The 71306-nt window shown below is 47.6% G+C and overlaps 1 protein-coding gene across 1 annotated transcript; it reads left to right on the top strand.

Annotated features, from left to right (window-relative positions):
* The first annotated feature begins 13104 nt into the window (after positions 1-13104).
* On the top strand, positions 13105-56587 carry SLC6A5 (solute carrier family 6 member 5). Its single transcript, XM_059710861.1, has 16 exons — positions 13105-13167; positions 13474-13998; positions 16650-16788; positions 19302-19433; positions 19765-19938; positions 25390-25531; positions 27878-28010; positions 33683-33817; positions 35479-35582; positions 38638-38762; positions 43728-43840; positions 44574-44705; positions 45565-45664; positions 48224-48324; positions 53122-53289; positions 55937-56587. Exons 1-16 carry the CDS (start codon positions 13105-13107, stop codon positions 56090-56092), a joined length of 2442 nt encoding a protein of 813 aa, XP_059566844.1. The 3' UTR covers positions 56093-56587.
* The last annotated feature ends 14719 nt before the right edge of the window (positions 56588-71306 follow it).

A 71306-nucleotide genomic window follows, 5' to 3' on the forward strand; every position in this document is an offset into this window, starting at 1 on the left:
GAGCAACAAAAAAAGCCCACAGTAAGCAGAAGGAAGGAAATAACAAAGATCAGAGCGGAGATAAACGACATAGAGACCAAAAAACCAATACATAAGATCAACAAAACCAAGAGCTGGTTCTTTGAAAGGATAAACAAGATTGATACACCTCTAGCCAGGCTCACCAGGAAACAAAGAGAGAGGACCCAAATGAACAAAATCAGAAATGAAAGAGGAGAAATAACAACAGACCCCATAGAAATACAAAGGATTGTTAGAAAATACTATGAACAACTCTACTCCAACACACTACACAACCTGGAGGAAATGGACATATTCCTAGAAAAATACAACCTTCCAAAGCTTAATCAGGAAGAATCTAAAAATCTCAACAGGCCAATAACTATGGAGGAAATCGAAGCAGTAATCAAAAAGCTTCCAGCAAACAAAAGCCCGGGGCCAGATGGCTTCACAGGGGAGTTTTACCAAACATTCAAGGAAGAACTAAAACCTATCCTCCTCAGACTATGTCAAAAGATCCAAGAGGAAGGAACACTTCCCAGCTCATTCTATGAAGCCAACATCACCCTAATCCCAAAACCAGATAAAGACAATACAATGAAAGAGAATTATAGGCCAATATCCCTCATGAACATAGATGCCAAAATCCTCAACAAAATCCTAGCAAATCGGATCCAGCAGTACATCAAAAAGATCATACACCATGACCAAGTAGGATTTATCCCAGGGATGCAAGGATGGTACAATATCCGCAAATCAATAAATGTGATACATCACATAAACAAATTGAGAGAAAAAAACCACATAGTCATATCAATTGATGCGGAGAAAGCATTTGACAAAATCCAACACCCTTTCTTGATAAAAACTCTCAGCAAGATAGGAATTGAGGGATCATACCTCAACATAATAAAAGCCATATATGACAAACCCACAGCCAACATCATACTCAATGGGCAAAAACTAAAACCATTCCCCCTAAAAACAGGAACAAGACAGGGATGCCCCCTCTCACCACTCCTGTTCAACATAGTACTGGAAGTACTAGCCGTTGCGATCAGACAAGAAGAAGAAATAAAAGGCATCCAGATTGGAAAAGAAGAAGTAAAACTGTCCTTATTTGCAGATGACATGATACTGTACATAGAGAACCCTAAAGACTCCATCAAAAAATTATTTGACTTAATAAATGAATTCGGCAATGTAGCAGGATACAAAATTAATGCTAAGAAATCCATGGCATTTCTTTACACCAATAGTGAACTTACAGAAAGTGAAACTACAGAAGCAATCCCATTTACCATTGCACCAAAAAAATTAAAATACCTAGGAATAAACTTAACTAAGGAGGTAAAAGACTTATATGCCAAAAACTACAGGACACTGAAAAAAGAGATAGAGGAAGACATAAACAGATGGAAGAACATACCGTGTTCATGGATTGGTAGACTCAACATCATCAAAATGTCCATACTACCCAAAGCAATCTATAGATTCAATGCAATCCCCATTCAATTACCAACGGCATATTTCACAAATCTAGAACGAACGTTCCAAAAATTCATCTGGAATAAAAAAAGACCCCGAATAGCTGCAGCAATCCTGAGAAAGAACAAAGTAGGTGGGATCTCAATACCAGATATCAAACTGTATTACAAAGCCACTGTTCTTAAAACAGCTTGGTACTGGCACAAGAACAGACATATAGATCAATGGAATAGAATAGAGACCCCAGAAATCAACCCAAACCACTAAGCCCAATTAATATTCAACAAAGGAGGCAAGAGCATACAATGGAGTCAAGACAGTCTCTTCAATAAATGGTGTTGGGAAAATTAGACAGATACATGCAAAAAGATGAGACCACCAATTCACACCATACACAAAAATAAACTCAAAATGGATAAAAGACTTAAAGGTAAGATGGGAAACCATAAAAATACTAGAGGAATCCACAGGCAGCAAAATTGCAAACATATGCCGAAGGAATTTCTTCTCTGATAATGCTCCTAGGGCAATGGAAACTAAAGAGAAAATAAACAAATGGGACTACATCAAAATAAAAAGCTTTTGCACAGCAAAGGAAACCATCAACAAAACAACAAGAAGACCCACTACATGGGAGAACATATTTGCCAATGATACCACCGATAAGGGTTTAATTTCCAACATTTACAGGGATCTCATGAAACTTAACAAAAGGAAGATAAACAATCCAATAGAAAAATGGGCAACGGACCTAGATAGACACTTTTCAAAAGAGGACATACAGAAGGCCGAAAGACATATGAAAACATGCTCAAAGTCACTAATTACACGAGAGATGCAAATCAAAACGACAATGCGGTATCATCTCAGACCTGTCAGAATGGCTATCATCAACAAATCAACAAACAACAAGTGTTGGAGAGGATGTGGAGAAAAAGGAACCCTTCTGCATTGCTGGTGGGAATGCAGACTGGTGCAGCCACTGTGGAGAACAGTATGGAGCTACCTCAAAAGACTAAAAATGGAACTCCCATTTGACCCAGTGATCCCACTACTAGGAATATATCCCAAGAAACCAGAAACGCCAATCAGAAAGGATATATGCACCCCTATGTTCATAGCAGCACAATTCACCATAGCTAAGATTTGGAAACAGCCTAAGTGCCCATCAACAGATGAGTGGATTAGAAAACTGTGGTACATCTACACAATGGAATACTATGCTGCAGTAAAAAAAAAAAAAAAAGGAACTCTTGCCTTTTGCAACAGCGTGGATGGAAATGGAGAGCATTATGCTAAGTGAAATAAGCCAGTCAGAGAAAGATAAATACCACATGATCTCACTCATTTGTGGATTATAGAGAACAATATAGACTGATGAAAAGGAACAGATCCAAAGACTGAGAAACAGCAATCAGGCTATCAATCCCCAGAAGGAAAGTAGGGGAGGGCGGGGGTAAGGGGAAGAGATCAACCGAAGGACTTGTATACATGTATATAAGCCAAACCAATGGACATGGACAACAGGGGGATGGGATCGTGAGTGTGCGGGGCGGAGGGGGGGGAGGTTGGGGATTAATGAGGGGGATGGGGACACATTTGTAATACCTTAACTAATAATAATAATAGTAAAATGTTCTATTATTTTATGTTAATGATTACTCATTTATTTCAGCCCTTTGTATTCAGAATGTCTCTATCAAAATAAGCCTATGTTTCTATGAAAATTGAAGCTTTTGTTTTTTTGCAGCCCACATAAACTTAAACCTTGTTTATTTGGCCCATGTTAGCCTTTGAGTTTGACAGGCTTGATCTAAATCCAAAGGGGGAAAAACTGGAAATTGGAACTTAATTCAATTGGAACAAATTTATTCAGTCTTATTCGTGATTCTTGGGAAATAGTGATTGAAAATAGTTGAAAATTAAGAAAGTTGACTTTCTTCAGGGATCTTTGCAGTGTCTGGTTTTTCTCTTCTGACCTCTCCAAAGTCCAGAAATGTCCTGTTCTCTTCTGGCAATGCAGATCTCTACACCACAATAGCCTGTGGTATAGCACTGTCTTCCTTTCTTCACTAACTAGGCTTCTCATTTCTGGATACTGAAAGTTTCTTCTAGATATAGGGAGGAAAGCAATATAATAAACTTTACACCAGGGTGCTAATGTGTAATTAGTTATTTGAGGAGTATGTTGTTTGTTCGTTTTAAAAAAACTTGGTTGTGATACTAAATGAATTTTGAATTGGTGGAATTTCAAAGAGGGTGGTAGAAGAATTCTGACATGTTCTCTACATGGTACCTCAGAGGGACCCGCGGGGGCCTGAACTCAGATTGCCCACAGTGGAGCTCACTCATAAACAGTCTCTTTATTGATTCTGCTCCTGTCCCTGTCTCACTTTTCTCACTTTTCTCACTTCCTCAGTTGAGACCCCTTCCCAAATAATCTATCTGAATTGAAGGCCTTATCTCAGAGTATGGCCTATTAAAGTCCTTTCCCAAAACTCCCCAAACTGAAGTGGTATCTCTTTCCCCTAGGATGATAATGATGAGCATGGGAACCCAAAACTCTGAGTGGCATGACTTCTACAACATGAGAATCTGAAAACATGTGACAAATGGACAGACAGTGCCTTAGACTCGGAGATAGCATCTTGATGCTGTGGACAGCCTGGCTTCAGCCCACCTTGAGGTTAGCTTCATTTGACCTTGACCTAGCCATTACTTGATACCTTGAGTTTTAGCTAATTTTGAGTTGAGTTTCTGTCCATTGCAATTGAAAGAGTCCTGGTGGGATGATGTTTATTTTCTTCTTTTTGCTTATATTTTTCTATAAAGAAAAAACAACATTTTAATGCCAAATATGACAGAATAATGTTCTAAAGGAAAAAACAACAACATTGGAAATGTCTTTAATAGTGTCACCTTGAATAGCCAATGCGGGGGCACAGTGCACCTTTTTCTCTTAATATCAGTGAAACCAGGCCTTCAGGAAACAATGGGATCATTGAACCATGAGTCGTCACAGATAATCACACTCTCCAAATGCTCCCACAGTGGTGCATGACAGAGGGTCTTGCCTTTGTCAGCTCCACCAATCACCCAGACTCATAGAATAGTTTGAATGTAGCTTCTCATTTGGCCCCAAAGCTGTGCCCAAGTTAATGACTTGGAAAAACATGTCATCATCCATATAATCGGCAGAAACCAGAGAGCACCCTGAATCAGGTGTTGCCACTGCAGAGGAATCATTTACAAATCCCGCACACATTTCGACAGTGTTTGCATTATTTCTCACAACTGTTTAATTAAATCCTGTGTAAACAGAAGAGCTTATTTGTTTGGTCCTAATAGTTGGAAAATTTGGATATTGTGCATAGTGACATTTACAAATATTTGTATTTACCAAATAATATTCTTTCACTAAAAAAATTCCTTTATGCTAAAGAGAAAACAGATTTAGCCTTTATGGAAACGTATTTGTTCTCGTGGCTTTTTATAGCCAGAGGCATTCACAGATTGCTGGGCATCGTTGGAAGGAGGGATGGAAACAAAGCACAGAGCGCTGGCAGCCTCGGCTCAGAGTTTGGGTGCATCTTCACGTACAGCTCCATGTCTGCGTTTCAGGCAGACATAAAAAGAAAACAGGTCCAGATAAAATGGACCCAATTCTCAAAAATGTGCAATTCCTTTAAATACTAATTCCATATTTAGGAACCTTTGCTAAGAATCCAAATTAGAGATGCGGCCAAAGACAAATATAGATAGGTGTAGACCTGTAATGCAGAACTATTTATAAGAAATACTTGAAACAATCCAAATGTAAAATAATTGTTTATTGGTTAAATTGTGGAGTATTTCTACTATGAAAATCTGTGCAGCAGTTAAACATAATGCAGGTTTCAGGGCAATCGGGCAGAGCTGTATCAACAATATAAGCGGAAAATGCAGATTACAAATGACTATGAGCAGCATGATATTCATTTTGTAAAAACAAAAACTACATCTCTGTGCACATGAACATCTAGAAGGCCTTATACCAAAATGTTAATAGGATATGTTCTGGAGTGGTGGGATAAGTAAAAGCTCCAAAACACTGCTAATAAGTTGCAGAACTTGCATCCAAACTCTTACTACTTATGTCTAATTTAAAAGTCCTATTTCCACTATTTCATGTTACCTGCACCCAGGAAGATATTTACACCGAAAACGAAAACACTCTGAAATAGAATGCAGACTCTAATAGATGATGTTAAAATATTTCTAAGCTCTAATGTTTACATCTCAGGAGACAGCTATCATCATGATTAGTTAACTCTAGGTTGTCTATCAAAGATGATAGAGTGGGCTAGCCATTGCTTGATATGGTTTCATTCTGAATTGAATGCTGCAGATGACTAGAACCAACAGTACCAAATTTGGTGTCAATGTCCATAGCCCCTTAGGCCCAATTTATAAGGGTATCACCCTGTGACAAAATCCTAAGATCCTGAAATTTATCTGTGCTGCCTGGCAGTTCCTACTGGTATAAAGGGTCTTGAATTTTCAAGGTCCCACTTCCTGGATCATTGTCCTCATCACTGTGTTTTTTTGAACCCTGTTCAGATCTGACTCAATAGCATTGGTTAACTCCATCAACTGCTTATATACTGAAGCTTCCCACATCTGTTCTGCTCTACTTGTGGGAATTTCTGCTAGGTTTGCATGACGTTGAACTCAGTATTAGAAAGCCAGGGGGAAAGGGGCATTTAAGAAAAAAAAGGAGGGAATCTCCTTTATGAACATTGTAGACATAAAATATCAATTTCCTTATACCCCATGTATTAGAAATCTCTTATTTCCAATAAGGAATATATTTGAGACCTAATTTCTCTTTCAGAGTTAGTATCTCCCATTGGGGTTTGGGAAATTTGAGCAGATGCACAAACACAGAAGACTTAAACATAGAAAGAGCTTACTAAGTAGTTATGCCTAACGTTTGCAACTGGTAAAGCAGAGCTACCCAAAGAATGATAAGAAAAGAAAGCAGAGGAAAGAGGTGAATGTGTTGTTTATCAGAAAAGCATCAATGTTCTCATTATGGAAAAATTGGAAATCAGAAATTTTCAGTTTAGTATAATCTTAGTTCATTTTATAGTTTAATGCATATAACAAGAATGGGGATGGGGGAGCAGAGCATGGTCATATTTTCAAGCCTTTGTCCTGTAAAGGTCTTGATCAGGCCCTGGTTGCAGCCCAGCAGAGCTTGGAGACAGAAACACCGAGGCTTTAGAAAGCAGGTTAGCCAAATATTGGGAACTTGAATCCTTAATTAACTGACTTTTTTTTTTCCTGACCTCTACTCTTCAGAGAAAGACTTCCTAATTAAACTACTCTGTTTGGTGAATAGCCTCATTAAGTAAAGTAGTAGATTCTAGTACTAAATTTTTTCTTTTTATTTGTTTTACATAAATTTATAAATATGACAATTACAATCATTTTTAAAGTACAGTCTTTCCCTCTCTTTTTCTTTTTTCATTTAGATCTTCTCCTTCCTCAGCTTTCCTCTCCGCCCATATCAATGCCCATACTGCCCACCAGTAATCCCAGGTGCTACCTACTGTGTGTGCTTCCACTCTTTATTGGACCTCTCTCACACACACAGCATACACACACCCACTGGAATAATATTCTACACACTTTCATGCATCTGGCTTTTCTTATTCAATATTTCATGAAAATCTGTCCAAGCCAACTGTGTGGCTCTAAATCAGGGGTAGGAAACCCTTTTTTTCTGCCAAGGGCCATTTGGATATTTATAACATCATTCACGGGTCTTACAAAATTATCAACTTAAACATTAGCCTGCTGTATTTGTCAAACATTTAATTTACTCACCCCTAATGCCTTGGCAGGGCCAGACCACCCCTGCTCTAAATTATTCTTTTAGCAGCTGCAGATTATCCCATGCTTTAGATATACTATTGACCGAATATGGATATTCTTTTACCTAGGCTTTCATTTATCAACTTTGCCATAATAAACATTCTTGCACTGTGCCACGGGTAGATTCCTAAAGGTGGGACTGCTGGATCAAAGGATAGCGTCGTTCTTTTCTCTCTTTCCTTTTTAAAGAAGAGATGCGACTGTTTCTAACTTACAAGTGCCCTTGCAGACTCAGTTTCCCTCTCTGGACCTCTGTTTTCTCACTCCTAAAGCAGGTGACCTTGACTGTCCTTCACAGCTTATTCTACACTTCTCTGCTTCTGCGCCTGCACTCACTGTTCTGTGTTTTGCTGCAGTGAAGTGAGGATCATCACTACTGCTGACTCAGGGACACGCATCCTGCCTGTCTCACTCTCGGAATTTTGGATGTACATTTTCTGCACGCAGACTAGGTACTAAGCTGAATCACTGATTTCTAAGTATGAACTCTTCTGAAATGCTATGATGAGGGAAGCTTGCCTTGATTAGCTTGTCTCCCTGACACCAGGGTCCAGATGAGAAATGGAAAATGCAGCTGATTGCAAAGCTCCAAGCTTCTGTCGTTTATGTTGAGGTTTACCTTAATCTAAACAAAAGGTTCCTGAGAAACATTCATAGAAGCCTGTGTTTGAGCACTTTTCCAGAATGCTCCCAAGTTTCTTTTAATGAAGATGCATACTTGATTATTGCCTGACTAAACCACTGAACAAGGAGGAGAAATGTTGCACAATGAGTATCCACTTGGTAAGGCTTTCTATTCTGTTCATGTCTCCCCATATTAAACCCTCTGAACCAAGGAGAAAGAACTGTTTTATTTGCTAAATTAGAGGAGCTTCGAACAGATGATTCTCCCAGACTGAATAACAACGATTGCTTATGGAAAGCATACTAGGCAGGCAGCTAGCCTCAGTCTAGGCATTTTACATACATACATATCTCATCTAATCCTTGAACAACACTTGAGGTAGGTTAATCTTATTATCCTCATTTTATAGATCAAGAATGTCCCCTGTGGGTGCAGAGCTAGGAGGTGGTGTGCTGCAGAACCCACGTTCTCAGTAGGAAATGACACTGCAGTGGCACTGGGCAGTGGTGGGCAAGTGGGACAGAAATACTGCATGGCTTCTTGGCAATGCCACCCTAAACCCACACAGAGGCCTTGCATCCATTAGCTGTAGAGGTTTTCGGTGTTTATGGTTCCCACATCAAAACCATCTGAGCACCCGCACAGGTGCGCACGTTAAATCCGCTGGGTGGGGTGGAATGGAGTCCCTCAAATCCTGACTCTGGGGGCTGACCTTAAGCAGGTTTCCTCGCTTTTCTGTCAACCTGGCCCTGCAGCTCTTTCTCGCCTGCTGCAAGCACCCACTCACACCAGAGCAGGAGTGGGTCAGATACCTTTTCCTCTCCTTCCTCTCCCCTTCCCTAGTGCGGAGGAGGGCAGCATCTTGAATGCGAAAGTCTGCCCTTCAGGCCCTCTCCTGCTCCCCGCCTCTTACGGCTCTCCTCTCCAGTCTTGGGACAGACACTGGCATCAGGGCTGCCACTGATGGCCTGTTTTTCAATAGACTACCTCTTCCTCCTCCATACTGCGGAGTGGACATGGGTTTTGAAAAATAGCTATTTATTTGCTTATCTACAAAGGGGGGGCAAAATGATCGAGGGCAAAATCAATTACTATTTTTCATCTTTGACAAAGTAATTAAGGCCATAGTGACTGCTAATTCCGCCCGAATGGCTGCGCCGTGATGGATGCGGATTTACGGCCTGCTCGGCGGCAGTGGCAGCGTTGCACCGACCGGGCTGATTATCACTCCAAACAGGCGGCCGTGGAGGGCGGGGCGGAGGCCCGCATCCCGAGGACTTGAGCCTTTTATTCTAATTCTTTTCTTTAACACGGAGGCTCTGTCCTTGGCACTTACCGAGCACGGACTCACAGCCCGGTGCACAAGCTGTCCCTGGCCTCCCGCCCCAGCACGCCCACTCCAGCCCGCCAAACATACCCTGCGGCCGGCTGGTGCCCGTCACTCCGCCCCCACTTGGGATTCAGAACGACCTTTCTGGGGCTGCTGGACCCTCCCACCAGTCTCCATGTGGCCCCTCCTTTCTAGAATCTTGCGGCGGGAAGGGGGGGAGGTAGGGAGCCAAAGCTGAGCTCCTGCCAAAGCCCTCCCCTCCCCAGGCGGCTGCATTCCTCCTGCGTCAACTACCTCTGACGGGCCAGAAGCACCGCGGGCCTCGCGCAGGAACCCGAGTGCGCACTTGGCTGGGGAGGGCCCGCCGGCTAAACGTCAGGCCTGCGGACCGAGTGGGGATTGGCGTCACTCGGCCCAGCGTCGCTGCTGGGGGCGTTCTCCCTGCTCCGGGGGCGCTGGCCTGGGACATCTGTGCGCCCAGAACGTGGACGTGCTGGGTGGAAGCACGACGATCACGCGGCATTTTGCGGGAGTGGCTCAAATGCAAATTGAGGGAACTGGCCAGAACTTTTCGTAGTCGTGACTGGTGGAAGTTGGCCCAGGGCCCGCGGAGCCTTGGAGGAGGCTGGGGGGGCGCCTTGTGGTGCAGAAGCCAGGGCTGCTGGGCCGCCCCTTCAAGTGCTCGCATCCTGGTTTGGCTCCATGAAAACTGGGATCTGTTCTGAATGAAGCGCCGGACAGGCCCCTCTCCCCAGGTCTCCCCGCGGCTCCCAGAGTCCAGGGTGTTTGCCAGCGCCCACCGAGTCCAAGCTCGCGCCCCAGGCTTCTGGGCTCCGCTTGCTCTCCCGACCACACTCAGCCAAAGCCCACCAGACCCACCCCTGTCTCCTTCACGAGCCTGGTTTCCTTCGGAGCGGAGCGGGCCTCCGGGGAGAATTAGGAGCTTCTCTCCCCGCCCTGCCCGGCCCTGTGAAAGGGGCTGGGAGATTTTCTAGGGTCAAAGGAGATTTTATGATTTTCCGTTTCCCCGGCTTTAAAACTGGGAGTTTCCCAAAGGTTGTCAATGCTAAATGAGATAATTCATGGAAAGCTCTTGCGCAGTGGTTCCATGTTGAGAACTTAGTACATTTTAACTCAACACTACAGTAAACGCGGTCTGGAACGCGCAAGGCAGCTCTCCAGGAGGGTCTCTTCAGGGAACCTGTCTTCCTTCCCTCAATATCAGTGCGGACCTTGGATCCCCAGCCCTCTTCCATCAGCGGGCCCAGCGGGCGAGTCTGGGAGCAGAGGCGTGGGAACGCCAGAGAGCCACTGGAAGGTGGCGGGAGGGGCCTCCACGGCGCCCCAGGCACCCACCACAATCTGCCGCTGCAGCTTCGCCCGGGGCCCCGCGGCATTGCCCTCCGCTGCGTGGGGGCGGTCCAGCCGGTGCAACCGTGCCAACCCTAAGGCGGCGGGTGGGGATGCTGGCGTGGCCACGGGAAAGGGACTGAGTGCTTTCTGTAGCTCCCCATGGGGGGGGGGGAGGGGTTTCCCGAACCAGGCCCCCAGGAAGGAGGGAGGGGAAGCGGTTTACCTACAAATCCCTTCTAGTCTCCAAACTAGACCTTATTTGTAAAGGTGTTTTCCCTGTTTTGATGATAGCCATTGCTTTACACCCAAAGTAAAGTCCCTCTTTTTACCGCCACGGCCACCCCCACCCAGCTGGAGTAGGGCGGCACATCTTCCCACGGCTTCCAGGACAGCCAGCCCTGCCACCTGGCTGCGGGGGGGGGGGGGGGGGGGGGGGAGAGGGGGAGGGGGGGAGGGTCACGCTTCCAAACCAGGCCTAGCTGCGGTGAGTTTTTATTGAGAGGGCTTAGAAGAAAACATGAGTCTCCTTTGACTTTGAAAGTGACTAAGAACCAGGTCGGTGTTGAAGATATTTTCCTTTTTATTTCTTTAAAATATGTTCAGAGGAGCTTAACAAATACACTGAGAGCAATCGTAATTTTACCCAGGAATTTCTGTTGTGTCAATAGAGATAAAATAGGAATGCAAATGTTAGACCTCAAATTTTAAGCGAAAGTCCAGGATCCCTCTAACACTGGTTGTAGGGCTGTGAGAATCTAAGTCCCCGTACACGCAGGTGGCTACAACACCCTTATCCAAGCAGCACCCCTGTGCGGCAGCCATCGCAGAGCTGTGGCAGTACGAGCCGACCCCCGATCGTTTGGGGGGTAATATTGTGGAATCCACTGCTTGCAGATTTGGAGAGGCAGCTACGGATGTAGTAGCAGAGAAAGACAGAAACATGAGGGTGATTTAACTCCTTCCCTCGCGCCCACCTCGGCAGCCCCATCCGCTCTGCGCCTTGCCTTGGGTGCAGTGGGACGTGTCCTTCCCATGTTTTCCGTAATTAGGGAGAGGCAAACTTCTGTCATCTCCTGCCGCCGCCGGCTTCGGTTTAGTAATCAGACCCACATGAGTCACGCTGAACACGCAGCCCCCCTCCCTCCCGAGTGACAACAGCGGGCCAGCGTACTCACGGCTGTTGTCCCTTTAAAACTCGAATCCATGGGGGTAATGATTTATCAAACTTGTATTATCAAGAAAATGTCAAACGAAGGGCACCTTGCTTTGCACTGACGCAAACCTCGCCTTTCCTAAGGAGATATAGAAAGCGCCTGCCTCTCTTGCTGGAGCCGAACCCAGTCTTGTCAATAGCTGGTTTCACTCTCTCTACCTATTCAGTCTGCTGCCGGTGTCAGACATGGTGAGTGTTTGCTTTTTTGTTGTTCTTTTCAGAGAGGGGGCTTCGGGGTTAGGAGGAGCAGATTCGTTTTGAATACTTCTTTTTGAAATGTTCTGTACATTTTGGAAGAAGGAGGGAGGACAGTCGTCACAGCCGTAGTATTTGCACTTGTGAACATCACCTGAGGTCCAAAAGAGGTTTCTGAAGGTATGGAGCTGAGAGGTTGGCGGGTCACCTACCCTGCAGATTCTTAGCACCTACCCTGCGGATTCTTAGCACTGTCCTCGGTGCTGAAATCAGATGCCCATAGGAGCCTTAGTGGCTCTGGGTCCTAGAGGATGAGATAAGAATGCTTGCTGGAGTCAAGGTACTTAGATTGGTGCAAATTAAGGAGTTCTGCTATGTGCACTTGTGCAAGAAGATTTGATGAGTGGTGTGTGGATGAGCTGAAGGCAATATGGTTATTCTCACAGTATAATAGTAATTATTGGTACTAATGTTTAGGAAACCTTGAAAGATAACGAGAAGGAAGAAAGCGGACGGAAAAACCACCGCTGGTAGTTTTTTTAATTTGAACCTCAATTGGGAGAAATCAAATGAAAATTAGTCATGAGTTTTGGTCCATGAAGGATATCAGACTTCTGTGAATGTATTCTGGGTTGGAGGCGGGCACTTGGCATGTTCTTTTACATATCTGGGAATCTGGGAGTGAATGTAGATTGTGTAAGATAACAAACCTGGTTACTGTGCAGTGTTTTAAGTGTGCTTTATCATTGTTGTTGGGTTGTTGCTGCTATCCCTGCCTTTGCTACCTGGCGGGCAGGGCTGGATTTTGGATCACTGGGATTCGCACCAACGATTTCGCCTGAAATCCTCGCAGGTGCCAGGGCATCAGCTTTGTGGCCGCAGCTTGTCTATCGCTTATGGGGAGAAAAAAAAGAGGCAATGTGCATTGTTGAATGACAAAGGAAATGGGGCGGAAAATTAAAGAATCTTTCTACAATGGCGATGGGGACATGGGCACCCTACAGCCGTGATGTGAAATCCAAAGAGAGTGGAGAGCTCATGGCTGTAGGGCTATTCTCACCCTCCCCTTTACTGCTCCAAAAAACCATTTCTGCCTCTTTTCTCAGTTCCACTCCGTCAGGGAGGAGAACGTTAGCTTCCTTATGTCATCTGGTTATTGAGCAGACAGGCAAATTGAAAAATACTGACTGCAGTTTTTCCTGGAAAAGGAAAGAAAAATCCAGATTTCAATTTGTTCCCTAGATATTGTGTTTGGACCTGAGCTGTGAACATAGCTCTATATGTAGACACAGGTTAATTTCAAAGCTGCCTTGATTTTTTTTTTGCACCTATTTCACGTTGTATGTGCAGGATTGCGGTGCTCCCAGGGAAATGAATAAACAACCAGCCAACAGCCTGGAGGCGGCGGTGGTGCTGGGCCACCACGAGGGTTCATGCGCGCCCAGGACCAGCCCGGAGCAGGACCTTCCCGCAGCCTCGGCCACGCCGCCCAGTGTGCCCAGGTCGGCTTCCACCGGCGCCCAAACTTTCCAGTCCCTCGACCCCCGAGCCTGTGAGGCTGAACGCCTGGGGTTGGGGGCTTGCCCGAGACCAAGGCCGCCGGCCCCCTCCGCGGCTCTGCGGGATTTGAGCGAGACTCATGGCGCACAGGCTGCCCCTTCTGGGGGCGCAGGGCCAGGCAACGCGATGCATTGTAAGATTCCGGCCCTTCGGGGCCCGGAGGAGGATGCGGACGTGAGTGTGGGCAAGGGCACCCTGGAGCGGAACAATACCCCAGCCGTGGGCTGGGTGAATATGAGCCAGAGCACCGTAGTGCTGGGCACGGATGGAATCACGTCTGTGCTGCCTGGCAGCGTGGCGACCACTGCCGCCCAGGTAAGCAGGTCGCTCTCGGCCCGCGCAGTCTCCTGCTCCCCAGGCGCGTGAGGGGAGCGGGCAGTGGCGGGTGCACGTGTGCTGATGCGGAGACTGGTTGGCAGTGTCAGGTAATGGGTGCTGACAGCAGCTTTGGGGCTTTGAAGCTCGCACTGCGCTGGGGTCTCCAGTTCAGGGCAGGAGGGCTGTGGTGACCCTGCCCCGCCCGAGGGATCGACCTCAGGACCTGCCGCTCCCTGTCTCTTCCCAGCCTCAGTGGGAGCAGAAACCGGGCGCAGCCTGATTAAGCAATTGAGGCATGTGTGTTCCTACCCCCTTACGAAGACACAACCCTCACTTGCCAATAACTGGGTCTTTAATTACTTTTCTTAATTAAAAAAAGGAAGAAAAACCCAGAGGAAATAAATATTCGTTTAAGTTTTGTAGCCTTTTCACTGTGAGTTACCATTTATCACATGAGAACTCATTTGATGAGAGCTGGGTTCACAGGAGCCTGCTGCTGAAAGTTAAGTTTCAGGGGTTTTCCAAAAATAAATTTAAAAAAAAGAAAAAATCTGGTACCTAATTTTGTCATCATAATTTTGTATGGGTCCCCCCACCCTCAATTGTATAAGCTTCGGGCTCCACAAACCTGAAACCAGCTCTGCATTTGATCCTTTATGCTCAACCAGAGGCATGAAAACCCCACAGAGCAAACCCCAATCCTGGGTGAAAGATAAGCAACTATTCCCGGTGGCCCCTTCTCCCACACAGGCTTCATCTTCTTCCAGTTTCCCCCAGTCTCTCTCCTTCCTCTGATCTCTTCTTTCCTCTGTCCCATTCCACCCGCTTCAGCTTGTCCCTTCCTGCCTTTCCACTATCTCCTCTCCTCCCTGGGCTCAAGGGCTAGGCATGTATGCAGTGGTGGGTGCCTAAACCAGAACATCCACCTGGGTGAGATTTTGGATTTATATAACCCTTCTGTTTGTAGTCACTCTAGTGTTTGTTCTCGTTCGTGTTCTCTCACTCTCTCTCTCTCCTTCTCTCTCTCTCTCTCTCTCTCTCTCTCTCTCTCTCTCTCTCTCTCTCTCTCTCTCTCACACACACACACACACACACACAGTTATCCACAGACCCATGCAGCAGCTCAGCTGTTAGAGTAATTAGAAACGAACAGACACTTTGGCTCTTCCACCCTGTCCTTGTTTTGGGGGGCCACTTCTGGAGTGTTCGTCTGTGTGTATTAACTGCTTCTGACAGCATGTGCCCACCAGTGTAACCCCAGATGGAGGCAGAATTTTGTTTCTCGTGTCTTCTTAACCTCCGCACTGCGGCAAAAGCCGCTGGAACTCCCACCCTTCCAGCTCTGGAAGAACGGGAGGTGGGGGTGGGGCTAGTACATGTGGGAAGGAATGTAGGGGGATGCTAAAGATGTTCAGTGTAGATCAAGCCCTGCATTTGCCTATTTTTAGCTCTGCCCATCTTTTTGTTGTTGCCTTTCTGACACCTACCTGCCTTTCTCCCCACCACTTCCTCTCCTCCTGACAGCTGCTTTTTCATCCTCCTCGGCCTGTGGACCAGGGTGGGACATCCTGGGTTGCTAGGATAGAGGTGGAAGGTGACTGAGGAGATGAAAGCCATGCAGAGGCTGGGTCCTAGAAGCTTTATGGGGTGCCTGGTGTCCTGAACATTTTCAGAGTTTTAGTTCAGGTGGCTTTTCTGTTTAGTAGTTAGACATTCCAGAATCATGTATGGCCCTCCCAAAAGCATCTTAGTGTGAGTTTGCAGAGGTGAGCCCCAAAGCTGGAGCTGGAAGGTGCTCAGGGCATAGCTGTTCTAAGCCCTTCATTTTACAGATGGGAACACAGAGGCTCAGATAGAGCAAGTGGCCTGGGGGACTATATAGCTGGCTAATGGTGATATTTAGATCAGAATTCAAGGTGTTAGGTGTCCTATCTCTTGCCATATCCACTTCTCTATTATCCCCCCTTTTTAACCCACACATCTCCCTCCTACCCATTTCCCTTACCCCCATGCTGAAAGTATCCCCTCCCCTAAATTAACCAACCAGGCAGATTCTGCCTGCAGGCTTTGGCAGAGAAAGGGAGGCAGGGGCTCTGGCTGGCTTCAGGCATTGCAGTTCTCTCTCTGGCCTTAGCACAAGCTCCAGAGGGAGAAAGAGCTGAGGAAGGGGTGTGTTGAGAGGTTTGGGGTGGGGAGGGGTGGGTTGGTTAGGGACCTGCTTGCTGGAGACTCTGGGCATGACATTGGGGGCCTGCTTGCCTAATAAACTCTTGGTCAGGGGTTTGGGGATGGAGGGACCTGCTTGCGATCAACCAACTGGTTCAAGGTTTGGGGAAAGCTGCTTGCTGGTGTGTCCTGACTGCAGGATTTGGGCAAGAGGGGCTCAGGGGTTGTTTAAGGTGGATCTCAGATCAGGGCTGGGAGCCTGCTTGCCGAAAGAGTCTCAGTGTAGAGTTGAGGGGTGAGGTTCCTGCTTGTAGGTGCATTCCCTCTTCAGAATTGGGGTCCTGCTTGCTGATGCATCCTCGGTTGAAAAGTGGGGGCCTGCTTGCTGGGAAAGACCCTCAGCAGGGATGGGGGGCTGGAAGGGGACCTGCTTGCTGACCAACCTGGGGCTGTTATCCGACAATGTGCTTTTCCGCCCCCAGGAGGACGAGCAAGGGGATGAGAATAAGGCCCGAGGGAACTGGTCCAGCAAACTGGACTTCATCCTGTCCATGGTGGGGTATGCAGTAGGGCTGGGCAATGTCTGGAGGTTTCCCTACCTGGCCTTCCAGAACGGGGGAGGTATGGCTTTTCCGGTCTTTCCGCCTGTGGCGCTGTGGGGTGGGCACTTGGGGGTTGGGGGAGGGACCCAGAGCCCTAGGATGGGCCCCAAGGGGAGGCTTAGAACAACCTCCTCACACTCCAGCCCCATCCCCTGAGGCAACAGGGCTAAGCCAGAGGGCAGGAGCTTCAGTAACTGTTTCACCCTAGATCCAAGAGGCTTTTACCTGGAGAGAGTTTGGGGAAGAGGTGGGCCCTCGATCCCCCCTGGTTCTGTGGGGAGGGGGGGTCTGGGTCCTGAGCCAAGTGGGCATTGATGCAGGGAAGTCCAGACTCTGTGTGGTGCTGGACACCAAATTCAGGATACTTTAAGAGTATGACTTGGAAATCCCAGCCTACACGGGAGACCTTGGGAATGGGCACTTGGGTGGTGCTGAATGCTGACTGCTGGCAAACCAGGTGTGAGCAGAGAGGGGCTAGGAGCTGTGCTCTGAAAACCCTCTCAGAAGTATCCCCACACATACATCCCCTTGGACACCAGCGGCACAGCAAAATCCTTTAGTCAAAGTGTGTTTCCTTTCATTTGCCCTAACTGGGTGGAAGAAATGCTTTTGAAAGACAAGCATTTCTGAAACGGTGAGGACACCAGTGAGCAAGCACCAGCTGCCAGGCCTCTAGGCTCTGCTGAACCTCTCTGTGCCCTTGAAGGAGGGACCCTGGCTGGCCCTCTCGATGTTGAGGTGCCCAGGGCCAGTGGCTGCCCCCCTGCTGGTTGTTATAATAGGAATTTGCACCTGGAACTCCCTCCCACAGCTGTTAAACTTGCCTCTCACCCCATCAGGTTAGGCAGCTTAAGTTTTGTTTTGTTCTGTTTTTTTGTTTGTTTTTTGGGGTTTTGTTTTGTTTTGTTTTGTTTTTGTCTCTTGGATGAGCTCCAGGCGGAATTTGGTGCAAAGGGACAATGGACACATACTGCACCACAGGACAATTGAAAGGGAAAAATATGTTAATGCCCCTCCTCCCAATTCCAAATTAGGACAAGTTGACAAGTACTTATGAGGATTACAGAGCATTTGCAATCTGGGTGCCCTGGAAACTAAAAAAATGTGTGGCCACCCAAATAAGGGCACCACAGCCGGGTTTCCAGGTTTCTGCTGTTTTCCTCAGGGAGTCCCTAGACCAGGGTGCAGGAACTGGGGGAAGGAAGGTGCTCTAATAAAGCTTTCAGTGACAGGAAGGGCAGTAGGTACACAGGATCACAAAGGGATGAGTTCCAGTCAAGCCAGTTTGATCAGTGAAAGTGCCCTGGCTTTGTTAGCCTGGGATCTGCAAACTGCGGGGCAGTGCACATGCCCAGGTTCCAGAGCTGCTGCAGAGCTGCGCACCCAGCCAGGCCCTGGAGGAGAGCCCCACTTTTCTGCACTGCGGCTCCCAGGCTCTGAAGCCCTCAGCGTGGGGTGGAGAGCTCACCACCTCCTTCCTAGGAGCAGAAGAGGATTGCACAAACCACATCATGACCCCTAATTTTACTCCTCTGCAGCCCAGTGCTGCTGCCTGCCACCAAGCCTTCCTGGCCTGGAGAGTCTCTAGGTGACCCGCCCCCCCCCCCCACTCCAACTCCCCCCCCACCCACAGGAAAGTTCTCTCCTCCAGACAGGAAGTTGGGAGGAGGGTGAACAGAAAGAGTACCCTAGGAAAGATCAGCTTCATTCCATTGGGCACAGTGTTCTGGGCTCTGTCACCACTAGTCCTGGAATTGGCCTGACCCATATTGCAGCGCTTCCTGGCCCAAACCTTTTCAGAGAACATGGCTATTCCCCAAGCCTTCAAAAAACCCCTACAGAATCTTCCAAGGGAAAGAAAGCCATAGTCTAGATGAGATACCCACATAAATATTGTCAAGTGCTCAGGGCCTGGGGGGAGAGACAGGGAGACTTCTTGGAGGAGGAGGTATTTGAGTTGACCTTGAGGAATGGAAGGGACTTCTTATGTGGAGAGGGAAGTTGAGAAGTCTGTAATGGCTGCAGTGGTGGGAGAGGAATGGGTGCCTGGCCACCTGTCTGTCAGAGCAGACCCCCTTGGCTGGTAGAAGGTGTGCAGGTAACCAGGTAACTTGGGTTGTAAGCCAAGGAGGGCTCCCAAAGTCTCGCTTCCCAAATGTTAAGTCCTTGGAGGGTGGGGGTGCTGTAGAGATGATGAGATTTCACCAAATCTGACTCCAGCAATGAGTCAAAGGCATGGACTTGTGGAACACAGGAAGAACTTAATTTTGGGACACGGAAGTACTACAATTAAAAAAAGAAGACTAAAACCCAGCCAGCACACAATCCTAGCAGCTCATCCAGTGGGGGTTGAGAAAAGGAGTATGTTCGCAGGGAACCCTTGTGTTTTTTATAAGCGTGAAATGTCTTCAATGTCCCTGGGTGCCTGTGGTTGAGCGGGACCATCAAAAGCTCTCTGTAAAGGAAAGGGAAAGTGGGCCCAAGCCCGGCCTTGGCCTCCCAGGGCTCTCACTCCCATTCTCTCTTCCCAAGGTGCTTTCCTCATCCCCTACCTGATGATGCTGGCTCTGGCTGGGTTGCCCATCTTCTTCTTAGAAGTGTCGCTGGGTCAGTTTGCCAGCCAGGGGCCAGTGTCCGTGTGGAAGGCCATCCCAGCCCTGCAAGGTGAGTCCCCCTGCCTCTCAGCCCCCTCAGACTCACATTGCTCCCTCCGGCCACAGGGAGGGAGACCTGCTTTGGTGATCAGTAGAACTCACTCCTTCCTTCTTTATTTGATCAACTTCACCTCTGGGTCCCACTAAAGTATGACCCATGACCACTTCTGGCACATTCCATTCCTGGCAGAATGCCTCGATGCCCTTTGTAAACACACAGGTCACCACTATTAGTGTATCCCTCTGTACAAGAGAACCAAGACCTGTCCCCACCCAGCCCCACTGTAAGAAATCCATAGGATTTGGGATGAAATAAATCCCTGGAAATTTTGCTTCCACAGGCTGTGGCATTGCAATGCTGATCATCTCTGTCCTAATAGCCATATACTACAACGTGATTATTTGCTACACACTTTTCTACCTGTTTGCCTCCTTTGTGGCTGTGCTGCCCTGGGGCTCCTGCAACAACCCTTGGAACACGCCAGACTGCAAAGATAAAACCAGACTTTTATTAGGTAAGTTTGGATATACCTACATTAGGAGAAGTACTCATTCATTCATTCATTCATTCATTCATTCAATGAAGATTAATTGAGCACATATTGTGTTTGCCTGCCTTATGCTAGGTGTTGGGGGCACAGAGATTTAAAACAACAACACCAACTATACTTAATTCTAATATTTAAGGAGCTCATGGCCCAGAAAGGGGTCATAAAATTTTTGTGTGCTCAGGAATAGCTGGAGTGTTTGTTTTTAAAAAATGCAGATTTGCTGGCTCACCAGAGTCTGATTTATTAGATTTGGGGTAGGGAGGGTTGGGAAATTTGCATTTTAGCAAGGTCCCCAGGTGACTCATATGCATAGTACAATTTGAAAAGCAATGAGGTCCTAGAGTCTGGGGGAGGGGTACAAGTGATTCTGGGTCTACACTTCAAAATACTGCTCATATGAGAACAGGCACTTCAACTAAAGCCCTTGGTAGAAATGTGCACAATGTAATAGTAGAAGAGAGGAATTCTGCCTGGGAGACAAGGGAGTGTTTCTTGGGGTTTCAGACCTGAAATCCACGGGCACATGAGGACTTGGGAGAAGTGTCAGCTTGTTGGGTCAAGGGCGAGTCGTAAATGTGAGGAGACACAGGCTGGTTCGTGGGCAAGGCTTCTTGGTCCATAAAACATCCCAGCCCCAAGGACACGTGTATCTGTGTCATGTAACTTCTCTCCTCTGAGTCTGAGTTTCCCTCATTTGCAAAATAGAAACAGCAACAATGTCCTTCATCCTGCTCACCTCATGGGATTGCTGCAAGGAGAAAAGAAATGAAAGGATATGATGATGGCAGCTGGGAAAAAAAGTATAAAGCTCTACAAATGGAAGGTGCTAATTCTATCAGTCACCTTCCAAGGCTCTGGTCCTTTTAACAGGCCCCATATGCAAGTGGTGTCTTCTCCCCAGGCGATCTGTAATTTCCCTTAAGCTGGGCTGTGTTGAGGGCAGAATCCTGTGATCTCTACAGACTGGCTCTTATTGCTGGCCCCCAAATCAGCTCTTTTGCCTTGGCAGAACTCAGACATTATTTAACCCTTGGGGTGTGTTTAAGAGAGAAAGGTGTGTCCTTCCCTCCCACGCCCCCAGAGACAGGCACATACAGTCGTTCACACTGGAGTATTTTCACACACATGATCACGTACATACTTACCTGACCAAGTTCCCCTGGCAGAGGCTTTGAGTAAGACTGGAGAAGAGTTAAAACTAGGGACACATGCCCATAGTTCAAACCCTGTGCACCTGGATGTGCTCAGGAATGGGGATGGGGATTTGTGGCAGTTCCCAGGTGTGGGGCTCACTAGTGGTATGAGCAGGAGTAAGTGTCTCTTAGATTCTCTGGGTCTCAGTGTCCTCATCTATGTAATCTCCATGTTGACATATTCTTAGGTTTGAGCAGTGGTTTTCTACCCAAGCTGCTGCATATCGGCTGTATACCTACTGTGTACCAGGCACGACTCCAGGTGTTTGGAATATACCAATAAATAAAATTCACCCGGGGAACTAACAAATTGAACCGTCACTAGTGTCCATGCCAGACCAATGCATTCAGATAATCTGGGGATGGAGCCTAGGAGTCTGTATTGTTAAGGTTCCCCAGGTTCACCCAAGGGTAGGAGGCACTAGGGTGCAGTTTGCCCACATCCTGGTGGTCACCTCTGCAAAGCTGCTGTAGAGAGAACCCCACTGGGCAGCTGTCCCCAGATGTACAACTGAAAACCACCTGCCAGATGGCTCTCTGAAGATGGTGGCCATGGTAGGCAAAGGGCATCTCCCAGGATGTGGGGCCTGGAATGGAGAAATACCTCAACATCATTCCAGAGCCCAGCTTGTTCATTCCAGATTGTGCCAGGGAGGGGAGTCGCTTTTCAGGGGAGTGCCTGCTGGAGGAGGGCTGCTGCCTTGATTCAGTGTCTGTGGGAGCTTCCCTGGGGACTTCCCTCAGGGACCATGTGGGTCATAGTGATCAGTGCCTGCAGCTGTCCCCCGGGAGGGATAGTAGTTCAGCAACACCATTCTCTTCTACTAACAACATCCACCAATATTTGTGCGGCACCTTAACACTTAATAATAATACCCAGCATCACTTACTACATGCCAAGAGCCATGTTAAACCCTTTTACTCATATTACCAGTGTCAACATGAACAATAAACCAACATATGGCTTGCAATATTATTTTCACTTTACAGGTGATAAAAACTGGAGCTCAAGGTCATAGAGATAGCTCTGTGGTAGATCTGGGATTTGAACCCAAGTACCCTCCTCCCAAGACCCTGGTCCTAACTACCATGCTAAATGCTTCCCAATCTACAAAGTAGCTTCATAAATGATGGCCCTGCTATTCCAAATAAGTGCCCAAGAGTTCCAAGGGGCAGGTAACATGACCTCTGTTTTGCAGGTGAGAAAGTGGGCTCAAAGGCTCAGAGAGTGGGAGTGTCAGGCTGAGTCACAAGGTACAGCCAGCAATAGGGTTTGGGTCTCATGACTCCTGCTTATCTGCTCAGCCAGGGCCCCCGAAGAGTCCCAGCAGTTTCTACCCCCTCAGTCCTGCAGGGTGACCTCAGCCCAGGTGTTCCCTACCTATTTGTGGCTGAGTTGGGATAAAAGGGAAGCTTGTCTGAGTCAGAGACACAGTTAAGGACTATACATGATTGTTCATTGCAGCCACATTTCCAGTCTTGGAAAAATATCAGAAACACACATGTGATAAAAATTCAGTAATTACTGGATAATTCCATGGTTCTAATAAATTGTAGTGCATCTATACGATGAAGTTTTCTATAGTCATTAAAAATGAATATTCATAAAATATGGAGAAATCCTCACCATATTGTGTTAAATGTAAAAACAAGATACAGACTTATAGTGTACTTTTATTATTCTTAAGAAAATATGCATGGATAGAAGACATATAGGAAGATGATACACAATCTTTTCACTGGCAATTTGGGGCCATTCTTTTCTACATTATCTGTTATGGACATGTATTTATTTTATAGTTCTGTATGTGTATGCATGTGTTTTGTTATTTTTTTAAAGCAAGCTGAGCACATAAACTAGGCCGGGCACGTGAATGGTACCTCTGGGTTTGTGGAGTTTCCAGTCTGGCTCACAGTACCCAGGAAGCTTTAAAGGCAGAGTAAAGACACTGCACAGCTAAGCTCCTAGTGGACTGGTACAAACCAGAAAAGCTAGGCAAGCTCTCAACAGAGAGACAATGGACATTTCCCACCCTGGGAACGTATGGACAGGCTAGGCAGATCTTATCTCATTTTTAAATATTTTCATTTGTTTGTTAAAAAGCAAATGTGTGTGTGTGTGTGCACGCGCGCACACCCCCTCTCTGTTCTTTGTTCTCTACACACGTGCATGTTCCCTTACAAGGGCCAGGCGGAAGTAGTATTGGTCCTTTGGGGTCCTGGGGTGTCGTAGAAAGGTGATGATGGTCTGACTTGCGGAGACACAGGCGGCTTCAGAGCCCCACTGCTCTGATGGACAAGTCGGGAATCCAGACAAAGGGTATCTCAGGCTCTCTCCCAAAGGGCCACTCTGAGAGAGAAAACAGAACCACTCCTTCCCCGATGCAGTGTTCCACAAATAACCTCCCAAGCTCACCCTCTCCTTCACAACCCTATAATCACCCTACCCTGTGATAGCAGGCAGTTAGTCCCAGGAGAGAAGGGGATGAATCGCTGCCGTTCTGACCTTCAACCATGGCAGGGAGGTATTTAATTCAGGTCCTTCTCAGAATTGCTAGGGACCTACTCCCCAGGAGCCCTGCCTCACCATCCAGATGCTGGGACCAGGTACCCACACCAGCCCCAGAGACAAGCCCTCCCCTAGTTCATGGGTAGAAGCCATTTGCCACACATCCTCTCTAAGGTGTACTAGTATTCTGTAAGAAAGACTCTTCCTCAGGGGGACTCCACCACCCAGGTATCTGTATTGGAACACGGATAATCCATGCCCTGCCAAGTGAGACCAGTGACTGTTCTGTGAAATTAGGAGCTTAGCTGGGCCATTTAAAACGGAAACCACATGAATACCATTTCTATTTCTGGAATGGCTTAATTTTCATTAGAACTTTAATTAAATGACTCCTTTTCTCCCTAGCCTTTCATTGCTTTCATTTATTAATAATTGCCCGAGTAAAGAGAATCCCTTTCAAACAGCTTCCAATTTAGAATGATCATTATCGCCGCTCTTTGTTCAGGGTTGCTGGGCCGCAGAGCTCTCTGATGACTCGGCAGGCCCGACCTGACGGCGCGGAAGCACGCTTCTGCCATCTGGCGGCGAGAAGGGGTATTGCAGGAGGCTGCCGGGAGCCCTGCTGCAGTGCCGCAGGAGCGCGTGACCTGGTTCTGCAGGCAGCAGTGACCCAGACACGCAGCTGCCTTCGTGCTTGTGCTTCACAATGGCAGTTTGGGGGACAAGCAGTTTGGCATTTGCCCGCATGTTAGGGATCTTTTCAGTCTTAGGGGGTGGACGTACTTTTGGGCGGGAGGGCAAGAGATAAATACTGTGTTTAGGGAGAGAAAAGGGATGTGGATGGTGCTTTAAGTGTCTGCATTCAGGTCGCTGCTGCGGGGAAACAGATGCTTCCTCGGTGTTTGATAGTTATCAGTTCGGAGTCCTCCCGGAACTCTCTGTTATTTGATTAGACTAAAGAACAAAACAGTGAATAAGAAGGCATTTTGAGGACGCTAAGAGCAGTGGTTCTCAGCCCCAGGAGCTTTTGCAGGAGACATTTGGCACTAACAAATTCATCCCCAGGGAACCCCTGGGTTAGGTCCTGCTGCAGAGCTCACAAGCACACCGCATGGTTGCTGCCTCCACTAGCCTGTGTGGGTGTGTAGGAAACAATGTCATATGTACGTACTATGTGTCATTCTTACTGCCAGGCTGTGGATTCAAGGTGAACGTACAAGGAAGCCTTCTGTGGCAGTAGCTCTAATTAAATTCATCTCTGCAAGCCATTTACTTTCTGTGGAGTTCTGAGGACTTGGGTTTGAGTCCCAATTCTCTTCCTCATTAGCTGTATGATTTCAGGAGTTACTTAACCTCTTTGAGCCTTTTCCCTCAATTTAAAAACAGTGGTAATAGTACCCACTGCATAGGCTGTTGTGATCGTTAAGTGAGATAATGCCTGCATATGAAGTGCTCAGTGCAGCATGAACCTCACGGAGAGTGTCTATAAAGGAGAACCACTGTTATCTGTACGACTCAGGGCTCTGGGGTCCGTGACACATAAAAGGTAATTCTGCGGTTCATCTCCATCTAGGCTGGTTCAGCTAACACTTTCCCGAAGTTACTCTTCAATGCCTGGCAAATCTTTTTGGCTTTTGGTTTTCAATTGCTAAGACTCCTGGGTATATTTTCTGCATAGATGCCATCGTGTTTCCATCCTGTCCTCTCCTACAGATTCCTGCGTCATCACTGACCATCCCAAAATCCAGATCAAGAACTCGACCTTCTGTATGACTGCCTATCCCAACTTGACCATGATTAACTTCACCAGCCAGGCCAATAAGACGTTTGTCAGCGGGAGTGAAGAGTACTTCAAGTAAGATGGCTCTGTGTTACTTTCTCAGAGAAGCCCAGTGAGGTCATGAACCCTCGACTTGCAGAAGGAGGAGGTGTGGTGGCCCGAGGGGTGGGTTGCCTCCCTCTGCACCCTCCCTGCCTCTTCAAGTGATCACTGAGGAAGAGACAGTCCCCGGTTTGGCTTCTGAGAGCAGATTGTTGTGCCTCTGGGCCTGGAGGTGAGAGTTGGCAGAGTGCTGGTGGGGACAGAATCGCTGCTGCTATAATTCATGATGTTGTGACAAACACTTTGCAAAACCTGCACGCATTGTGATCTAAGCAGACCTTCTGTTGACTAGTTGTTGTTGTTGTTTTTTCTTCTGCATTTGAGAAGGAAAGAGGCAAAACGTCAGAAGCCAAGTCATGGTCAAGGATGTAAAGAAACGAAATCACTTTTAAAGAACAGTTTCACCCAGTTTTGTACTTTCTACATCAGTATTGAGAGATGCTGAAGATTGACGTCCAGGGACACTGGAAAATCCTCGGCCCCCACAGAACGATTTAGTCAAGTTCATGGGAGGTCAGTGTAGGCAGCATCCCCGCAGAGGGTACATGAAGAATGTTCTCTAGTTAGGCCTCCAGTTGGGGGTTGTCCACTAGTGTGCTCAGGGCCTTGGCAGGGGCGTTTGCCTGCTCGCCAGGCTAATGAGCAAAGTACAGAGGAGCAGGATTGTAGAGAAGGGTGGGGACTACGGCCAGCTGGAGAGGATGTCAGCCAAGAGCAAGGGCGGCTGCTGGTGCTCGGCGTCACATCCCTGTCTGTGGGAGTGTGGGCAGTGCAGCTAAGCTTCCATGTTACAGGTGAAGTCAGAGGTAAAATCTGAATTGTTATGTGTCTCCCACTTTAAATGTTAGCAAACGGAATAAAATAAAATAAAATAAAATAAAATGCAGTATCAGTGGGGCCCTGGGTTGTGATAAAAAGTGGTCACTAATATCTCTACTAGTTGTCTGGTTGCCGTCCATTTCTGTGTCAGATTTCTCTTCTGTGCAGACTCAGAGGGGACATGGTTGTCCCTGCAGACAGAAGGGGGAATGAGGCCGAGAGATGAAATAATCCCTTTGAAGATGATATAGGAGCAGTGAGGGTATGTGTGGACTCACCCTGAGCACTGAGAAACTGAGTCTGACTGGTGGTTAGAGGAGGTCTGACCACATAATCCACGGGGTTGAGTGTGTTGTTAAATATTTGTGAATCAGCTTTCTGTGGTTTTCACTAGTCCTCTGGGACCAGCCTTCATTTCCAAGAGGAAATATTAGGAGCTTCATCCAAGAGCCCTTTTTAAAGGGAGGTGGCTGAGGTGCAGTGGAATTAAGTGCTTTACCCTTGAACATGGGGAGGTCCTTTCATTGCTCAGGGAAGGTCTGGGAGCCCAGTTCACTTCAGCCCTTGGTCACTTCCCCTAAGCTCTTGAGCACAGGTTGCCTCAGACGTTGAGACTGAAACAGGCTCTGTCACCCCAGAGCATGGCCACCCCTGTTCAGAAAAGTGTGGCCAGGCTTTGCAAAACAGACTATCAGGTGATCACTCACTAGCTGGCTGAGGGAAAGTGGGGGGCGGTGCTGCTGCCTTCAGAAAGCTCTGGGCTGTCATGTCTGCAGTCCCGTAGAATCTGGGTTCTGGCTGGGCCTTTGTTCAGGTCACAGAAAACCACCAACCCTGCCCTTCATCCAGGAGGCGTGACAGGATTGCTTTGGAGTTGCAGGGATGGTAAGACTCTTACTAGAACTCACTGTCCTATAGCTGCCTCCCATCCCCAGGAGGGAAGCTGTTTGCTCACCTTTGGCCAGGCTCCCAGCTACTGCCAGGGACGTGGGATCTCCAGGCAGGTGGTGACTTCTTCAGCACACACAGACCCTGGACTGATTTTTACATTTAAATCTAGGCAAACACTATTGGAATGCACTCTCATGAAAAAGTAGAACAACAGAGAAAACACACCAAAGCCATTCTGGACAGTTTAGAGTTTCTGTTTGTGATGTGGCCTTCTGTAAAGACATCACCCTTGGTAAGGCCGTGCAGGGGCTGTGCTGGGACCCCTGAATGCCGTGGGATTTGTTGCCCTTCTCTTGGGGCATCTCATGGTGACAGTGGAGCTGACATAGTCTTGTATGGAGCCTGCCTGGGGCCATACGGGGCCTCCCCAGCACATAATAACAATAGGGTCGGTCCCATTGGTCTCTGCAGACAACCCCTCACAACCCGATCTGGTCAGGTCCCTGATGGGAGGTGAGGTGGCCAAGTTGGCTTGAGGCTGCTGACTCTGTTGGGAGATTAGATCCCGAAGACTCTCACCCCTCCCTCCTTTCTCTTGCCCACTCACAGGTACTTTGTGCTGAAGATTTCTGCGGGGATTGAATATCCTGGGGAGATCAGGTGGCCGCTAGCCTTCTGCCTATTCCTGGCTTGGGTCATTGTGTACGCGTCTCTGGCAAAAGGAATCAAGTCTTCAGGAAAAGTAAGAAACTGGGTTTACCTATGAGAAAGCTCTGGGATACCCAGGGGTGATTGTGTCACGAGCAGGTTAAAGGGCACTGGAAGGAGAGTCCCGAGAGGTGGGTGCTGTTCAGATTCTGGCCCCGGGCAGCTGTGGGCCTCGGGAGTGACTTCACTCCTGTCTGTGAAATGGGATAATAACACTGACGTTCAGGGCTTTTTACGGCTTAAATGAGACAGATGTGCACAGAGCTCCTGGGGCCACTACGGTTAGTTTCCTTCCTTTCTGTCGGCTACCACTCCGTTCAGCTGGTGGCCCTCCCTGACATGGCTCAGTCACCCTCCTGAACTAGATGAGTGCTGCTGGCCTTTTGCCTCTTGGTCTGGCTGCCAGGCTGTGACTGCTGCTACCACGATGCTGGAAAAGGATAAAAATTGTGAAGCAATCCCTTCTTCTCAACCCCGACCACCACACTCTCAGCCTTTCATGCCTTTCTTCCAACCCCCAACCCATGTGCCCCATGTGCCCCCAGCACCAACACTGACAGTCCCACAGTGGGATCTGGGTTGAGCAGATACTTGGTGACTTGCTGAGCCGTCGCTCGGCTGGCCCTTTGGAGGTGATGGGATTCCCACCCCAAGCTCAGGGCATGAAGACAAGGAGTCTGGACCCTCAGGCCACGCTGGGTACGGCCGGAGGGTCACACTGTTCTTTGTGATGGTTTAGGACGGCATTATAGCCACTGCCTCCCTCAGTTTAGAATGTAGCCCTTGGGGGTAGATTGTATGGGCTTTTTGAGCAGATTTTTCTTTTAGATCTGCTTCATTGAGATAGGTTGCCAACTAGGAATTGATGATTAGTTTTCTTAAAATGAGAAATACCACCAAAAATGATGACACTGCCCTCGAGCGTGCAGACATTAATCATGGAGCGTGGTTTGGAAGCCTGGGTGAATGGTGGCTGAGGCCTCTTATTATCCCGGGCTCCTTTGTGACTCAAATTCCACTGCCATTTCTAAGCAGCGATGTCCTCCTCCTGCAGGGAAATAAGCTCAGTTCCTCTTGCTCAGTGCCCTGGAGACAAGACTGGCTCATTGCTTCCTATGAGATCTCACTCTTCCTTTTATTTTTTAAAAATATATTTTTATTGATTTTAGAGATAGAGGAAGGGAGAGAGAGAGAGAGAGAAAGAGAGAGAGAGAGAGAGAGAGAGAGAGAAAGAAAGAAACGTGGATGAGAGAGAAACATTGATTGGCTGTGTCCTGCATGCCCACCCCCTACTGGGGATTGAGCTTGCAGCCTGGGCATGTGCCCTGCCTGTTAATCTAACCAGTGACCTTTTAGTGCATGGGACACAGCTCAACCACCTGGGCCACCGCTGAGCCAGGGCTCACACTCCCTTTTGAGCAGCTAGAATTCCAGAGGCAGGGGTGACCAACAGGCAGCCTGAAGGTCAAATGCAGCCCAAGCTCCTTTGTGACTGAAATTCCATGAACGCTGCCATCTCTAAGCGGTGATGTCTCCTTCTCCTCAGGAGCTAACTAATTAGTTAGCCCAGGCTGGTGGGGCCTCACCTGACCACCTGTTCAGGGCTCCTCAGTGAGGAGGCTGCGGCCAGATGTCAGGTGTTGGGCCAGCAGGCTCAGACCAGCCAGTCATTGCCACTCCTGCCAAGTGTAATTCATTACTGTTCAAGTTTAATTCCTCTGACAGTGCTTTCTGAAACAGGTGCATCCTGAAGCTGCCCTGGCACAGGGGACCAATGGGCACAAAGCCCCCTCGCACACCTGACTCACACTTAGGTGTGCCCAGGATTTATAAGCCAAACTGTGGGCCCTTTTAGTTCAGCAAGATCACGATCCACACACCATGGGCCCAGAACTGGGTGAGGCAAGCAAGTGCTTAGGGTGTGAAATGTAAGGCGGCTCTCACTCTCAGGTTCCTGCAGGTGCCAGTTGGACCCTGAGAGTGGGTGGCTCCTTAAATTTTCGACTCTCAGCACCTCACTCACCTTGCTGCTTCCTTTTTTAAAAAAAATTAATAAATCTTTATTGTTCAGATTATTACAGATGTTCCTCTTTTTTCCCCCCATAGCTCCCCTCCACCTGGTTCCCACCCCACCCCATGCCCTTACCCCCCGCCACTGTCCTCATCCATAGGTGTAAGATTTTTGTCCAATCTCTTCCCGCACCCGCCACACCCCCTTCCCCCCAAGAATTGTCAGTGCCTCACTCACCTTGCTTCTTCCTAACCCTGGCCCTGCCTCAGACATTTCTGATCTTGTGGTCCATGGAGGGGCCTTAATGGGAAAGAAGAACATAGGAGTTATTAAGCTTCAAGTTTGTATCTTGGCTCCAGCTGGGAGACCTTGAGTGAGATATTTAACCCCTTTTGAGACAGAACCTGAGCCTCAGTTTCCTCTTGAGCAAAATGGGACTACTAATAGCCGGTCACAGAGGGGGTCATGTTTGTACAGTCTCCAGTAGTGAAATGGGAAGCGTTGTCTCTGCCGGTTAGACCGGTACCATCCTTGGGGTTTTCTTCCTGCCACCTGCTGTCTGGGTCATGTCCTCTCCTTTGCCTCCTCCATCCTCACTTCCCACCAGCCCATGTGGTCAGGAGGTGACCCCTGCTGTTTTGGTGGGGTGGGGTGGTCAGACTGGTCAGGGCTCTGCCCCACCCTGTAGCATCTCCTCTCCCAGCCCCGTCTGACAGCTGGGGGAACAGCCCGGGTAGCCTGGGGCAGGCAGCCTTCCCCTGAGATGTCAGATGCCTTTGGTTTCATAACAACTTCTGTGTAGAAGGGCTTCCTTAAGTGGAAGGAGAGAAGCAGTTTGGCAGGAATAGGAGGGAGGCCTGCCTCCCCCAAGCCCCTAGCAACCCCTGAGCTTCTAGGCAGGATGGAGGGGTGACTTCTGTGGAGAGTGGGGTGGGAATAGAGGGGAGGGAGGGAAGAGGTCCCTGCTAGGAAAGGTAGCTGTGCAGAGAAAGGAGACCAGCCCATTCCCGGTCTAGCCAGAACGAAAGAGGTTGGCCTTGATGAGTAACTGGGTTTGGAGGAAGAAACAACTCATTTTCCTTAACCTGCACCCTGCCCCATTTCTGCTAATGGCAACACCACCCTTTCAGTTGCTGAGGCCAAAAATTTTGGGGTCATCCTCGCCTCCCTCCTTCCCACCCCTCATTCCACATTATTAGTAAATGGGTCAAAAAATCCTGTTGGCTCGTCCTGCAAAGCATTTCTCCTAGCTCCTGCGAAACACCCTGGCTGGAACCGTCACCCTCCCCTGCCTGGATTGCAGCCATGGCCTCCAACAGTGGCCCCTGCTTCTGCCCTGGTGTCAGCGGTGTATTCCCACCTAGCCACCGGGTGTGGTTCAAGTGTTAGAGCACCTCACTCCTCTGCCCCAATTCCTACTGCAGCTCCCACTCCCCACTGAGTAAAAGCTCTGCAGGATCTGCCCTCTGCCTGCCTCTCCTGCTGCGCTCTGCCCCAGCCACTCTGGCCTCCTGGCTGTTCCTGGGTCAGGTGCAGCCCTTCTCAGGGCCTCTCCAGCTGTTCCAGGCTCCAGTGTTCTCCCAGATGCCAGTGTCTCTCTCACGTCCTTCAAATCTGGGCTTTTCAGTGAGGCCTCCCGTGCATGTCCCACCCCCTTGGCTTTGCTCTACTTTTCCCTTTCCCACACATCACCTTCTAACATGCCACGGATGATGTTATGATTACTACTGGTTGCCAGTCTCCCCATCTGGAACGTAAGCTATTTGAGGGTAGGGGTCTTTGTTGTGTTTACCCCACATGTTTAATGAAGTGATCCCAAGAGTTATGTCTTAATCTCACCCCCTGCAACCCATTCCCTGCAACTTCCCAAATCAGTCCTCATCCCTGAGATCCCAGTGTCTTCCAGTTCCTGCCACCCTGGAGCCCCCTCGCCAGGCCGAGAGCCTGTGCAGCCAGTGCATGGTGGGGTCTATGTCTCCCTCCCAAGGCAGATGCCCAGGATGGAAGGTGCAGATGAGACTGGAGTGGCTCTGAGCCAACAGTGCTCACTCAGCGGTTGTACATGCCCATCCCATGGTTCAGAGAGGGTTTGATGGGCCAGGATGGGAGCTTAACCTCATCCTGTTTTTTAATGCAGGTTTTTAATGCATTAAAAACATGGTGTTTTTTAATGCATGTTTGGGTTGCAACTGGCCTGTGAGCTGAAGGTTGTCAGTATTATCAAGACTGGTGAGACCCAGGCAAGACCAAGTGGCACTTCTATTTCCAGGGCCCCCAGGCCTGTGCCACTTGGAATGGATTGTCCCATTGTTCTCTTCCTGCAGCCCGGTGAGGAATATGCTGCTGTTATCACCACTTGCAGGTGTGGAAACCGAGACTCAGAGAGGTTAAGTCACTTCTCCAGGCGGCCCAGCTCATAAGTCAGGGAGATGGGATTTGAACTTAGGCCCGTGGGACTGCAGAACCTCACCACCTGCTCTTCTCTAGTCTGATCCCAAGTCCTGATCCCAGGCCCTTCCTCCATCCCCAGGTTTGATTGACAGTTAAGGAAGGAAAGCACCTCCCACGCATCCCCATCCCTATCCAACCACAGCCCCCACGTTCTGCTCATATTACTCCTCAAATGCTTCTTGACTCTGGCCCCTCCCTCTCCTCCAGAATCTGGGAACATCCTTCAGCTGCTATTCAAGGCCTCCTGTGAGGTGGAGTGATCACATGGTCCTTGGAGGGGCATGGGAAGCAAGAACATAGGAGTTCATCACTCTTAGCCTCAACCTTTTATTTTGTCCTAACAGTGATTAGAGCTTTGCCCTCAAACATCTGCCTGCCCACTCACTTCCTTTGCCTTCCCCCCTCTCCTCGCCTCACTGGCCTCTCCAATCCAGCTCCTGCATCATCTCCATGAACCTTTTAGTAAACTCCCAGGTGGAGCACCGTGCCCTCCCCGGACATCACCATGTCCTGGGCGTATGGTTTAGCCCATTATTCAGACGCTGTCTCTGAGTCTTCCAGGTCATGAGTCCCTGAATCCTCATGCATCTAATGTCTGGCATAGTGCCCGGCTCATGTAGGCCCTTAGTAAATGCTCATTGAACTTAGTTGTTTTAATGACCATCTATTATAAATCAGACACTATGCTAGAGGTTCATTTGGTCCTCACAATGACTTATTTTTTTAAAAAGATGCCCTTGTCCCTATTACAGAGGCAGAAACAGAGATTAAGGAGGCTCAATAGCTTGTCCAGTCTCTCATGGCTCCTCAGAATAGCATCGCCAGTGATGCTATTCCATTTGAAGTACATGTGTCAGATCGTCAGATCAGGGTCTTTCACCTGATAGGGTATCTAAGAACAAGGATGGGAAGCTTAAGCTAAAAGGATTAATCTCTAATGGTGGAATCTGGGTCCTCAAGCAGAGGGTAGGGTAGGAGTTAGGAAGGCAGCTGTCCATTCAGCTGCTGGGTGGGGTGAGATCTCCCATAGCCATACTCTGTGGGGGCTGACTCACTCTGGATCACCTTTGGTCCCAGTGCCTTTCCCGTGTCCCCAGCCCTAGAAGAGTTTGGGAAAACTACCTGATGCCCTCTCCATTGGGCACCCGTGTCCAGGGGCAGGTCCCATCCTGCCTCTGCTGATGCTCCTCAGGCACCCGCTGCAGGCCCGCCCCACCCAGCCCTCTGCTGCATGGCTTTTCCAGGTGGTGTACTTCACGGCCACGTTCCCGTATGTCGTGCTCGTGATCCTGCTCATCCGAGGGGTCACCCTGCCCGGAGCTGGCGATGGGATCTGGTACTTCATCACACCTAAGTGGGAGAAGCTCACTGATGCCACGGTGAGCTTACAGTTTCATTTATGACGTACATGGGGGCTGGGAGGACGGCACATGGGGAGGGGACCCACGCCAGGACACTTTGACAGAAGGGGTCAGACCTCCTCCCACAGGGCATCTCACTGTCCCCTTTACAAGATCCTGCTAATCTGGGAATGGTACGCACTCAGGAAATCTTTAATGAGAAGTGGGCAACTGGGGGTTTTTAGATTCCGGGAATGGTTGTCCTACATTTGGGGTAGCAGCAGAGGCTGGAATGAAGAATGAAATCCCCTTAATAGCTTTGGGCCACTTCACACCACTTATCTGTTACTAATTATAGTGCGTTGGAGATGGAGTTTTGCTGGTTGGAAAATAATAGCACTTAGGCAATTCTATTTTAAAGGGCCCAGACGCATTTGAATACTTCCAGCACATGCCACAGGGTTAGCACACGCTTGCACCTTCTCTTTGCATATTCTGCACAGGCACCTCTTACTTTAAAATTCCCAGAACAAACCTCCAAATGAGGGGTGTCTGTGTAATAAGAATTGAGTTTTCTCACCTTAAAGAAATATGTGCTTTTCCAGAATATGTTAAGAACACACAGCTAGGATTGAGTTTGCACATAATAGAAACCCCCAGGTAAGAGTTGACTTCACTTGCATGCGCTAAAGCAGCTCAATGGTATATAGTCAAGCACTGGCTGGGTAGCTGCAGGTGTCTTCAGGGGCCCAGGCTCCTGTCTTTCTGCCTCCCCATCTTTAGGGAATAGCTTCCATGTGGCTGCCAGAGCTCCAGCCATCATAGCAGCATTCCAGGTAGCACAAAGGGGTGAGAAAAGGGGTAGAGGTAGGCACCCTCACTCTTTAAAAGTACGGAAACCCCAGAAGTCCCACATCACACTTGATTCTCACACCCTTGGCCGGACACTAAATACTATAATTATCCTCTTCTAGCTGCATATCCCCTTGATGCTGGGAGGTGGTTCTTTAGCTGGACAAATGGCTGCCTTTAAATAAAACCACAGCTTTGAACTTTCTCTTTGCATATTGTAAGCACAATTTTACAAAAATGATGGCAGGTCCATCGTATGAGTCATATGAATCTCCAGCTCACACTCTTGAGTGGCCTTCTGGAGCTTTATGGGGACAATTAAGAGAAATCACCAAGAGAACAGAGGCGATGTCAGCCAAGTTCAAGAAGCACGTGGCTTATAAAGGCCCCTCCGCTGTGGCAGAGGCAGCTTTGCTACAAAAGGAGGCCATAGAGTTTCAGATTTTTAATTGCAGTTGTAATCTGTAGAAATGTTAATTTTAAAAGGTTGATATTTTGGATCCACCAACATACCTTGCTGTTGCAAATTGTTTTTTGAGAGTGATTGCAGCTAAAGAAGGGGCTCTCCCTTCTGTATAGTTCTCCATGGTAGGAAATGGAAGATGAAATGTGTACGTAGTTTATTGAGTTCCTCTCCTTTGGTTAGAATGGAGCTGAAATCTGCCAGGTAATTCACTGCCTTTTTGGCATCTGGCACAAAGGATATTTCTCATTGCATCAATGCCAAATTTATCTCATCTCTGACCGCCTTTGCCTGGGGCAGGGGTGAGGCCAGGGGCCTGGCAGACTCCCCTGCCTGGGTCAGCTGCTCTCAGTGACCTTGACCCCTCTCCCCTTTTGCCTGCTAGGTGTGGAAAGACGCTGCCACTCAGATTTTCTTCTCTTTATCTGCTGCCTGGGGAGGCCTGATCACGCTCTCTTCTTACAACAAATTCCACAACAACTGCTACAGGTACGTTGTAGCCTTTCAAGTCCCATTGGCAGCTGGCGAGGGGGAATAGGGTCTGGGGACAGAAAATGGACTGACCCCACACCCTCCCACTGCACCTTAGTAGAGCCAGAGAGTTGCCCTGGCACAGGTGAACCCTGCTCAGGCCTGGCTGCTGGCTTCCGGTGGCCTGTACCCGACTGCACTGCTGACCCTGGCACCTGGGATGGAGCCGAGCTCCTCTGTAGGTTGTGTGCAGGGAGCTGTGTCCTGGGATGGTTGTTCCATCAGCCGCCCAGTCCCTAGGTCCAGTCGTATGGGAGTCACTGATGAAGTCTGGTCATTCAGTCACTCTACAGATGTTTTTCTAGAGACCCTATAAGAAAAGAGCACCTTGGTGATAGGTGTGTTAATTAACTCGATGATAGGGATCCTGTCACGATGTCTACATATATCCAATCATCATGTACACTTTAAATATAATACAATTTTATCTGTCACCTATACTTCAGTAAAGCTGACAAAAAAATGCAAATGTTGAGTTCCCCTCCCAGATCTATTCATCAGAATGTCTGGAGGTGGGCAGGCTCAGGAACCTACAGATCCAGGCAAGATCCTCAGGGGAGTCAAGGACGGTGACGTTTGGATAGTGTGATGTTAGGGATGCTGTGGAACCCAAAGACCCCGAGAGAGCCTGACCAGTTCTTGCAGGAGATGATATTGAAAGTTAGACATGTTATGACAAGCAATAGGAAAATAAGGCCCATTCTCTTGGGGAGCTGATACAAAAAGGAAAAAAGGAAGAAAGAAAGGAGGAGGAAAAAAGAATAGAAGGGAGAAAATAAGTGAGGGAGGGAGAGGTAGGAGAAGAAAGGGAGGGAGGGAGGGAGAAGGGGCAGAAGGGAGGAAGGAAGGGAGGAAGGAAGGAAGGATGGAGTGAAGGATGTATCTTGGAGTCAGATAGACTTGTATTTAAGTTTGCTTCACCATTTACTAAAACTCCAAGATGTGGGCAAGGTACACCACTTCTCTGAGCCTTTGCTGTCTCATCTATAAAATTCGATTATATTTTGTTGAGTGGTAAGAGATGATGTATGCAAAGTTTTCAGAGCAATGTTGTGCACATAGTAGGTGCTCACTAAATGGCAGTTGCCATTATTATTATCTATAACAATAAAAACATAATATGCTAATTAGACCAGATGTTCTTCCGGATGAAGCCTTGGTGGCGGGGGCTGAGGCAGAGGCGGTTAGGGGTGATCAGGCAGGCAGGTGAGCAGTTAGAGGTGATCAGGCAGGCAGGTGAGTGGTTAGGAGTGATGAGGCAGGCAGGCAGAGTGGTTAGGGGCAATCAGGCAGGCAGGCAGCGAGCTGTTAGAAGCCAGTGGTCCCGGATCGTGAGAGGGATGTCCAGGATGGCGAGAGGGTGCAGGCTGGGCTGAAGGATCCTCCCCCCCTCCCCACCCACTGTGCATGAATTTCATGCACTGGGCCTCTAGTTTTTAATAAAGTATGGGATATTTTGTGAACCCAGAAGAAACGACTATACTAGTAGTTAAGCTATGGCCTAGGATGGTTGGGACGGCCTCACAGGAATGAGATCTAGACTGGGCCAAATTTCAACAGGTGTAGGCAGGAGGAAATGTTTGCAGGTAGCAAGGACAGCTAGCGGTAGAGATGAGTGGGAATGAGTGACAGGGACATGGGGCAGGAGCAGTGGGATTGGAGCTGATGCTATGTGCCCAGAGGGCTGGAGAGAGCCTTTGGAATTAGTCTGCTGGGGCTGCCACAGCAAATACTGAAAGTGGGTGACATCAACAACAGAATTTTCTCATAGTTCTGGAGGCTGGCAGTCTAAGATCAAGGTGTTGACAAGACTGAGACCTCTCCCCTTGGTTTGTAGACCTCTCCCTGTGTCTTCGCATGGTCCTCCCCCTGTGTATATGTGTCCTAATCTTATAAGGGCACCAGTCACACTGCACTAGGGCCCACCCTAATGACTTCTTTTTAACTTCATTGCTTGTTTAAAGACCCTGTCTCCAAATACAGTCACATTCTAAGGAACTGGGGGTTAGGAATTCAACATATGAATATTAGGGGCACATAGTCCAGCCCATAACTGTGGTGTCAGACTATGGTGTACGGACTTCTTTGGCCACTGCTGCTCACTAACTTGTAACCGAGAATCAGTCTGAACACCGTCCAAGGGGGAAGCATTGCTCTGTGCTTTGTTAGAAATGAGGTAGTGTGGTGTAGCAGAAGGAACACGGACAGTGAGGCAGGAAGTCTGGATTCAAATCCTGACCTACCCTTAATTAGCCATTACCTTTTCCTGGGCTTCACTTTCCTCATCAGTAAACTAAGGGGCCGGACAAGGTGGGTTGTTTACTGAGCAGTTGTCTGTGCCCGCCTCTATGCTGTGCAGAAATCATCTCCTTCTGTCCTCACAACAGCTGCACATTTGTGTACATTTGTGAGGGAGGCAGGGCCATTGCCACCATTTAAAAGCAGAGTGGGAAGAAGTGACTTGCCCTGAGGCTCCATCTGGCTGTGACCTCTCTTGAGTCTAGGACGGCTGGACAGGGCAGGCTGGGAAACTGCAGCCTGTTGCCAGCAGAGGGCGCTGGTCTCTCTCCTCTCTGCTCCCCCTTGCCCTTTTCAGCTGGGTGCCCCAATCCAAGGTGTCCTCATACTTGGATGGCATTTCATGGTCCCACTTTCTTCTCTTCTCTCATCCATGGTTCCTGTGCCCCAAAGGCCCCACCCCCTCAATTTCTGTTCTGATGGACAGACTTGCCTCTGTCAGTTCACAGCATGTGGAGCCAGAGGCCCCAGGACAGGGCAGTTAGGGGAGATCTGTTTGCGCCTTTGGTGGTTATAAGTTCAGCCCAAGGGAGTCTGTGGTCAGGACTGGTTGTTTCTGTCCTTGTGAATAAAGAAAACAAGGCCAGCCTGCAGCAAATGCATGTATGGAAATAGCATGTACACATAGACACATGTGTGCACACGCTGTGTCCTTCCCCTTGTCTCTTCCTGCCCACCAGGCACATCTAACCACCACCTCTCATCTCTTCTCCAGGGACACTCTAATTGTCACCTGCACCAACAGTGCCACGAGCATCTTTGCCGGCTTCGTCATCTTCTCAGTTATTGGCTTCATGGCCAACGAGCGCAAGGTCAACATTGAGAACGTGGCGGACCAAGGTACAGTGTCGCTGTCACCCTGCTGTTGCAGGGCAGGTGCCGAGCTCGCCTCACAAGACCCTAAGTTATGCTCTGCTAGGAAGTTGGCCTCTGGAACAGGACGGAGGGTTGGGCACCTCGGTTCCCCTTTGCGGAGGGACAGAGATATATCCCCAGTAGAAGCTCACACAGGGTCAGAGCTGGCTGGGCCTTTGTCAGAGGGGTCGCTATAAAAGCCCCTGTCTTGCTCCCCTCTCCTCTGCTCCATTTTTCCTTTCCCCTCTTACCTCAGCTCCAGCCTAAGGAAGGTTGCCCCTGTCACACCTGATGGGTGTGGGTAGAGGAGTCATTAGGCAAGGCAGCAGTGCTGAGGTGCACACGGGTGGCTGCAGGATGTGTCCCTTGCAGAGGACGCTAGGACCTGAGTGCTGGCTTCACAAGAGCATTGCCTTCAGAGCAGCCTTTTCCTGACGAAGCACTTTCCTGGTTGTTGGGTCACATGTGCTCTCAGGGATTTCTGCTTAGTCAGCAAGACAGACCTGCAGTTTTCCCCAGTGGGAGGAAAGGTTGGATGGTGGTGGTGGGAGGGATGTAGAATAAATGTTGACTCTCCACCCACGTCATCCTATGTTCATGACTAACATTGGTGTGGCACTTCGGAGTTTGCAGAGAGCTTACATTTTTATCTCATTTAATCCTTATTCCTAGCACAGCATTTTGCAGAGAGAGAGAGAGAGTGCTTAATATTTTTATTTAACTCTTGATTTCCATCCAGCCTTGTTCTCCAAAGAATTCGGGTGTTTGGTAGGTTTTTGGGATTAAGGGACTTAGTTGTGGCTATTGCTTATCATTATGACCATTCTCTAATCGGACGTTTAGGGGATGCCTCAGTGTGGGGCCATGCCAGGGGCTATAGGGACATGACTGTGGCCCTAGATAATCCAGAGAGGCTTCGCCACGCATTTACCTTTCTTCAAGGAGCTCACTGCAGTTCTCAGCGAATGGCTCAGGTGCCAGCACTGAGAGAACTAAGCCCTGGAAGTGTCACCTTCTTGGTGGGCTGCCCATCTTTCCTGGCTCCCAAAGGGTAATTAATTAATGCTTCCTTGGCACTGATGGTTCATTGCGGGCCTCAAAGAGTTAAAAAGGGGGCCTGCTCCAGGGGGTAATGATCTCTCCCTGGAGAGCAGGTTTTTGGTTCTGCAGCAGTGCCCTGGGTTTGAGCTGAGCCAGGCCTCTATTGGTGGAAAATCTGCAGCTCCCTGGAGAGCAGGGAGGGCAAGAGAGAGGCAGAGAGGGCTCTGTCCTCAGGGGTGCCTGTGCCACCCCAGCTGTCCTCATTCTCTCCCAGCAGAGCAGCTGGGGCAGGGAGGGTCCTGCCCCACCCTCTGGCAGACCTGGTATATTTTGTTATTTTTGTGACATTATCGTGCTCATTGTGGCCAGTGGCCAAGCCACACTAGTTAACACATCTGAGCTCTTTTCTGCTCCAGGAAAGGAATTTGGGGGTACGTGTTGCTGAAACCCAAATGGAATTCTGCTTTTCCTTTACATCAGACAATTGCCCAGGTTTCTCTCTGAAACTTCCCCTTTCCGGGTTGTTTTCATGCCCTCTGATTTTAACAACAAGAGCCCTTGTAGCCTGCTCTGACGTGTGTTGATCCTGGGCACAGGGACAGTGGGCCTCATTCCCCCCGGGGAGGGGCAGTGGCCCCTAGGACTTCTCCCTGAGCCGTGGGCAGTTGGCCCTGCTCGTCTGAATGGCTTGCTTCTGTGTGGTTTGCAGGCTTGTCTGGCTTCTCCTGTACAGGAGAGGTTCTATGGCAGGGGTGGGCAAACTTTTTGACTCGAGGGCCACAATGGGTTCTTAAACTGGACCGGAGGGCCGGAACAAAAGCATGGATGGAGTGTTTGTGTGAACTAATATAAATTCAAAGTAAACATCATTACATAAAAGGGTACGGTCTTTTTTTTCTTTTTAGTTTTATTCATTTCAAACAGGCCGGATCTGGCCCGCGGGCCGTAGTTTGCCCACGGCTGTTCTATGGACACAGGTCAGAGATCTGGGGTCGGGCCCATACTGAATGCTGGCCACTCCCTCCTCGCTGGGCAGGATTGGCATATAGACATGCAGTACATTTTTGCCGACCCAATGTTAGTAACTATGTTTAGGTTTTTAGTCAAAACTAGGTTCTTTTTAGTGACCTAACAACACTCTGTTTTGCCTTCTGAGGGAGGCATTTTTGTCATGGACATTTCCCCAAATCTCAGCCACATGGGAGTTTTGGGGCCTGGAGGTGGGATTGGTGATGAGACCGTGCTGGGCTCTCCTTTCGCAGTGAGCACAGGGAAGGGACACGTCCTTCTCAGGCGTCTACTCCACCAAAGCAGCATCCTGGGGAGCCAGCCTGTTAGCACCATCTCCATGGCTGACTGTGGAGTTGACTCCTGGTGAGAATTCAGCCTCGGGCTGACCAAGATGCTCCTCCCACAGCAGGAAGCCAGGGCCAGACCAGAGCAGACGGACACAAATGCGAGTATTTAGACTTTCCAAGTTCAGTGGGAACTGCCAGGTCACCAGACCACCAGGAATCGCTTCCTCACCCCTAATACTTCAGAGACCTGGCTCATCAAAATGAGCACCCTCAAACAGGCCTGCCCAGCAGTCATCTGACTATCACCTGGGCGCCAGGACTTACCCTTCTAAGAACTCATCCATCCTAATAGGTTTCCCAGCAGAGCAGCCATTCCCTGTGTGACCAGGGCCCCTGGCTGTGTCTTAAGTGACTCTAGGATAAAGGATGCCATTGCTGTAGGTCTCTGGGCGTTGCTGGCACACAGAGCCCCTGATCCCCTCTTATAGGAAGACCAGTAATGGTTGATGCTTGCTGAGTTCTCAGTGTCCATTGTTCTGAGCCCTTTACTTATATCTGTGCATTTAATTCTTACAGAAACCTGATGAGGGTAGGTACTGTTATCTTCATGCCATCGATAAGGTTTGTGCAGAGAGAACAAATCTCACCAAGTCCCACTTTCCAACCCACGGGGCTGTGGAGCCTGCACCCCACTATCGGGCAGCACTGGCTCCCCTGGGACTGGAGAGATGCCGGGGCCTCTATCAGCCCTATGGGCCTCATCTGGGGAAACTCCACTGTGGCTCAGACAATCCATCTTTCGAGAAAAAAAACCCTGAACTTTACAAAGTAATATAAACAATGTATTTTTAAAACCCACTCCCCTGCCCTCTTGGAAGAACAGAGTTCGCTGAAAATGATGCTTCACTTGTACTTTAGGGAGGCAGCTGAGACAGAAGCAGGCCACACATGAAATCATTTTCATCCTGAAAGAGCAGTAAAGCCCCAAGGCTGCATCCTGCCACAGCCATCAGCCCCAGTCCTCCAAGTGGCCATTTAAGACCTCTTGCCCACTTTATGGGCCCAGCTGTCGCCGGAGCGCTGCTGCTTCCTCAGTGTTCGGCATTCGAGACCTATTTGGAGCTGAAGTTTAATACAGCCTTTTCTTTTATGGTTCATACAGGGAGCCTTCTGAGGCTGGCTCTGCTGTGTGTTCAATAAATGCATAAAGCAGGGGGTATCTGAGGCATTCGGGGCTTTATGCTTTAAATACCCCAAGGCCCTCGGCATCATTCGGAACAAGCAACCTGATAAATTCCAGTTTAAAAGTGCTGTTAGGCTTGAGTTGTAAAAACTCCAGGTGCTGTGACTTCTGGTTCCTAGACGTGTGTGGGCTGTGTGTTACCCGGCGTTGTCTCTGCCCATCATCATTTATTTTTCTACTGACAAGGAAATTCACAACTGCTGATCATTAGCCATCCTGGGTTACAGTAATGCTCCCAGCGAGGCTGAGGCAGATAGGAACCCCTGGCAGGGCTTTATGATGTAGAGAAAACTGCAGCTCAGAGTCCTCCACCAAGAGCATGTGGTATTCTTGGGAAAACCTGAATTGGAAATGCTGATTTCCAAGGTCATTGTTCACTCATAATGGAAGCTAATGTTCTCCAAGTGAGGCATTGGTCCCCGTGCTTTACTTGCATTTTCTCATCGGTTCCTGGGAACCACCCTGTGAGGTACTATTGCTATTCCCATTGCACAGATGGGAAAAACTGAGGCTCATAAAAATGAAATGACTTGTCTAGGGTTGCACAGCTGGTAAGTCATGGAGTGTGAATTTGGACCCAGATCTGCCTGACCATTAGAACCCAAACTTTCTTAACACACACTGTGCTTCAGCCCCCCCTTTCCCCCAGCTGATGCTCCGTGGACTGACATACCCCCATCATTCCCAAGCCTTTGTAGGGCAAGATCTGAACTGTGTTAGGTGGATTTACATTTTATGTAAATGGCTTCTCCTGAAATGAAGCCATTCTGGGCGTGTTCTAGCCTTTAGAACAGGGTTCTCAACCTTAGCCCTATTGGCACTTGGGCTGGATAATTCTTTCTGTGGGGACTGCCCCATGAAGTGAAGGATGCTTAACAGCATCCCTGGCCTCAGCCCACTAATGCCAGTAATCATCCTCCACTCTCCCCACTGTGAAATTAAAAAAATGTCTCCAGCCGTTGCCAAATGTCCCCTGGGGGCAAAATCACCCCTTGTTGAGAACCACTGTTCTAGAGGATAATTATTATATTCTTCCCCTGCTCGTCCACACAAAGATGGGTTTTCATGTTATTTTCATGGGACACGGCCTCGCCTTGGGGTCTGAGTCTCTGTCTTGGCATTATTTGGGGGCCTCTCCGCTCAGCTCCCCAAGATATGGATCTAATTCCCCTGGTTCTTCCCCTCAAGGAGCTTAAGATCTAACTGGGGAAACAGGTAGAAATGAGTAAAGAAAACCAACCAACCAAACAAGCAAAAAACAGTGGGAGCAGCATGTAAGTAACAATTCAGGATTTCCATAGAGAGAAGGCCCGGTGGGCTTCCAGGAAGAGGGGGCCTGTCTGCAATCATTTGTCTTGTTCTTTCCAGGGCCAGGCATTGCATTTGTGGTTTACCCGGAAGCCTTAACCAGGCTGCCCCTTTCTCCATTCTGGGCCATCATCTTTTTCCTGATGCTCCTCACTCTTGGACTTGACACCATGGTGAGCCCCTCTCTTCCACCCCTGCCCCAGGGTCCTTCTGAAGACCCCCTCCTCCTGGGTCCTGCATCCTGCCTGCAGTGGTACCTGCATTTTTCTCTCAAGCTATGTAGAGATGGTGAATCACCTGTCCCAGGACTCAGGATAACCTTGCATTTGTGAGGGACTCATGAGATGGTGCCAGGGAGCGGCCCTCTCTTCCTTTATTCCTTGCTCCATTTTCTGTGCATGATTTAGCCAGTGTATTTACCACTTTGGTGTCATTTTGCCAAAGCAAATTCTGTGGGGCAGGATAAGGGAGAATAATATCAAGTCACTTTTAGGAGAATTGCTCTGAGGCTGAAGCTACTACCCATCATGCTGACAGGCGCTCAGAGTTTAGGAGTTGGGCGCAAAGAGGGCTTTTCCTAAAGTAGAAGATCAAATGCAGGTAAACTGGAGGAGGATTTTCATCTCATGAATACAAAGTGCAGCTTCAGCTACCCTGATGGGTGAGTATGAGTGCAGGCTCTGGGGGGCTGCAGGTAATTTCTAAAGCTCACATCCTGCTTGCATTCCCTCGCTGGCCTTGTGGACTGGACCCAACAAGGCCTTTGAGGCCCATCAAGGGAAGGCAGTCCTAAAAGCCAAACCTGATACAAGAACCATGGTCCCTGTGGGAAGCACAGGGGGTGTTTTGGAGCCTTCAGGATGGTGTGGTCTATCTCAGACGCCTTTTTCCTTGGCCCCATTCCAGTTTGCCACCATCGAGACCATAGTGACCTCCATCTCGGACGAGTTCCCCAAGTACCTGCGTACCCACAAGCCGGTCTTCACTTTGGGCTGCTGCATTTGTTTCTTCATCATGGGCTTTCCGATGATCACTCAGGTAATTGGGGGTGGGGACTGTGTGGCTGTCTGTCCTTTCACCCTTAGTGCTCAGATCTCATAACAGTAGCCAAGCCACTGGCATTTCTGTGCATATGGCCCCAGGCTATTGGGGATTCTGACCACAGAGGGAAATATGTCACCTTGGCTACTCATGGCACTTCTTACATCTTCTTAATTGAGATGTAGCCTTCTTAAGCCAACGAGGCAGGTGTGTCCTACTTTAAGAAAATCCAAATTTACTGACCAGAGAAATGTCCAGTTGCTTACTCCTCATAAACAAGTGTCTTCAGCCACTTGAGGTCATTCTAGCCTGAGGGTCTTGGTAAATGGAGTGTTAGCTCACTCAGTATACTATTGCTTTTGCTCTCTGTGTGACCTTGAGCGAGTCACCACTTTGGGCCTTAGTTTCTTCATCTGTAAAATGATGGCTTGGAATGAGATGATCTTTCAGCCTCATCGATTGTAGAGAGATTTACAGAGTGAGATCAAGATGCAGGGGGATGCAGGAGAAATGCCCAAAGATGCCTCAAGGTTATATGAAGGTCAATCAAATGCAGATGTATGGGTAGAAATGTTCATCTATTGCTTAAAGCAAAAACAAAACGATCTGGCTGCTCTCACATGCACATCTTCCGATGCCGATCTTGGCCTTCTTAGAGTAAGATGTTAGGTCATTTTCTGTGCTTTTTCTGTTGATGGGCTTCAAGTCTCTTTGGGGCGGCTTTGCCAACATGGCAAGGCCTCCAGCTTGCATGCTGGATCAGCTTTAGGGAGGGAAGATCCTTTGACTCCTGTTAGAAATGGGACAGAGCCTAAAGCCAGGCCCATTGATTCCAATTGTTTCTCTTCCCTGCTAGGGTGGGATTTACATGTTTCAGCTGGTGGACACATACGCTGCTTCCTATGCCCTCGTCATCATTGCCATTTTTGAGCTTGTGGGGATCTCCTATGTGTACGGTAAGGGAACAAATATGCCTGCTGCTGTGGTAGAACTTAGTGTAGATAAGCAGGTTTTCATCCTATATAATGAAGAGGTAATATGCAAATTGACCATCACACCCTCGCACAAGATGGCCACCCCCATGTGGTCACAAGATGGCCACCATATGATGGCTGGCAGGGGAAGGCAGTTGTGGGTGATTAGGCCAGCAGGGGAGGGCAGTTGGGGACGACTGGGCCAGCAGGGGAACAGTTAGGCTTTGATCAGGCTGGCAGGGGAGTGGTTAGGGAGCTATCAGGCTGGCAGGCAGAAGCGGTTAGGGGCAAACAGGCAGGCAGGTGAGTGGTTGGGAGCCAGTGGTCCTGGATTGTGAGAGGGATGTCTGACTGCTGGTTTAGGAGATCCCCCGAGGGGTCCCAGATTGGAAAGGGTGCAGGCTGGGCTGAGGGACACCCCCCAGTGCATGAATTTTGTGCACCAGGCCTCTAGTATTTAATAAGACCATGAAAGGGCTTACTTGCTGCTACCTAAGAGATGTAGGAAAGCAGCATCTTTATTCCGAGCTTGTCTCAGGACCTCTGTGAGGCAGGGTTAATAGAGAAACAGCTTTAACTTCTACTCCTTTGGTTTTCACCCCTCCCATATGCCCAGAGGGTCTAGCACAGTGGTTTCCAACCTTTTTTTGGTCACACCCCACTTAAGCATCTCTAAAATCCTGATACTCCCCCACCCATGACATATAATTCTTATTTAAAAAGTGAACTCCTATTCATGTGGAGAAAGCCTAAAAGGCTCCTGCCTTGCTCTACACAAGCTTCCAAAGAACATGGTATCCATGAAAGAGAAAAATAAAAGAATGAAAGGACAGTTGAAGTACTGAGGAAGAAATCACTAAGAAATTGTTAATAATAATAATATGAAGTGATATGAAAAAATAGCAAATAAAGTTTCAAAACATAGAGAACTTAAATACGCAAATATATCACAATATATATTTATATACTGCATATGAGGCCCCCAAAACCATAAGAATGATAAGAAATGCAAAAATCCACTGTTAATAACTCATTCTCGAATAGCCCCCCTTAAAAAACAAATTGCCCCCCTGTGAGGCATGTGCCCCATGTTGGGAACCACTGTTCTAGCATAAGGAGGCCATTCAATGAAGGTATTAATAGCATTAAAGGACATACACAACCTACCATCCACAGATGGGCAGGACCGCTGCTCAAAGCATACACTTCTTGCTTGTGGACACAAAGAAGAAACTTGGAACCTCTCCTCACCATGGACTGACGTCCCTAGAAGGGCCCTAAGAGTTTCTGGGGCCCAGTCCCCTCAGCAAAGCTCAGAAAGGGGAATGCTGTCCCTAAGGCTTCACAGGGAATTAGAGGCTGAACAGTGTTCAACTCTGGTCCCTAACTGCTGGTCAGGTGCTTCCCTCTGCAGCATTATAGTTGACCTTGAAGTAGAGCAGGCAGCTCACTGCAACCTGAGAACTGTTAGAGTGAGTTGGAAAGGCCTTCGGTGAGCCCCCACACTGTTCTCAGCACAGGCCATGGGCTTGGCAGCATTCTGGGTCTGAGCTTGGCATGGACCTGAGGGCCAGTACCAGTCTCAGGATCCATTATTTTGTCTGTGGCGGCTCCATTGGACTTTTTGCCATAACATAATGAACTGTTCTGTTCCCTGAAGGAATACCACCTCTCTGCTTTCTACCCCAGCAAGAGGTTGTCTTCTCATATTGCATCATTCTCCCCTTTCTTGTAGCAGAGAGCAGGCGCCGAGGACGCAGGACCAGAAGGGGGAGTCTGGGCTGGGAGCTGGGAGCTCTGGTCAGGGGGAGGCAGCTGGTGCAGGTGGTACACAGGGAGGTGGTAGCAAAGGGTGAGAGATGGTGAGTGAAGGCTGGAGAGGAGCCCCCAGACTCTAAATTCCCCATTCGTTAGGGATTAACGACCCAGAAATCCAAGGGGGCTGGATGAGCTGGGAAGCAGGAGGAGCATGTGGTCGAGGTCTCGGGGAAGAAGCCTGCGCTTTGCAGGGGGGACGGCAGAGGTGCCACTTTCCACATAAATGACCCAGAGGATGAAGGACTGAGAAGAATGAAGCTGAGGCTGCCAGTCCACTTGTTAGAACGGCCGACTGTAAGGGAGCTTCATAGTCATGCAGGACCCTTCAGCTCAGCGAGCCCACGGGTCTGAGAAACCTGTTTCTGATGAGCTCAGGAAACAATGCAAGAAATTGCTTGATTTGAAAACATTCTCGATGGCTTTTTCTTTCAAGGAGTGGTGTAGAAGCCCTCCTAAACCAAGAGTGTGTGGGGATGGGGGTTATGTGTGGCCATGAGACCAGTGTCTCCTCTGCATGTTGCTTCAGTTGATCAGTGATCAAGAAGCCACAGTCCCTTGCATTCCAGCAACATTTGTCTGATAGTTTCCTACATAATAGGGGTCATGTTGACACCAGGCTGGGGCTGTCCCTGGCCAAGGGCACCCAAGGGAGGGGCTCTAGCGCTGCCCCTCCCCCATACTGCCACCACACCTCATGCTCGGCCTCCACCTGTCTGTTCGCAGGCTTGCAGAGATTCTGCGAAGACATAGAGATGATGATCGGATTTCAGCCAAACATTTTCTGGAAAGTCTGCTGGGCATTTGTGACTCCAACCATTTTAACTGTAAGGACCGCATGCTGTATTGTGCAGATGGGACCTTGTATGTGGTGCTTTGTGCGTAAACAAGGACTAGGCCTACTTAAGAGCCTGGGAAGCTGGTAGGATGGGTATTAATTGTCTTGCCTTTCAGATGTGGAAAAGAGGTGAAGCAACTTGCTTAAAGGTGCTTAGCCAGTTGGGTGCAGAGCTGGACTCATGCACAGTTTGGGGCATCCTTATGGAGTGTTTCCCACGGTAGCAGTCTGCCTCGTGCACTAACAGTCACAGTCCCCACTGCTAACTAAGGTCCAGGCTCTGTTCAAGGGGCTTTGTGTGTTTCACCTCAGCTCTCCCAGAGCAGCTCTGTGGGGTTGGCATTAAATCCTCTCCATTTTACAGGTGAGGAAACCGACGCCCAGAGGTGTTGTGACTTGCCTAGCATTGCACACCAACAATCAGCAACAGCCTGGGTTCGAATCCAGGCAGTCTGGCTGCAAAACGCTTAGTCCTAACCACTACTCAATACAGACACTCAATTGTTCCTTTTTATCGCTCTGAGAGCTCTTTTGTCTTCCTCAAGTGTGGTGATGACATTTTGAGATCATCTGATATTCATCTGAAAGATCAGAGCTCTTCATGTATCAGTAAATCTGCATAGGGACTACGTGCATGTCCCGTCACCTCTTTTACTGTGCCATAGGCTGCAGGCACATTTACACGGAGACCTTGCATTTCCCCCTTCTCCCTGGCCTAAGGCAGGTGGGTGTCTACTCAGCAAGGCGGCAGGAAGCCAGATGTAGTTCCGCCTGTACCCAGCAGGTGGCAGTAGAAACCAGATTAAGACCCTTCTTTTACTCCACAGTACCAACCTCTCTCAAGGAAAACAAGCCAGGATGGAAGTAAAACTGTAAAGAAAAATATGCTTTCCCTTTTTAAAAATAACGTCACCGAGTTTTAATCAAAACACCTCAACTTCCTTTTAAAAAGACAGACGCTTACGCAGAAAAACTATTCAGTATTTATCTCCCTCTGCATGGACGGACACAGGTAGCATTCTGGGGCCCCATCTGTACTCACATTTTAGAGGCTATTATCTGCCTGAAAAGTCCCAGTAGACTTGGGGCATGAGAATTGAAAAGCAGTAAGATAGAATTTCCAGTCTCTTGAATTCAGGACCGAAATGTGTGTGAAGAACTCGGACTTACCTAATTGGTGGGAGGAAAGAGCAACACTCTCCTGCCTCTGGCATTTTCCTCTCTGTTGCCTTTGCTCCCTCGCCCCCCACTCTGCCCCAGTAACTGCTGTACATGACTTATTCTTGGGCGAAATCAAGTTAGAATCTGCTCTAGATTCTCCTTACCTCTCTCTCCAGTCCCAGAAGAGATTAAGTGTCAAAGAATTTGATTATATTCTGCAGAAACACCACATCATAACAGTTAGCATGCTATCTGTGGAGGTCAATGAGAGGCAGGCACTGCACAAACACCATCTCTGAAGCTCCTGCCCACCCCGCTTGGGGGTGATTCTTTCCCCTGTTGCACCTGTGTGCACTGAGGCATGGGGAGGTGAAGGTGCTTGTCCAAGGCCCCAGTGCTTGCAGGGGCAGAGCTAAGCATTGAATTCAGGGCTGTCTAGGCCACACGGATACATTCTAAACGCCCAGTGCTTTTCACACTTTTTGCCGGGGTCCAACCCCAGCGGGTCCAGGGGTCCCCAAAGGTGTGGACGGAGTCGGCAAAGAAGGAATGGTCTCGATCTCCAGAGAGGTTCTGCTTCGGATCTCCAGCCAGGTTCTGTGGCCAGGTCCTGGTCAGGTTCTCTTGCCATGTTCTATAGTCAGGTTCAGTCCAGGATCTTTTGCCATGTTCTCTCCTGCGAAGTTCTTCTGTCTCCAGGCTCCATGTAGGTTCTGTCTTCTGAATTCTGTTCTAAGCTCTGTCTCTCTTGCTCCTGTCTTCCAAGCCCTGTGTCCTTAGTTCTGTGTTCTGAGTTCTGTCTCTCTGTCTGGTTACATCTGTATTTATACCAGTTGATTCAATCCTATCAATCTCTATTACAAAGGTTATCTCCATTCCAGGGAGTAAAGATTATGTAGCTTAAGCATGATTGTTTGTAGTGATTAACTACCCGCCTGGCACTTAGTTAAGGAGTTTCGTCCCCTCCCTGACTTCAGGGAAAAATTCCTACCTGGGGAAACAACCTTTCTAGGAGAGGCATCCCCTCCCTGACTTCAGGGAAAAATTCCTACGTGGGGAAACAACCTTTCTCGGAGAGGTGACCTTGGTTAAAACACAGCGCCAAGAAGGTGAGCAAACATATTAAGAACAGTATGCCATATATGCCAGGTCCCTTGAAACAGCAAGGATGGACCGGCTCCCGGCAACTTTTAATCCCAGTTTGGGATTTTAGAAGTCTTTTTTTGTGTGAGCAGAATGTTAGGGAACAGGAATTCTAGGAACTTGCTGTGTTTTTTGAGGAAGTCCCTCAACTATGCTGTGCTTTACTTGATTTCCATTATAAAGCCCCTGTCAGAGACCTGTGGAGAGGTCCTGAAAATACCCTGAACCAGAGTCCCCTTCTGGGGAAGCGACAGACAAACAGACGTGGTCAATGCCATCATCACCAACCACAAGCCCTCTGCTGGCCGTCTGGGGCTGATATCAGCAAAGCTCAGGGCAGGCCTGACGCCGTGGCTACATTACCATCTCTGAGGGCCAGCCTCACTCGAGGGCAGCATTTTATCAAAGCTGACTTGGCCCAGGGGAGTTTATTGCAAATAACTTTGATATGATATTTGTCCAACTGGAAATGGGTGTCGAAGGACCAAGCCTAACACTTCTTATATTTTGCCCTTCTATAAAATGGATATTTGTGGTGTGCTGAGACGAGCTAAGATTATGGGTTTAAATTACTTCAAAACTCCTGAAATAAAATGGATCATTTTTATATGTGCCTTCCTGGATTTATAGGGCTATATAAATACTTTCCATTGCAATCATTGTATACATAGTCAGATCACGTCACTGAATTATGTGCACACATAAGCGGATGTATTGCTGTTTATATAGTAAATGAAATGGAGCAACTTACCATAAATACATTAGGCCGCACTTCCAATAGACGGGTTAATAAAGCTTATAACTCTAGGGGCGAATGTTTAAAAGGGGGCCTAGAGTAAAGCATCTCTTTCCATAAGAGCAGTTTCTTTCAACAGTTGTCTTCAGGCTCATGTTGCTCCAAATAGAAATATTGAATTATTATTGCATTGAAATACTCACATGCCCTAGCAGCCTGGGCTTTGCAGCAATCATATAGATGCCTCACATTTGTACAGTGTTTCATGATTTCCCCAAAACACTTCCATATGTTTTCTTTCCTGACATAATTCGCTCCAATCATTTTGGGGCAGTTATTTTACTGCTTAAGATAGAAGAAGAAAGGTGGGGAGGAAGGGAGAACTTAGTCATTATCATCATGTACGTGACTCCAGGCTGATGCAGGACGAATCCAGGGAATAACACGCGTTTCTCAGGGCAGTGTCCCCAAAGGCTTGGCCAGAGCAGCTGGGGCCCCTGTTCTGTCTTCTTGGTGCTTTTTTTCTCAGCACACATCTCCCCTCGTTCCTTTTCAGCAGCACTAACCAGTCTTCAGAGGGTTCTCCCTGCCATTGCCAGCGGAAGCGTGCAGGATAGGAGATAGTGGGCAGAAAATACATCTTGACCGCTCTTAAAATAAGGGGGAACTCTAGAGTAAATACCAGACTATCATCCCCAGAAAACTCCCGTGTTGCATAGGGTGTGAAATATATCCGTTTTATAGCAGGTCCCTCAGTTAATTAGTGGGAAAGCTGAGATTAGCCTCTTGGTCTCCTGGCTCTCAGCCCACCATTCAGTGACGAGGCCCTTCACCTTGAGTCAGTTGAAAGGGCAGCTGTGCATCCATTCTCTGTCCCACAGCTCATTATCGGACCAGGCTTCTGACGCAGGCACTGCGTGGGGACCACTCAGGGCTTCAGCCAGCTTTATAGCCAGCTCCTGGATGCAGGCATTCCCCGTTCAATAAGAAGAAGTAGTGATTCAATTCATGTTTTAAAAATTAAAATACAGCCCTGCCAGTGTGGCTCAGTTGGTTGGGGCATCGTTCCGTACACCAAAGGGTGGCAGGTTCGATTCCCGGTCAGGACACATACCCAGGTTGCAGGTTTAATTGTGTATTTGATCCCTGCTCAGGGCACCTGTGGAGGCAACCAATCAACGTTTCTCTATCACATTGATGTTTCTCTCTCTCTCTCTCTCTCTCTCTCTCTCTCTCTCTCTCTCTGTCTCATATATATATATATATATATATATATATATATATATATATATATGTAAAATTATTAAAAAACAAAATACATAAACTTAACAGGTTTATTTCTTTTAACAAAAGCTGATGGCTGATGACCCATTATAGAAAGTACAGACAACCCCTTAAAAACACCCCCAGCCACCTCCACCCACCAGTCGCCTTACTGTATGCCCTCTGAACTTGTCTTCTCAGCCTGTCTGTGCCCACACCTGCAGGTGCGATGCTCCGTTCCTACGTTACTATGGGAGAGGCCAAACCCAGGGTCAGCAGCTAGGCAAGTTCTCCTCACCTCTTGGAGATTCAGTTTCTTCATTTGGAAAATGGATTACTCACACTTCCCTTTCAGGGTTGTTTGGGTATAAAATGACATCATAGATATGTAAGCATCCAGCTCAGAGCAGGGGTTCAACATGTGTCTGTGGGATGAATGGATACCTCACCACCCTGATGCCTGTGTTTCTCTTTTCCTCCTAGTTTATCCTCTGCTTCAGCTTTTACCAGTGGGAGCCCATGACCTATGGCTCTTATCGCTACCCTAACTGGTCCATGGTGCTCGGATGGCTAATGCTGGCCTGTTCCGTTATATGGATCCCAATTATGTTTGTGATAAAAATGCATCTGGCTCCTGGCCGATTTATTGAGGTGAGTGTGCCCGCTACTCTCTCCTGGCATCCCCTCTCAAGGGAGAAGCCCCGAGAGCCCTGTGCGTTAGAAACAAGAGATTCGGCAAACTGATTCTAGAGGGAGACTTGATGATTAAGTGATTACAGTTGCCAGCGTTTCTATTAAAGCCATTTTTATTATGTATTATTCCTCTAATGGAGGCGCTGAGCCAATCCGCAGGCTGAGCTGTTATTATGCTATCGCTCAGCGTGTTGACAGCTCTGGGGAATGAGTGATAGAAGTGCCTCCTCCCCTCTCACCCATGGTTTAAAGCCCAGTGCTTGGCTTTTAACCACACATCAGATTCCCTCTTCCCAATGTTCCCCTCTGTTTAAGGCTCTTCCCTCCAAGCATCTATTACCATTAAATTAAAAATCACTGCCCTTCCATTGTGCCTGGGTTAGGGATGGCTGGGGTCCAGGCTGGTTAAAATGTCACTGTCCCATAGAATGTAACAAGAGGTCCAGAGCATGGCTGGTAGAGATGAGATAAATTTCTTAATTACAATGCAAAACAAAAATAAAAATCCCCACACGCTCACTCCAGAGTGGATGGGAAGGGGGCTGACTGCCACTTGTTGGGCCATCAGATAAGTGTGGCCAGGCTGCTGTTCTTTATGACAAGTCACTTGCTCAGACATGCTGGGAATAGGGCAGCTCGGACTCTGTCTTGGAGAGCCAGAGGCCTGGCATTTTGGACCAGACCCGTGCTCCTTAGGGTTTGGCCCAGGGACCAGCTCCTTGGAGATGCAGATGATGAGACTGCAGCGTGGCTCCACTGAACCAGAGTCTTGGGGAAGTGAGACCCTGGGGCAGGGGTCCTCAAACTTTTTAAACAGGGGGCCAGCTCACTGTCCCTCAGACCGTTGGAGGGCTGGACTATAGTTTAAAAAAAAAAACTATGAACAAATTCCTATGCACGCAGCGGCGGCAAAAACACCCGGCGGGCCGGATACATGTTTTCCGCGGGCCGCATGTGGCCCGTGGGCCATAGTTTGAGGACCCCTGCCCTGGAGTCTACAAGTTAACAAGCTCCCCAGGTGACTCTAATGTGCACTCACGTGTGAGGGGCATTGGATTAGAGCAGTGGTTCTCAATCTTGGCTGCACATTAGAATCACCTAGGAATCTTTTTAAAATCCTGATTTCTGGGCCTCATCCTCCAGAAATTCTGTTTCTTTGTTACTAATGTTGTGGCCCCACCCCATAACAAAGAAATAGAATATCCAGAGGATGAGGCTCAGAAATCAGGATTTTAAAAAGATTCCCAGGCGATTCTAATGTGCAGCCAAGGTTGAGAACCAATGGATTAGAGCAAGGGTCAGAAACGCCTGCAGACAGAGCGCAGTGCTGAGCAGCTGTTGGGGCCTTTCTCTGGGTCAGCCAGGCTGAGAATAGAAGGAGAGAGGTCTCTGGGATGTCCACGGAGGCCCCGGAGGGGAGAAGCGAGAAGGGAATAGAGCCTGTGCGTAAATGTGTAGCCAGACGTCCACGTGCTGTGAGGTAGCCTTGGTTTTCGCTGGACTAAAGGAGGAGGTAGAGTGGGCGAAGGGAGAGGTCGGAGTCTGCTTACTCAGGCAGATCTCCAGTTTTTGTCCTCAGGAAATGCTATTCGTTGTCCCCTGGAGGTTAGTACCAAGGCCTCCTTGACCGCCAGGAAGCTTGCTGGTGTCCCTGAAGAACTTCTCCACCAGCTGACCAAGAAATCTCTTTCCCCCTGAACAAAAGATGGCTTAGCACTACTATTTTTGTGTCAGACTGAAATTCTCTAAACTGATGAGTTGGCTATATAAATTTATTATGGTTGATTTGGGACACAGAGGTTGCAAACGGATAATTAAGGAGAGATTAAACTAACAGCTATAAGAGGCAGCTTCACTTTAATAGTTAATAAACATATAATTGTTCCCTCTTATGTAGTGAGAAATATGTTTTCTTTCCTCCCCCTTTCTAAAATATGTTTCAGTGAGATTATGTTTTGGGTGAGAAGTTCAGTTGAAGGACTAGAGACACCCTATTATTTGCAGCTTGACTGCAAGAGCCCAACCCTGCTGAACCAAGTCAGAAGCATATATTTTTGTCAACAGATAATTAAAATCTTTGCTCACTCTTGGCAATGTCTCTTTGGGGCTGGGATAGTTTTTTTCTGGCCATTTATATACTTTGGGGAAATATGCTCAACAAAATCCAATTATTTTGATGTAGCAGCCCACTGTTGGAACTAAAGAGCAAAAGTAATAGAGCACACGTGTCCCTTGCAAATTGCGTTTGGCTGTGTCGAGAGAAGTATGCGGGTTCTGTTCATTTGGAGGGAAAAATGTGTAATTAAAATCTGGGTCCTTTTTCCTCTATTAATCTTGCACAAGGCAAATCCTAAGCAATTGTAATATTGCTTTCAGGGTGATGTAAATAATTTCAAGTGAACCAAACTAAGTCTCCTCTTTAATGAGACCGTGGCTTGGTTAAATAATGGCTGAGCTGTCCACCTGCTTCTCCTGGTAGGGGACCTCTTGGCTCAAGAGGGGACCTGGAAAATGTGACTGCACACAGTTTGGGGGTGCGGGGTGGTACCTTGGGGAAGACGGTGCAGTACTTCTGTGACCCTGTGTGTCTTTGGCTTCTTTGCAGAGGCTAAAGTTGGTGTGTTCGCCGCAGCCGGACTGGGGCCCATTCTTAGCTAAGCACCGTGGGGAGCGTTACAAGAACATGATCGACCCCTTGGGAACCTCCTCCCTGGGACTCAAAATGCCAGTGAAGGATTTGGAACTGGGCACCCAGTGCTAGTCTGATGGCATGAGATGGCCCAGACTTGATCCTGCTTTCCCTCTCTGCCTCCCCCTACTGGTTTCCCCAGCTTTCTTCCCATTTTGCTGCTGCTTTGTCCCCACTTCTCAGTTCGTATCTGTGCATGAGAGTGGTTCCGTAGGACCTAGTGTCGCATGCTGTAGTGAAGAGCTAGACGGACCTCCTCAAGCGCTGTTCGTCTGTCTCCGTGGTGTCCGTTGGCAGTAGGGTTGGTCTGCTAGCACGCACTTTACCCCACAGGAGCGGATCAGCTAGGTGAGCACTTTCTGGTGATGTCACAGGAGGAATGTGTCATTTGGCCAATGGAAAAATATATGCTGTGTGTTTTCCGTGGTGCCCATAAAGCATCTACCGAATGGCAGAATCACAGGACCATTAACTAGACTCATGGGTGTCATAGGGATGAGCTGAGCAGTACAGAGCTTTCATTCAGACACAGAAAGACCAGGGCATGGTACACTTTGAGGATCAGCGGTGGTCAGGACATGCATTAGAGCAAGACAAGGCCAGCGGGTTTGGGCACCATCAAGGTGGTTAAGTTTCTATTTTGATTCACAATTGGGGATGTTTCCTTCATGTGGAACAACTGTCTCAAGTGTGCGGGGACACAGATACTTCACTCTGCACATGGACCTCAACGAAGAGTCAGCTCCCTTCCTCCTGCTGTCTTTTAAAAAATAACCCAATTTGTGAGTTCTTTGGTCATTTCCTCAACTCCTCCACAAGAAGCCATCCTATAATTTGTGCCTAATTTTGTATGTTCATAGTAGAGCTCCATTCCAGTTTCTACATGACATTTAGCACCATGGTTCAATGTCATGGTCCAGTGTTTCTTCTTTTCTACATGTCCTTCTATAAGCGGCAGATACCTTGCCTCTCAGCCTTTGGGACAATGAGACTTACCCTGGTCCGTCTATAAATTCTATATATAAGAAACAAACTCTTAAAAGACAGATAACTTCTCAATTTTTACTCTCAACTTTTTCATTCACAGTCAATTCCAAATGTAGTTACAGAGAAACCAAGGAGATGAAGAGTTTAATAGAAAACAACCATGATATTCACTGTGCTTTTAGGTCACAGTATTTACAGAAATTCCTGATAAATACAGTTTAGGTAAGTAGTGAGTGTGCCAATTAAGTATAGCCTTTAAGACTACATTTAGCTAATTCAATTTTAAGAGTTCCCAATTCACAGTACTCATAACCACACTCTAATGAGAGTGAATCACGTGTCTGTAGAGGTTGGTGAAGCTGTAACTTCATTAAATTCTTGTATCCTCAATGTGTGTAGATGAAACTTTTCAAATGTGATATGTGGTCACATAGAGTGTGTACCCCTAGTGATGTTTTCTGTCCTTAAAAATATCTTGGAAATCATTGTAGAGAAAGTGAGTTTAGAATAGTGTAGCCTGGGTTTCTGTTTTCTGATGGTAAGAATTTCAAAACCTCAAATTGTTCCCTTTCGGGGAGATCATTTCAATCATTTTCTTATTTGTCTTCATGTTACAGGGTCTCAGGCAAAGTTCTCAGTTCAAATCTTGTATATTGACGTGACATTTTTATCCGTTCAACAGCAACGGGACCCAACACCAGACCTTAATGTAACATTGGTTAAAAAAGGACTTCATTTGTTAAAAGAAAAAGTCTCAAGTCATTTTACTGAGCTGTCCCCCTTTCTAGGGCAAATATCATTGTCATGTGCCAAACACAGATGCGAACTTCCAGTTTTCAAGAGCACCCTGAGGAAAGGTTTAGAAAAGGAAACAAAGATGGGTTTTGAACTGGAGGTTTCCATCTCTTTGGTCTGCAATGCATGTTTGTTCTCCCTGTTCCCTGGTCTCTCTTTCTGTCTAGCTCCCAAAGCTAGAACTTACTAGACCCTCTCACAGAGACTAAACACTGAGCTCCCCCTGGACTTAGTGTTAGGAAGCTGAGCTGTGGCCTCACCTGCCCCAGTGTTTCCCGTAGTGGCCTGTCTGCCATGAACACTACTTTCCACAGAAAGCCATACTGACAAGCGGCCCCCATTATGGGAGTAGATCATGCTGAGTGGTATCCAACATCCGCCTCTGCCATTGACACCTGGTGGAATGGGAGAGGGAGGAATAACTTAGGCTTGGAAATTATCTGCAGCCTTTCCAACTTGAAGGTTGAAGAAAAGAGCTGAAATGAGTTGGCATTCTCTCGTGAGATCTGTATGTTTGCGTCAGGATGAATGGTGTTTGGATTTTCTCTCTCGCTTCTTGGCTAAAGCTTGAGTCTTGTGTTGGGTGCCAACCCCATTTCAGCTAATTATTGATGTTGTGATGAAAAGAATCTGGATGCTGCCATATCTGCTTTGTGCAAACTGAAGGTGAACATCTGGTGAGAGTGGGTCTCCTCCCCAGGCAGGGTGTTCTGCAGCTCGGAGCAGCCGCATTGGTGTTAATTACCATTTGTCCAGTTGGGACCCAGTAGCTGGCCCCTGAGCAACTGCATGTTTTTTTTTTTCCTTTCCTCTGCAACTTCCAAGTTTTATATACACTTTCCTTAAAGGCGAAGGGTTCTGAAATTATCTGGAAATGGTTACCTTGGAGAGGTGGTTTTGCCCATTTCTGTAGTTATGTTCCACTTCGAGGCTCTCTTTGCCAGATGTGTCCAGTGTCTGAGCTACCCCCAGTCATGGCACACCTACCCTCCCGCAGACTTGGCTGGAACGCTGAGGGCTGGGAGATGCATGTGACCAGAGGGGTGTTTCCATGCTGTGTTAAAATGCAGTCAATTGGAAGAAAAAAATATTGAATGAATAAAGAGAAAATGAACAGTGTTGTAAACTGCCACTCAAGAGTTTCCCTGAAAACCGAGGAGAAAGCCAAGTTGCCAAGAAAAGACTTTATTGGTTTGCTGTGCAGAATGTGGGGTATTTTCCACCGGTGAGATTATTTCCTAACACCAACAAATGCCAGAAGTCCATTCTGAGTTAAAAAAAAAAAAGCCATATGTTAAAAACAGTAACCCTGTAATATCCTTAAAGGAGAAAAACATGTATATGTCTTAACTATTGGTGTTGTGGCTACTTCTGCAAATACTTGTCTAGCATATTAGTAACTTAGTCTTTAGGGCTATGTGTTTGTCGTGTATCAATGTGTCCAAGCTGGTCTTTGTTCCTTTTTCCTTTCTATTTATTTATTGCATGAAATCTGTGGTCAATGCAAATCAATGACCTCAATGTCTTTGAAATTTCCCATGTGTTTTTAATATGTAAGAAGTGTAATCAACGTGTATTCCAGTGAGCAGCACTTTAAAAAACATTTGACACAGTGAGCGTTAAATAGATACCAGAGTTGGGTTGTCTCTCTGCTGATTGGAGTTGAGTTTTCCTCTAAGATCTGTTATCTACATGTGCCTCAGTGCTTCCTGACAACCTCCACCTGTCAGCATGGTTGTCCCATGCCTGAAGTTGAGAACTTTCTTTCCTGTTTGTCCCCTTGGCCATCGGCCATTGTCCTCTTCCCAGAGACTTGGGCACTAACTATTGCTTAACATTTGTGTGATGGCAAGATCATACCACTGCTGTCACACCCATGTTTGGGCTTGGGACACACTTCTTCATGGCAGATGACTTGCATGAGGGCATGCTGTGCGGCAGGTTGTCTTACAAGGAAAAAAGTTCAGGGTCAATGAATGAGCAAAACTTCCAGGCTGGGAGCAAAGCTTTGGGTGATTTAATCCTGGTACTAATTTCTTCCCAAAGTGGCCCTAGGATTAGTGAAGGTGAAGCTTCCCAGCTTTCCCAGATTTTGCTTCAGTTGCACAGGAAGACCGAGTAGTTTTGAATTGTGGTCTCTGCTCGGTCATTTCTGAGCAACCTGCAGCCAAAGAGAAAGTGTGTTCAGATGGACTGAAAAGCAAGCAGTGGTCTGATTTACCTGCCGGCTTAAATACATCTTCAGGTAACCATTTGCCTTATAGGTGTATTTTATTGTTAGGATGATACTTACTAATTGATAGGAACCGTTTTGTCTCTCATTTTTGGGGTCTTTTTTTGCACTTTATTATGGACCTATCATGGAATAGGTTTATTCTTAAATTGCATACTTGGCTAATGTCCTAAATGTAGTACTGTTGCCTATAAATAAAGATATGTTCGCTAATCAGGTCCTATTTTTTCATTAACTGTACATGAAGAAAATATATTATGTTACAAATGATGCACCATATATATATATCTTGTAGAGTACATATTAGATACTGTGTACTATTCATTTAAGAAGTCATTATTCTTGAGGCCCTACCTCAAAGTTTGTATTTATGTACACAAATGCAATTTATTGTATTCTATATTTGCTTATTATATACTGATATAAATTAGAATTTATCCTAATAATGTATGAGTTCACAAAACCCTAAATAAATGTCCGTGTTTAAAACATGATGATCACAGTATTGTGTCACAAACCCACATCCTTTCTTAATCAATGGCCTTCAGGTAACTGCAGGATTGATCTCTTTTATTGGGAGAAACCTGGAACAGAAATGGAAAACTGCTCTCCTGCGTAAATGAGATTGGCACTATTGAAGAAACACATATTAATTAAATTGTCATATTCGTAACCACCAGAATACGCTATTGTTTGCTGAATTATTCATTACCCCTTCTAGGGAAGGTCAAAGAGGTAGGGAGAGTCAGAGTGAACCTGAGCAGAGGGACTGGGCAGTGTGTTAATAGGTGTGTGTTAATGATCATACTGTCCATCTTCAATTCCACTTTACTTCAGCAAGCATGTGCACAGTTCCCGCACTGAATTAGACCCTAGGCAAAACTGAATAAAAAACAAAACAGCCCCAGATCTCAAGGGACTCAGAGACTAGTAATAAGACCACTCATATACATTTTTTTGTTGTTGTTAATCCTCGCCTGAGGATATTTTTTCCACTGATTTTTAGAAAAAGTGGAAGAGAGAAAGGGAGGAGGAAGAGAGAGAGAAACATCAATGTGAGAGAGAGACATTGATTTGTTGCCTCCCGCAAGTGCCCCGACCTGGGCCGGGGATTGAACCTGAAACCCTCCAGTACATGAGCCGATGCTCTAACCACTTAGAAACACGGCCTGGGCAAGGCTACACATTTTAAACAAACATACAAATCAGTCAATGCCATCTCTCCTCTTTTAAGTGGGTGGAGACCCTGGTTTCCTGCCCAGAGATGAGCTCCGAACCTCAGTGTCTTGTGTAGAGACTGGCTGCTGGGCATTCCTATTTCATTCTGTCAACCATGAAGCTTGTCTCTGCTGTTCTCAAATGAACATGGCACACTCCCCGCCCCCTCAACCCCCCATCTTCTGCTTCCCAGATGGCAGGATGAGCAGGGCTGCCTTTAGTGGGAAAATAAATGCCCTCCCCTCTGATGTTGTAAACCATGCACCAAGAGCCCCCGTGTCCATTCTGTGGAAATGGGACTTGCACACACGCCAAGGCTTGTCCATACACCGCCCTTCAACAGGCAGACTGAGCAGCAAATACCAAACAGCGCAACCTTACACTGAAAGAGGCAGAAGTTCGCCCTGTGGGCCCAGAGTTCAGATCCGGCTCATCATCCTCAATTTCCGCCCTGAGGTCCCTTTGCTCAGTTGTATTTTCTTTTAATGTTTTATTTGGAAAACTCAAGCATCCACACAAGCGGAGAGAGAGTGATAAACTCCCACGCCCAAATTACTCAGTTTCAACCATGATCAACTTTTGTCCTAGTTTATTTCATGTGCCCTCTCCCCATGCTGAACTGAGACTTCGTTTCTTTGGAGTGTATGCCAGTAGATCCCAGATATCACAGAATTTCACTTAAAAATGCTCTGTTATGTGTGTGTTTCTCTTCATATCTCTTACCTGTTGATTTTTAAAATTATTTTAAAATTTTTTCAATTATAGTTGACATTCAATGTTATATTAGTTTCAGGTGAATAGCAAAATGGTTAGACATTTGTATACACACAAAGTGATCCCCTGATAAGTCTAGTACCCATGAGACACCACACATAGTGATCACAATATTACTCTCTTCCCTGTGCTGTACTTCACATCACACATGTATTTTTTTTAAATATATTTTATTGATTTTTTAAAAGAGAGGAAGGGAGAGGGATAGACAGTTAGAAACATCGATGAGAGAGAAACATCAATCAGCTGCCTCCTGCACACCCCCCAATGGGGATGTGCCTGCAACCAAGGTACATGCCCCCGACCGGAATCGAACCCGGGACCCTTCAGTCCGCAGGCTGACGCTCCATCGCCTGAGCCAAACCAGTCAGGGCAACACATGTATTTTTTATACCCCTTTTGGATAGTCCTTCCCTAAGTGAGGACATTGACAAAATGTGGGAAGTTTTGAGCTCACATATCACTAGCAGGACCAACCTACTCTGGGCAGGTAAAGAGGGGTTCGGGGCCTGTCATGTGGCGTTTGCTCTGATGACTCCCCTGACTTCTGCCGTCCAATCTTTCATCTGGTTTTCATTTGGGCAATGATTTTCTTACTGAGTTACTCTTGCTGCCTTTGATTCTCCTCTGCTTTTGTTTATGCTTCCTCCCTCCTTCTGCCCAGATGTCCCTCCTGGAACCAGAGACTCAGAACCTCACAGTTGCCCAGAGGTCCAACGTCTTTCACTCCAGCATGTCTGGAACGCAGACTCTTCCATAACAGCTTGTTTTGTGGGAGCCTGATTTACAAAGGGATGCATGTGAGATGAGTAATAACTGTCTAAAAGCGGCACCCTGGGGGATCTTGACAACAGAGAACTCCTCTTGTGCCTTTAAAGTAGCTCAGCTTTACAAAAATTGGGTTCACGCCTCTGATTTTCACATTCTTCTCTGTAAAACAGAGCTGGTATGTGGCTGGGGCCACTCCTTTCTTGCCTTTTGGTGCAATCTGTAATTTTAGGAGCATTTTGATACTGCAAGTCATTTGACTCACTGCTATTCCACTTCCCAGGAAACTTCTTCAGATATGTGTAGTATGAAAAGAAAACAATGACTAGAATATAGTTTAGATCCACATTTTCACCATTCATTGATCCATTCACTCGTTTATTTATTCTTATGCTCTACTCAGTGTCTTAATTATTTATATGTTTTTATTACCTAACAGTTTGTGACACATAGTAGATACTCAATAAATGCACTTTTAAATTGAATGAGCAAATATTGAGTATCAGCTCTGTACAGCGAGCAGAGCTGAATGTTATAATGTGCAAGAAAAACATGAGTAAGACCAGGTATCTCCCTCCAGGTTCTCAGAGTGAGGGGGATTTTCAGACAGAGGTACACACGGTGGAAAGTACCGAGGGCCACAGGAGGACTTAGGACAGGAACATATAAAGGGGGTGCAGAGGGAGAAGGTCTTCTGCGGAGGATTAGGCAGGACATTGTGACATAGTGACACGGAGGACTTTAACTACCAGGTGAGCCTTACAGGTGAATGAGAGCAAGTAAGTGTTGGCATGGGGGTGAGACAGGCCATCTCAAGAAAGAGGGATGGACAGAATTAGAGGGTAGAGTATATGCTTGTGGGAGTGAGAACGAAGGCTGAAAATGTAGTTTAGAACCTGATGGTCAAAGACCTTCAGTGCCAACAGGAAGAGTTCAGACGCTGCCTGACAGGCCTCAGGGAACCAAGTGGAGAAGGTTTCCTGGTGGAGGCAGCGAGGGTGTCAGACACAAGGCGCTAGGTTCGCGTTCCAGCTTCGTTTCTCAGGAACACACTCTCGGTTTTCTCCTTGATAGAGCTGGGACTATGATGCCCACCTCACACAGCTGCCAGGAGGATTGCACAGAAATTAGTATGCAGATAAATGTTGGGTATTTTCCATTAGAGCCAGACCTGTCCATTTGGAATACTGACCAGGTCGCAGTGCCAAGGACGAATCATAGTGGGGAGACACTTGAAGTAAGAACGCTGGTTCGATTGTGCAAGAAACCAGCCTTTTTAAAAGGCTAGATGTGTCCAGCCAGTGTGGCTCAGTGACCTATGAACTAGGAGGTCACAGTTCAATTCCAGGTTAGGGCATATGCCTGGGTTATGGGCTCGATCTCCAACAGGGGATGTGCAGGAGAGAGCTGATCAATGATTCTCTCTCATCATTTATGTTTCTATCTCCCTCTTCTTTCCTCTCTGAAATGAATAAAAATATATATTTAAAAGTTAAGCAGTATGTATGGAAGTGGCACCAGCTAATAGGAAAGGACACGCAGTGAGGTTGGAGCACTCATTGGAGACCCTTGTCCTGCAGGGGCTGCCATGTTTGTGGATCTCTGCAAAGTCTCAGAGTTCAGAGGACGTGCTGGGGCAGGTGGGGCTCAGGGGGCTCAGCTTCGGTATTTGTATCCCATTACTTGGTTCCTCTGCCTTGTCCTTTCAGAAAGCAGAGGCTGAGGGGTTCTGTGGTTATTTCTGAGGGATACTCAATTTGTATATTTTGCCTTCCTACTGCCTGCCATCTGCACCCCATGCTGGTACTGGGGAGACACACACAAGGAGAGCTTTGGGCCCTACCTTTAAGGTTGCATGAATTTGCTTTTTCTTGACTGAGAGCTTTGAGATAGACCATATTAAAAAAAATCACTCTGTCCCCCTGCTCAGAAGTGGAGGGCCCACGCATTCTCAATGCACATTCTCTCTCCTTTCTTGCCTTCTTGCGAGTACTTCATAAATCTATACAGCCGGTGTCTTGAGGTGAGGGGAAGAATTACAATGGACTTGCACTGGCCAGTACTGGCATTTTGCAGAGAGGGAGAGTTGTAGAGACTGGATTTCTCCTTCTCGGGAACACCTCTGACTGTAGCGAGGCTTGGCACTTGGCCTATTTTCACTTGCTCAGTTGTGCCTCTTTGTGCCATGAGAAGAACTTGTCCTCACTGGGCCCTGTTCCAAAGAAGAGGAAAGACAAGTCAGAGAGAGTCGCTCAACTGACACACAGACCAGCTGTGAGAAGTGGCATCGGCTCAGCCACACTGGCCTGAAGCACAAATGCCCCGCTGAGGACAGCCTGGCTGAGCTGAGTCCGGTTTGAGGGTCTATAGCAATGGACAACATGTGCGCACATAACACTTAACAAAACCTGGCACGTGCACACCTTGGTTCTTGTCATCAGAAACTGGAAACGCATCTGAGATTATAGATGCTATGGGTTAGGAAAGTTTCATCCAAAGAATTATGAGATGCCTTTATCTATATGTTTGCAGATTTTTCTATTTGCCTTCCTACATATTTATACCTAGCTTTGTTCTAAAAAAGTGTTTGAAGCTACAAGAGAGAAGGACAGTTGTTAACTTAGCAAAAGCATGGACCACTCTGATTTGGATGCCATTGAAGTTGATTAGAGTTGAGAATCCATTTTCCCGGTAGAGTTCACCCATCCATTCATATAAAAACAGAGGTACACACACGGATATACTCATTCGCCCCTCCTTATGATTGATTGCACGCAGATTCCAGGAGATGAACCCCCGCCCCCAGGTCAGGCGTGCACAGTTCCAAGACCATTGGGGCTGCTCTGCCAGTAAATTTGCTCTTTTATTAGTTTCCTAGAGCTGCCATAACAAAGCACTACAAACCAGAAGGCTTAAAACAACAGGAATTGAGTCTCTCACAGATCTGGAGATTAGAAGTCTGAGATGAAGGTGCTGGCAGGGCCCAGGCCTTCCTTGGCCTCCCACTGTAGCACTTCACGTCCACCCTGGGTGTCACAGGTGTTCCCCCTGCAGGTCTGCCGGGAGCCGGTCCATCCTTGCTGTTTCAAAGGACCTGGCATATATGGCATACTGTTCTTAAAGTGTTTGCTCACCTTCTTGGCACTATGTGTTTTAACCAAGGTCTCCTCTCTGAGAAAGGTTGTTTCCCCAGGTAGGGATTTTCCCCTGAAGTTAGGGAGGGAATAAAACCCCTCAACTAAATGCCAGGTGGGTAATTAATCACTTTAACTACGAACAATCATGCTTAAGCTACATAATCTTTACTCCCTGGAATGGAGATAAGAAAAGCCCTAACCTTTGTAATAGAGATTGATAGGATTGAATCAACTGGTATAAATACAGTTGTAACAAGACAGAAAGAGACAGAACTCAGAACACAGAACCTACACTCAGAACCTAGGCACAGAACCTACACAGAACGTTCTCTAGAGACAGAAGAACTTCGCTGGAGAGAACATGGCAAAAGATCTTGGACAGAAACTGGCCTCAGAACCTAGAGACAGAACCTAGCGAGAGAACATGGCAAAAGATCCTGGACTGAACCTGACTACAGAAATTGGCAAGAGAACCTGACTAGAACATGGTGACCGAACCTGGCTGGAGATCTCAGACAGAACCTGGCTGGAGAACCTAGCGGGGGAACATGGCCACAGAACCTGGCTGGAGATCCGAAGCAGAACCTCTCTGGAGATCCAGACCAGAACTTGGCTGGAGATCCGGGCTAGAGATCCTGGCTAGGCTGCTGATCAACTGAACGCTGTCTCTGTGTCATTCCTTCTTCGCCGACTCCGTCTACGCCTTTGGGGACCCCTGGACCCACTGGGGTTGGACCCCGGCACAGGTCTCTGTCCTCATATGGCATTTTCCTCTTCTCGTAAGGACACCAGTCCTGCTGAAATTAGGGCCCACTAATGACCCCATCTTAGTCTGCCTACATCTGTAAACACCCAATTTCCAAGTTAAGTCAGGACTGCGAGTGAAAACTTCAACATATATTTTTTTTGGGACACAATCTGATCCATAATAGCACTCGCTGTCCTCTCACCCCTCTCCCCCGCCCCAGTTTTACAAGGAAACTAGTTGTGTGCCCACAGTGTGAAGGCAGTTGAGAAGTTATGTGGACGAAAGGGAGTGGCTTAGAAAAGGGGACTGGATTCACTGAGTGAGATGGGGCGTTGCTCAGCCTTGGAACAGCCTCTCGCTTATGAAGTTGGTTTGGGTCCAAAAACGGAGGCTTTTCTTTTTTTATTTGCTTTTCCTCTGTGGAATTTGCTGCCTCACATAGAGTCAGCAATGCAACAGCTGGAGGCCAGTGGGACAAGAAGATCTCCAAGCTGCCTCCTGGGAGAGCATGGCATGCATGGATTCATTCCCCAAACATCAGGGAGCACCTACAATGTGCCAGCTCCTGTTCTAGGTGGAGAAGCAGAAGGACAAAAATCCTCTCTTGCGGGGCTTACCTTCTATCGGGGGAGACGGGATCAGTGTCAATGAGTAAATCATTGCTGATACTCGTGAGCTCTACACAAACTAAAGCAGGGGAAGCGGGCAGAGTGACAGGGTGACGTGAGAGGCTTCTTTAGGCAGGGCCTCCTAGAGGCGCTGACACTTTAGCAGAGATCTGAGTCATGTCAGAAGTGAACCACACAAAGATTATGGAAAGAATGTTCCAGGGAGGGGAGACAGTGAGTGTAAAGACAGTGAGGATGGTATGAACTTGCAATGTTTGAGGACGAGAAATCTGATCTAGGGTGAGCAGTGGGCGGGGGGGGGGGGGGCGCGCGAAAGGTGGGCAGGTGGGCAAAGGCCTTGTTTGATGTTTGGATTTTTTAAAAAATATGATGGAAAAGTGCAGAAGGAATTTTGAGCAAGGGAATGTGGTCTGATAGATGTTTTAAAATGGAGACTATGGCTCCTGGTGTGTGTGTGTGTGTGTGTGTGTGTGTGTGTGTGTGTGTGTGTGTGTCTACATTGTCAAGGGCAAGAGTAGAGGCAGAGAGAACAATGGGAATCTAGGGCAGTAACCCAGGAAGAGACACTGATGGAGTGGAGGAAGGCAGGAGTAGTGAGGGCTGGTGAGAAGTGGTTGATTTGGGATTTTTCTTGAAGGTTTTCTTAAGGGCTTGACGGCTCAGACATGGGGTATCGGCAAAGCAAGTCTAGGATGGCCCTAGGGCTAGGCCCTAGGTTATTTGGTTAGAGCACCTGCTGAAGCCTGGCACCCTTAGGAGAGAGTTTGGGAGGAGGGAAAAATCAAGAGTCCTTATTTAGTCATATCAGATATTTTTTCATGATCATTGAGGAAGTTTTTGAGAAAGTTTTATTGAGATACAATTCACATATCATACAGTTCACCTATTTAAAGTGTAGGAGTCAATGGCTTTTAGTATGTTGTGATTATCCATGAGTTTTGCATCCGTCGCCATAATCAATTTTAGCACATTTTCATTACCCCCAAAATAAACCCTGCACTCGTTAGCCCTCACCTGCTAATCCTTCATTCCCCAGCCCCAGGCAAGCACGTTGTGTCTTGATAGATATGCCTATTCTGGACATTTCATGTAAATGGAATAATATGGTACTACGTGGTCCTTTGTGACTGGCTTCGGCCACTTAACATAATGTTTTCAAGGTTCCTCTATGTTGTAGCATGTATCAGAACTTCATTTTTCTTTATTGCTGAAAAACATTCTATTGTATAATATACCACCTTTTATTTATGCATTCATCAGTTGATGGATATTTGGGCTGTTTTTCCTTTTTGGCTATTATGAACGATGCTGCTGTGAACATTTATGTACAACTTAGTGTACAGATAAATGTTTTCATTTCTCTCATATATGTACCCAGGAATAGAATTGCTGGATCACATGGTAACTTTGTCTGAAGAGCCATTTCACATTCTCACTAGCAGTACATGAGGGTTCTAAATTCTCCACTTCCTTCTCAATGTTTATTATGTCCTTTTTATTTTAGCTACCCATAGTAGGTGGAAGTGATTTGTCATTATGATTTTTAAAAATATATATATTTTTATTGATTTCAGAGAGGAAGGGAGAGGGGGAGAGAGAATCATCAATGATGAAAGAGCATCATTGATTGGCTGCCTCCTGCATGCCCCCCACTAGGGATTGAGCTTGCAACCTGGGAATGTGCCCTGACTGAGAATCGAACTGTGACCTCCTGGTTCATAGATCAATGCTCAACCACTGAGCCACGCCAGGCTCACTATGGTTTTGATTTGCATTTCCCAGGTGGCTAATGAAGTTGAACATCTTTTCGTATATTTATTGGCTGCTTGTATATTTTTCTTTGGAGAAAAGTCTACTCAGAGATTTTACCCATTTTAAAATTAGGCTATATTTGTCTTTTATTATTAAGTTATAATTGTTTTTATAACTTACATGTTATATAAGTACAAGTTTTATAAGTACAAATTTCAATTAGTTATATGACTTGCACACTTTTTTTTTTGGTTCTGTGTGTTGTCTTCACTTCCTGTGGTGTCCTTTGAAGTGCAGATGTCTTTAATTTTGATCATGTGTCCATATTACACTTAAGATGCCCCCCCCCCCAAAAAAAAGTTGGGTATGTAAGCCTGGGCTCCAAATGAGAGGCTGGGCTGCAGACACACAGTTGAGAATCATCCATACAGACAGTAGCTGAAACCATTAGGCTGGTTGAGAACACCTAGGAGTGAGTGTGGCTGGGAGACAGGGGGGGCTGAGCCCCAAGGCTCTCCAACATTTAGTGGAGAGGGCACAGAGACACAGGGATGATCAAAGGAGCTCCAGGCTCCCCTGTGGAGGAAGGCCATTCAGAAGGGCAGGGCAGACATGGGATAAGGCATTGGGTAAACCAAGTCTCATTGCTGCTTCCACCGAGTACAGGTCCCATTACAACATCCCAACAATGACCACAGTCATGTAGTCCCTTCGTTGCTGGGCCAACTCTATGAAGGTGACCTTAGCCTAACAGGTTGACACATTCAAAGCCCCCACTCAAGAAATGCACTTAGAGGAGGAAGATTGAAGCGCTCAGTTATCTGGGAAGTTTACAACCTTGCTGAGGTTAGCCCTTGTTACTGCTAATGGGTGCGATGCAGCAAAGCTGTGACGGGACATATGTCTTGCTTTATTTTTTTAATGGAACATGCTAAAAGCCCCATCCCACAGGACCAACTAATTATACAGAGACTTTAAGATAGAGCTCTAAGGGTCTTACCCGGACCACTTTTTCCTGTTGTGGGGTCACTGGGATGTCTAGGGATCCTGGATGTCTGAGATCAATAAACTGTTCAAAGCGACTAAAAGCTGCTCCTGCTGAGGTTTATTTAAAAAACTGCGGAGGAGCCAGCCATGTGTGGCTCAGTGGTTGAGCATCATCCCATGAACCAGGAGGTTCGATTCCAATCAGGGCACATGCCAGCGTTGTGGGCTCCATCCCCACGAGGGGGCATGCAGGAGGTAGCTGATCGATGGTACTCTCTCATCATTTCTATCTCTAGCTCCCTCTCCCTTCCTCGCTGAAATCAATAAAAATATATTTTAAAAAAACTGCAGAGGGAGGGGCATGCCCATTTCCCTCAAGATGCGTGATGTTACTGTTAGCTGTAAATGTAATAGGCTCCAGGAAAGTGCCTGGGAAAAAGTGCCCACGCTGTGGTGAAAACACAGAATCAAGGCAGACCGATCCTCCTGGGCTTGAGTTGAACCCCAGGAGACGTGGAGAATCCTTTCAGGCGGACATCAGTTTATCTCTTACTCTCTCAGCTCAGCTTCTGGAGTGGGCAGCCTGCTTCTTGGTCTGTTTCCTTCTTTCGACCTCGGCTGCCTGAGCTGGAATTGACCTGCTTGTTCTCATTCTCTCTCATCGTCCCCAGGACCACACTGGAAAGGGCCAAGTGGGACAGTAGCTTGCACACAGAAATATCCAGAAAAATAGGGCAGAGACCAGAACAAGCAGGTAAAGTGCTCTCTCCTAATAAGCAGTGCTAGCCCGTTGATGGCTTCCAGTGGGGACTCCTGGGGTTAGGACTATGGGAGGTGAGAGGGGCTGCACGAGGTGACAAGGGCAGACGATCCTTATCAGGGAAGTGGGTTCTGGAACTTTGGCTCCCAGGACCTGAGCCAGGGCTGTTCCAGGAAGTTCCCCTCTTCTCCTTTGGGACCCCTGTTGAGTGTATGGAAGGGGCGCTGTGGGCTCTCAGAGAGAGAGTGTGGGCACACGGGGGGGCGTCACAGCCTGCGGGGCTCCTTTGCTATAAACCAGAGGTTCCACCATCTGATTTCATGACTTTGCATCTAGTTATAAATAGCATTCCTGGATGGAAGTGAGACAACCCGGAGATCTGTGCTGAGAAGGCCGGGGTCTGGAGGGGGGTCACAGAGAGGGAGGGGGACTTCTCTCCCTGCAAGCACGCGTAGAACACAAAGCCCAGCTTTTCTCTTAAGAGAATGGGGTTGGGAT

The sequence above is a fragment of the Myotis daubentonii genome, chromosome 9 (genome assembly GCF_963259705.1).
Source record: "Myotis daubentonii chromosome 9, mMyoDau2.1, whole genome shotgun sequence".
Taxonomy (NCBI): domain Eukaryota; kingdom Metazoa; phylum Chordata; class Mammalia; order Chiroptera; family Vespertilionidae; genus Myotis; species Myotis daubentonii.

Excerpts from the sequence above, each read along its gene's own strand:
- SLC6A5 (XM_059710861.1), top strand. The coding sequence starts at position 13,105 with ATGGGGACATGGGCACCCTACAGCCGTGATGTGAAATCCAAAGAGAGT. Across the intron at positions 44,706-45,564 it reads GCTTTCCGATGATCACTCAG|GGTGGGATTTACATGTTTCA; the intron begins GTAATTGGGGGT and ends CTTCCCTGCTAG. Across the intron at positions 45,665-48,223 it reads GGGGATCTCCTATGTGTACG|GCTTGCAGAGATTCTGCGAA; the intron begins GTAAGGGAACAA and ends GTCTGTTCGCAG.